The 72,089-nt window shown below is 45.3% G+C and overlaps 1 long non-coding RNA gene across 2 annotated transcripts; it reads left to right on the forward strand.

Annotated features, from left to right (window-relative positions):
- The first annotated feature begins 30,421 nt into the window (after positions 1-30,421).
- On the forward strand, positions 30,422-52,038 carry LOC128114645 (uncharacterized). Of its 2 annotated transcripts, XR_008219850.1 has the most exons (5): positions 30,422-30,498; positions 30,610-30,675; positions 43,633-43,694; positions 43,807-43,962; positions 51,495-52,038. It is a non-coding gene; the product is annotated as an uncharacterized LOC128114645 (long non-coding RNA). The 2 variants fall into 2 exon arrangements; XR_008219849.1 differs by having other exon boundaries at positions 30,466-30,675.
- Positions 52,039-72,089: the final 20,051 nt, after the last annotated feature.

Consider the following 72,089-nt stretch of genomic DNA (forward strand, 5'->3'; position numbering starts at 1 on the left):
CTTTCTTTCTTTCTTTCTTTCTTTCTTTCTTTTTTCTTTTGAGATGGGTTTCTCTGTGCATTTCTGGCTGTCCCAGAACTCACTTTGTAGACCAGATTGGCCTCGAACTCACAGAGATCCGCCTGCCTCTGCCTCCCAAGTGCTGGGACTAAAGGCGTGTGCCACCACCGCCTGGCCTCCCTAATGGTTTCTAATTGTTTGCTTTGTTGAAGAAGCCCTTCTGCATCCGAACAGCATGAACACATTTCCTTACTTTTATTCTAAAGGTTTATTTCTTTATTTGTTGCTTCTTTCTGTTTTGTTTATGAGACACAGTCTTGTGTAGCCCAAATACCCCTTACATTCCTGATGCCCGTCTCCACTGACCAAATGCTAGTATTATACGCATGCACCACCATCCCCTGAAAAGCTTTAGCTGTTTACCTTTCATGAATGTGAGATTGTTTTGTGCGTGCAGGTGCAGAGAGTCTGAAGTAGTGTTCCATTTCTTCCCTTACGGATAACCATTCATCCAAGCACTGTTTAAGCACATCCATCATTACCTCTGACCTACCAATCATCCACCTTCCTTTTGGTGTGGTCCTGACGATTGAGTCCGGGTTCCTTGTTCATGTTAAGCAAGAACTCTACCACTCTCCATGTGTGTGGACCTAATTTCCGAATACTTAATGAAGTCCTTGGATTACTTTGCCTAGCTTTGCATGTGATGAAGAAAAGGTAATAGTGTCTCCGTATCATTTCTCTCAAGCTTCATGGCTGAGCCACTTGTAACAAAAGCCAAATGAATGGGTAACAGACACATACATTCACTGAACATGTTTTCCACATGCAGGAGCCTTTGGAGAAGACTGGGAGAAGGAGCAAAATTTCTCCATCCAAAAGGTTTTTTTTAGGTTAATTTATTTTATGTGTATGAGTGTTTTGTCTGCATGAACATGTGTGCACCACGTGCCTGCCTGTGGAGATCAGAAGAGGGGATTGGATCCAGAGAGCTGTGGTCCATGTGGTTGTTGGAAACCAGAACTGGGTCCTCTGAAAAGAGCAACCACTGGTCTCCATCACTAAGCCTCCTCTCCAGCTATAAGCCTCTGTCCTTTAGTGCTCAGTTAGTTTGATGTAGGCTTGCAAAAGTATGAGGCAAAGGAGGTACAGTCTGAGGCTCCAAACTAAGGGAAATGCAGCCAACCTGCTTGTTTGGACTCTTATTAGTGTCTGAGTCTTGAGAGACAAGGATGTTCCTTTCTTTTGGGTTCAAGAAAGACACCCCTGGATTTTGAAGGCACTGTGACCTGCTTCAGGAGAGAGTGGTTTTCCTGCTCCTGCTGTTAGGGAGCCCCTTAGCATCAACATCCATAGTTTCAGTTGATATAACTTGATTACCAAATTGGTCATTGGGTTTAAGCAAAACTTAAGTATATTTTTGTGGGATAAGCTCTCATCTGTGCCCCAAAGAAGGGAAGAATGTAGGTGATCCACAAGCCCAGATTGGTACAGAAGAACCTGTGCCAGCTTGGTGGTCACAGGGTCTAGCCCTAGTTCTGCCCCCCTGGCTATGGGACCCAGCATCTGGATCTTGGCCTCATTAAAGCATATGAACTGGAATGGCTTTCTAGGGTCTCTGTGAATTCAGGACATCCTGAATTCCTCTTTCAGATTTCACCATTTTCCCATACTTTCAACACCCAACTCCCCTGCCCCATAGACCAAGGCAGGTTGTAGAATTCACCACCCCAGAAGAACATGTCCAGCCTTTGGTTTGTTTTTATGTTTAAAGACTAAACTGGATTGTGATCCTCTACCGCCCCCCATTAAAACATTCTCTAAGCCGGGCGGTGGTGGCGCACGCCTTTAATCCCAGCACTCGGGAGGCAGAGCCAGGCGGATCTCTGTGAGTTCGAGGCCAGCCTGGGCTACCAAGTGAGTTCCAGGAGAGGCGCAAAGCTACACAGAGAAACCCTATCTCGAAAAACAAAACAAAAAAAAAAAAAAAAAAAAACATTCTCTAATTTTGCCAGATATCTAAGCTCGGGTAAAAATGAGCTGTTACCAACTTCCCCGAAATGCCTTGTTTGTTCAGACTTTCTAGAACAGAGATTTCAGTTGGCCTCATTGTGACTGTAACAATGCCTCTTCCTCTTTCAGAATGGATGATTCTGGGTACTGATATGGTGAAGAGCAGCATGTCTAAACACGAATCAACATCTTACAAGAGTCTGTATGGGACGTGTGTCCTTACAAAGGAGTTTAGTCCTACAGTGTCATTATACTAGCATGCCTAATGGTAAGAATGTTATTTACCCATTTATATTCATAAAATAAATACTTAGTTGGCTGATTCGTGCACTATTCACATTATTGAAGACTTAATTTTTGTTTTCTTTGTATAATGAGCTGTCTTTCCTTCCTTCCCTTCTTCCTTCCCTCTCTTTCTTTTAAAATTTTAGTTGTATGTGCATTTGCGTCTTGCCTGCATGTATGTCTGTGGGAAAATGTCAGATGCCCTGGAACTGGAGTTACAGTTATGAGCTGCCATGCAGGTGCTGGGAATTGAACTCAGGTCCTCTGGGAGAACACCCAGTGCTCTTAACCACTGAGCCATCTCTTCAGCTCCCTTCTCCTTCTTTCTCGTTTCAGCAGGGTAACATGTAACTCAGGCTGACCTCAACTTTGCTGTACAGCAAAGGATGACCTTGAACTCCTGATCCTCCTGTCTTCCTGAGTGTTGAGATGACTGATGTGTGCTAGCTACTATGTGTTACTTATGTGGTGCTGGGGATTGAACCAAGGGCTTTCTTTGTGCACATTAGACAGGTCAACTACATCCCCAGCCCTCTCTGGCAAAATAGATTTGATGAAATGATTTTCCAAGACATAAAGGATCTTACAGAGCTTCTCAAATCTCCCTTTGTTGTTGTGTATGTATTTGTGGTGTGTGTATGCTTGCACACCCCTTGTGTGTCCATGTTGAGTGTCTTCCCCTGTCACTCTCCACCTTACTTTTTGAACCTACTGACCGCTGAATATCTAGATTGCCGGTTCAGCAAGCCTAGGGATCTGTCGGGCTCCGTCTCTGTCCCCTGCCCTACAGGTCTGGATTAAATTAAATAGAGCAGGGATGATTTATTTAGAACAAAAAAAGGAATGACAGCAAGAGATTGAAGTTTAGAGATTCCTGTTCCTTTGTTCTGAGATCTCTTTGGGCACTCTACTGGGAGTATATTTAATCATGTTTCCAGGCTTGCTTTACTCTGACCTAGAACATTCCGTCATTCTCACTGACCGTAAAACTGACCCGAAGCTTTGTGTTGAATCTGTGTCTGCATATGGCATGCATGCTGTCTCACGAGTTCTAAGAGTGATCAGTGAACTATGAATCCGTGTAGCACAGAAAACAAAGGCCTCTGTGCTTGTCATTTACGTGGCAATTAAAGACTGAAACCACTTTATCATGTGTAATGAGATACATCGGCATCAGATAAAAAACAAGGGCAACTTAAAATTATACCTGTTGTCTGTGGCATGCCAGATTGGTTCTTGATTTTTGATTAGGAAATGTGTGACTCTTTAGAGTCAAGCATCCTACCCAGTGGGATCCAGATATTTTCATTTGACCACCTTTACATCCCACCAAAGTTTCCAGAAACGAACTCTTGGGGCTGGAGAGATGGTTCAGTGGTTAAGAGCACTCACTGGCTGTTCTTCCAGAGGACCTGGGTTCAATTCCCAGCACCCACATGACAGCCCAAAACCTAATTTTTCAAGACCTAAGATAGAAGATAAAAAACAAAAACAAACAAACAAACAAACAACCCAAACAAAACAGCAAATAGGGCCATTCCTCAGTGGTAGAGCTCAGAATCATAGAACATCTCCCTAAAGATACCAGTCTTGTCCTTTAGAGAGCCTTCCTAACAAAAGTAAGAAGGCACATAGCTAGGTAGAGGTGAATGTGGGTTATTTCCCAACATCCTGGTTTTAAAGTCATCACACAGCTACAGCTTGCTCTGTGTGTCTATGTGCACGATGCCAATTTCCTTTTAGATGCAATTTTAACCCTTTAAAAAAAGTCATCTAGTAGAACCTGAGTCACACGTTCAGAAGTTTGATTTCTGGAATAGCACCTATGGGATTATCTGAATTGGCCACTTCAGTCTCTACTTACAGTGTCTGTGTGATGGAGCTGGATGTGGCTCAGTTGGTAGAGTGCTTGCTTAGCAACCACAAAGCCCCGGGTTCTAGTCCTAGCATCCCATTAACAGTGCATGGTGGTGTACACCTTTATATCCCAGGACTCAGGAGACGGAACAGCAGGATTTTGAGCCAGCCTGGGCTACAGGATATCCCGTCTCAAAGAAGAAGCACAGCAGTTGCACCCCTAACTGCTCAGTAGCTGTGAGTACCTGCAGAAGGTTGGGTTTGCCCATCAACATTTCATCATGGAGAAGTCGTGAAGGAGGAGGGCCTCACTAGGCCTTGAGGATGTGGGCAGTTAATGGCTGCTGGAGGAGGAGGGAGAGATATTTTCTTCAGTGGTGTAACCACTGGCAGGTCACTCAAGCTCCTGTAAATAACTTTCCCCCATGCTCCTGTGAGTAACCCTAATGAAACCCAGTGGGTCACAGTAAAAGCAGTTTCTGATAAGCCTGGTGACATCAGTACAACCCTGATATCCACATGGTGAAAGGAGAGCATTATCTCCTGCAGATTGTCCTGTGACCTCCAAATGAGCACCTGGGCATATATAACATAGCTGTAACTATGAATATATATATGTGTGTGTGTGTGTGTGTGTGTGTGTGTGTGTGTGTATGTATTTTACAGATAATGGCTATACCCAAAACACAGTTCTTACCTTAAAACAAGACATAGTTTACTCTGGAGCCAAATATGCATCATCACGACCCAAGAATGTAGATTCAGATTACCCCAAAGACCATGTTCCAACGTGGAAATGTTTTCATGGAGTGTTTTACAGTTACAGAACAAAAGAAAGTATGAAATCAAATTGCTTCTCAAGTACATTGGTGAGAACGTCAGATGACTGAGTGTCCTAAGTTTCATTTTTCTTGCTGTGATGAATATTCTCCCCAGAAGCAGCATAGGAGGGGAAAGGAGTTCCCTTGGATTTATTTAGCTGGGCCATGGTCCATTATTGCAGGGAAGTCAAGGCAGGAACATGGCATCATATCCACAGCCAAAAGCAGAGAAAGCTGCACCCATGGTTTGGTGGTTTGCTTGATGTTTATACATGTACTTACACTGTTTAGGATCTCTTGCCTAGGGAATGACGCCGCCTACCATGGGCTGGGTCTGCTACGTCAATTAATAATCAGGACAACCACCCACAAAACACGCCCAAAGGCCAATCAGATCTAGATAATTTCTAATGAAGACTTCCCTTCTCATGCGATTCCAGGTTGTGTCAAGTTGACAGCTGAGCCACCGTAGCGGGTAATAGTCATCAGGGGAGCCTCTCTACCATCGGTTTCAGATACCGCCTGGTGGCACCCTTAGCTTTTGGGTGTGGAAGTGAAGAGTCTGTTGTCACATTCCAAAATAATGTGTCTCATAGTCATGAAGATGTTAGGTTAGACACAGAAGTAGGCGACAAGTGGTTGTTGAGGGGACGAAAGATAAGCCCGGGGTGATTTGTCTCCGGATCTGCAACATTCCGACAGTCCACCACCATCATAAATTCTAATCAGTCAGTCAGCCTCGGAGAATCTTTAGCAAAGGTGTGGCTTTGCGTGGAAAGTTCAGTTTACAGTAGGATTGTTTATCCCAGTATCACTTATAGTGATGGTTGAGGAAGATAGTGGTGTTGCAATCGAGGGGACTGGCCAGAAAAAGAATGGGTAAGTGATGCAACCCAACTATTAAAAGCATGAGACCACATGAATATAGTGCAGTGGGAATAGACATTTACAGTATATTAGAGGGCAAAAAATGTGGTTTTACAGAAAAATGCTATGTATGCATACACACACGTGCACAATGTATTTCACAGAAGTGGACATCAAAATGTGTCTACCAAAGTAATCAGTTGGACATGGAGCTCTAAGGAGAAAAGGATGTGGTGGAGGATGGAAGCATAATGCAAGGGCTAAAGGTTTCAGGGTATGTGAAATCAAAGATGTAATTAATTCAGTCCTCTGCACTTGGAGTTCAGGGGCCAAAGAGATAGCTCAATGGTTATAGAAGCTTATTGCTCTTGCACAAGACCCGAGTCAGTTTCCAGTACATAATGGCCACTCCCCACTGCCTCTAACCCCAGTTCCAGGGTATCTGATGCCCTCTTCTGGCCTCTGTAGCCTCCTGTATGCACATGGAGTTTGAGGCCAGCGTGGTCTGCAGTGTAAGTAGCCAGGGCTACATGGAGAAACCTTGCCTCGAAAAACAAAATGAAACAAAACAAACAAAGTCAGTATGAATGCCAGAGAGATGTCTCAACAGTTAAGAGCCCTGATTGCTCTTCCAGAGGACCCAGGTTTGATTCCCAGCACCCACATGATGACTTACACTGTATGCCAGTTGCAGGGACTCCAATGCCATGTTCTGGCTTCCTCCGGCACCAGACACTCCTGTGGCACAGAAACAATACATACAGACAAACATCTATACACGTTAAATAAATAAATAACAATTTTAAAAGAGCCAATATAGAAGATATAGACTGAAAGCAGTGTCCACTGTAAGTTTAAACTAATCAGTACAGGGCTGGAGAGATGGCTCAGTGGTTAAAAGCACTGGCTACTCCTCCAGAGGACCGGGATTCAATTCCCAGCAGCCACCTGGTAGTCTTTAGTCCAAGACCAGTCTGAGCTACTTGGAACCCTGTCCTAAAATAAGTAAATGAAAGTTACACACACACACACACACACACACACACACACACACACACACACACACATTCCACAGGAAAACCACATGTGATGCTAATAACAGGTTAAATGTTCGTGGTGTTGGACACTCACCAGCCTCATCATCTTGCCGTTTCTCCTCCTTCAGCCAGATTGTCTTTGGCTCTGCTTCCTCTGGCTTGAGTCTATAGTCTGTCCTGGCTGCTTCCTTTGGCTGCCGTCTTGGCAGGCCTCTGTTGATATTCCCTTCAAAGAAGCCGAGGGGTCTTGCGTTGGCCACACACAATGGAACCCCCTTCTTTCTGTTTCTTTCTCCCTCTTTTTCTTCTTTCCTCCTCCTCTTCCTCCTTGCTTCCTCCCCCCCCCCCCCTCTCTCTCTCTCTCTCTCTCACACACACACACACACACAGAGGAGCTGTTTCTACTTTGAATAAAGCCAACCCTACAGTTAGTGGTTTCAGATTGAAATTTAATACAGAACGAAAAGGGGTGGTGTAAATATGATGTCAATGAAAGTGTTCCAGAGAATTCCAAGAAGTTATTTGTTCCATAAATAGATGGCTAGAGCCAAACTTTAAAAAAAAAAAGTTTGCTTTGTTTTTTTAATCCTTTTCTCCATTCTCACACTCCAAACCTAAGGATTTGTATTACCAAATATGGTGAGTTTAGTATTTTATCTAGAAAAATACTACTGCTATCAGCCTATGACCAGAAGAAGAATGAGTTCCAAACTTGTTGCAACGTTTTGTGAGACTTAGTGGTTGTGGGGTTTTGTTCCACTGTTAGTGACTTTCTGGGGTACGCTAATTCCAATAAAGATTCAAGTTTGCATCTTAGAATAAGAGGGATCTGAGCCATACCATTGTTGTTTTCCTTATCTGATATGAAGGGAGAATCAGGCTTTCTATCTATTTCCATTTTCATTGTTTGTTGAGACAGAGATGTGCTAAGTAGCCTGGACTGGTCTTGAACCTGAAATCCTGCAGAGTAGCTGGGATTTCAGGTATGTGCCCCTATACTTACCATGATTTTATGAATTTAGAATTTAGATTTCGTGAATTTAGAGACAGGATCTTGTGTATGGAAGGCTGGCTTGGGACTCACTGTGTAGCCAAGTGTGACCTTGAACTTCTGATCCTCCTGCCTCCATCTCCTGAGTGTTGGGATTGCAGATGTACACCCCCATACCCATTTTATATAGTGCTGGGGGATCCAGCCCAGGGCTTAATACAAGTTAGGCAAGCTTTCTTTTCTTATCTTTCTTTTCTTTTCTTTTTTGAGACAGAGTTTCTTTGTGTAGCCCTGGCTGTCCTGAAACTTGCTCTGTAGATCAGTCTGGCCTTGAACTCAGAGATCTGCCTGCCTCTGCCTCCTGAGTGCTGGGATTCAAGGTGTGTGCCACTGCTACCTGGCCTAGGCAAGCTTTCTATCAACTGTGCTACACACCTTCAGCCCAGACTTAATCTTTTTTAATGGCCAAATAATATTAGGATGCATGCTAGTGGTAGCATTACTATCAAGTATCAGTAGTTCAGAGTACTATATTTTATGCTGAGTTTTTCACTGTATTGGAAAGAATATTCAGGTTATCTGTTTCCTTTGGTTGGTGGCAGTCATCATGCATAGTGAATTATGGCTGGATGCAAGATGAGCAGCTTCTGTGGGGCCTTTGTGGCTGCTGCATCCAATCCTGATCCCCGATGGGGCCAGTGGGAGACTATGTAGCCTTGAATTTATTTAACACTTTACACTTTTCAGAGTCTTGAGAATTGAGTGAGGTAATTTTTGTAAAACAAAACAAAACAATCGCTTTATAGTAGTTTTTATTTAATAAGCAAATAGAAAGTCCCATGAGTTTGCTCTCTAAAAAATAAAAGTGATGAGGCTCAGTATGCAAAGTGCCTGTCTCACAAGTGTGAGGTCCTGGTTCCATCCTCAGGCCTCAGCCAGGTGCTGGTGGCACACACCTTTAATCCCAGCACTTGGGAGGCAAGGGTAGGCAGATCTCTATGAGCTTGAGGCCAGCCGTGTCTACAGAGCGAGATCCAGGAGAGCTAGGGTTACACAGAGAAACCCTGTCTCGAAAAACCAAGAAAAAAAAAAAAAAAAAAGTAGTCCTGACTAACCAACCTCAGGACCCAAGTTAAAAAACAAAAACAGAACTGAAAAGAGCCAGGCCTGGTGATACATACTTGGAACGGCTGTCCTGGGGAAGTGGAAACAAATTGATCCCTGGGGCTTGGTGGCCAACCAGCCTAGCTTACTTGATGAGTTCCAGGCCAGTGAGAGACCCTGTCTCAAAAACCAAAGTGAGCCGGGCGGGCGGTGGTGGCGCACGCCTTTAATCCCAGCACTCGGGAGGCAGAGCCAGGCGGATCTCTGTGAGTTCGAGGCCAGCCTGGGCTACCAAGTGAGTTCCAGGAAAGGCGCAAAGCTACACAGAGAAACCCTGTCTTGAAAAACAAAAAACAAAAACAAAACAAAAACCAAAGTGAATGGGGTCTGAGGAATGGCAGCCAGTGTTGTACACACACACACACACACACACACACACACACACACACACACACACGAGGCCTAGGCACCTGCATGCACACACAAACTAAAAATAAATAAAGCAGTACCTGCCCACCATTTACACTAGGCTGGCCTTGAACTCACAGAGATCTGCAGGTCTCCACCTCCTGAGTGCTGGGATTAAAAGCCTGTGCCACCACATTCACTCAGCAGGTGTCTCTGAGGACTCCTGAGGTTCACTTTAAGTTTCCCCTCTCTTTGTGCTGGCTGCCACTGACTTCATTTCTGCTACCCATTCTCACACCCTAGGAAGTGACTCTTCCTGGAAAACGAAGAGACCAACTCATTAGAATCATGACTGAAATCGTAGAGGATGATTCAAAGATCTTTCTGATGGGCCATGTGCATAGTTTTTGATTGAAGAGACACCTAGCCCAATCAGAAACAGTCCTCACCCCCTCTAAGCATCATCGGTCACGTTCTGAGTAACTGAGGACAGTACCCAAGGGGTCTCTAAAGAGGGATTTCCACCCGTCTTTTCTTTTTTAAGTATCTTTTATATGAGTAGCACAGCCTTTTGCCATTTCTCCCCCATTTCCCACAAACACACGAAATAGCTATTACTGTGGGGCAGCAGAGGGCATGTTGGACCAAGGTGAAGAGGAACACAGATACTGCCTGGAGTGTGCCAGCTGCAGAGAATGGCCATGAACCTTGCTCACCTCTGGACTAACAAGGCCTCTGCAGGCCCTTTAAACCTCATCTGTCTCTCCTACACAAAAGAAGGTGTACACAACTGTAGTTGTGATGTATGAAACGAGGCAGGGCTGTTTGAAGGATGCAAAATCAACACTCGATCAATGTTCCTCCACCCCTCCTCCCCTGAAATGCCCAAGAAGTAAACCAAGCAAGCAAGCAAAACAACCATTCAGTTTAGATTGCTTTTCCTGGCCCAATAGCTAAGAAGGTGAGTGAAAGAGAAATTCTGTAGCTGGGGATGTAGCTCAGTTGGTAGAGCGCTTGCCTAGCATGTATGCAGCCCTGGGTTCGATCCTGGCAATGCACCTTACTGTAGTGATGCTTGTCTGTCTTCCCAGAACTCAGGAACTGTGGACAGGAGAATCAGAAGTTCAAAGTCATGCTCTGTCATATGCTATGCTCTGTCATAGCCTAAGTTTGAGGTCAGACAAGGCGACATGAGACCTCCTCTTAGGGAGAGGGAGGTTAAAGACAGCCAAGGAAATGATGATTTTATGCATCCTCATAAAATTTTAGAATCCATAAGTTTTTTTTTTTTTTTTTTTTTTTGAGACAGGGTCTCACTGTATAGCTCTTGCTGTCCTGGAACTCGCTCTGTAGACCAGGCTGGCCTCGAACTCACAGAGATCCACCTGCCTCAGCCTCCCGAGTGCTGGGACTAAAGATGTGCACCACCACAACCTGGCTGCATCCCAATTTGTAAAGACAAGTAAAAGCAAAGCAACTTGACAAAAATAACAATGCTAATTAGACCTTTTTAATGCTGATGAAGCTATTATTTATTATTGTTATTACTAATTATTGTTATTACTACTACTACTACTAGAATGGCAGTTCTATACTCCCTGGTACAGATTATCTTGGTTACTTCTGCCATAATTTGTACTGTGGGCACTGAAACATAGTAAGTGATTCATAAACAAACAACTGAGTATCCTAGCCTAAAGTAATTGAAGGAAAATGAGAAATGCAATTGAGAAATCCAGGAGACCTGGCTTCAGGTATTCCATGATTCAGGAATTAAATTGTCCACAGAATGTGACTTCTCTGCCCTGGGTCTGTTCTACCTGGTTTATTCTCAGACAGGGTCTTCTCTTAGATTTGAGAGATGGTCACAGAAGAAGTCCTAGGCTCTGTGTCCTTGAAGAGTCACGTCCGAAAGGAAAGGCTCATTTTGTCTTCCTCAGAGGCAAACTCATAGAACCCTGCTGCCTCTACTTGAAACTGTATCACAGGCATCGGTAGAAGTCTGGCACTGTGATAGGCTTTGATGTGGGTCATGTGTAGTGAAAATTGGTATGGAGATGATCTTTAAAAAGTTAATAATTATGTGTATGTTTAAGTGTGTGTGTGTGTGTGTGCTCGTGTATCCATCTCAGGTCAACCTTGGGTGTCATTCCTTAAGACACCATCTATGCTGTTTCAAAAGACAGGATCATTCACCTTCACTTGGAACTCACCAATATGGCTAGGATGGCCAACCAATGAGCCTCAGGAACCGCCTGTCTTACCGCTCAAAGTCTGGGATTACAAGTGTGTGCCAGCATGCCCAGGTTTTTTTGTTTTTTTAATCCAGTTCTGGGGATTGATCTCACTCCTGATCCTTGCACAGCTAGGCATTTTCTGACCACACTATCTCCTCAGAGCCTCCTTTTGAATGTTTTTCTAATGAATAATATGTGACCCTAACTCTGTCGGGTTGTCCTAAGAACTTTACAAATAATAACCCACTCAATTATCTCCCAACAACAAGATAAGAAGGAACACCGTCAAATCTGTAGAAATGAGGAAAACGCCAATAAGTAGTGCGCACAAGTCACACAGCTTATACCTAGTAGAGGAGCCACGATTCCAACCCAGGCAGCCCCGCTCACAAATACCTGGCGTTCTGCTGAGATGATCGTACACTCCTTCCAGAGTTATGACTTACAGAGAGCTTGCTGGCAGGACCTGCGCTAAGTGGCAGTCCAGCTCAGAGTGGGTAATAATTGGCTTCCCCACCCCATCTTGGGCTTGCTTTTTTGAAGAGTGTTTTGGACTCTTGTAGCTCTGTTCTCATGCACGATGTATTTGCTAATTCCTGGAACCGAGAAGACTTGCCAATCAGCTTCTTGGAGACGGATGACTTCTTAAATGTCAAATGAAACATTGAGTTGTTAAATTGTGCTGTTTTAAAATGTCAGGAAAAACCATTATTTTTGCAGGCAGAGCTTCAGTGTGGTCTGATTTCGAGTCTGTGGAATAACTCTCGTCTTCAAGGGAAGAAAACTTTCTTTCACTTATTTTGAAAAAAAAAAAATGCTGTTGTTTTGTTCGGGGAAGAGTCCAGGAGACACCAGTGGCCTCGGAGCCCTGCTTACGATGGAGATGCTTTAATTTTTCCTTGTCTCTTCCAAGGTCTTTCTTCATGTAGTCTAGGCTTCCAAGAAACTCCAAAAAGGGCCTCCACCCTGCTCCTTCTAGCTTCTTTCTCCCTCTCACTCCAATAGCATAGTTGGGTCATGTGTCCTTTGGAATCCATTTCCACTTAAAATATTTTAAGCTTCTTTCCTGTAGAGCATGGCTGGGCTTTGTGGAATAGAAATGATACTGCAAGAGAGTGTGGTAACAGTGCCTGGGAACGTAACTCCCGGCCTCTACCAAAAACTTCCCAGTACAGAGAGAGTGATGGAGAGTGGGTCTCAGGCTGTTTTCATCTGGACACTGTCCAGTGATTAGGAGCTGAGTCACATCACCACAAAGTCACCTGAAGTCCGAGTGACACATGTGGAAGTGAAAAAAGAGGAGTTGGCTAGTTCCCTTGGAGCTGGAGGAACGGGAGAGGAAGGGTTCAGACTTCTTTCTGTGCATCTGGGGAACTTCTAGCGTTTCAAAGCAACTTTTCAGGGCAGTCAACTTTTCCTTTCATTGGCTTCCTCTTTCTTCACGACCCAGCTCGATCAACTCAAAACTGTTAGGGCGACTCTCAAACTGTCTTTGTATCTGAAATTCCATGATAAGGCTTTAACCACGTAATTTACATGGGACAAAATTAATTGGGGGAGGGGGAGTAACTGTCTCGGCAGTGTAGCTGCCTGCCATCTTGTGTCTGAGGGAGATTTAATTTACATGTTTTAGACTGTCACATTAGTGTAGCACTCGGAACAGGGCAAACCCAGCCTAGAGACAGAAGCACCAAACAACGTGTTGAAGGGTCCCCTTCTTCCAAATCTGAAATTATCTAGGTGAGTGGTTTCTCTGTGTAGTTTTGGTGTCTGCCTGTCCTGGAACTCACTCTGTAGATTAAGCTGGCCTTGAACTCATAGAGATCCACTTGGATCTGCCTCCTGAGTGCTGGGATTAAAGGTGCACGCTACCACCACTTGGCTTTCCCCCCATTCTTGTTAAATGAAGACATAATTCAGAATGCCTACTCCCTGCTTGTAGAATTGAATTTGTCTATATGAAATAAGATTTTAAAATACTGGTAATTATTTTCTGGGTTTTGTGCGCTTGGAAATGTAGGTACAATTCTGCCCTTAAATAACAGTTTCATTTTTATTTTATTTTATTTTTTCATTATTTATTATTTATTGTTTGTTTTGTTTTGTTTCTTGAGACAGGGTTTCTCTGGGTAGTTTTGGTACCTGTCCTGGATCTCGCTCTGTAGAACAGGCTGGTCTCGAACTCACAGAGATCCGCCTGGCTCTGCCTCCCAAGTGCTGGGATTAAAGGCGTGCACCACCACCGCCCAGCTATTGTTGTTTTTTTGAGACAGGGTTTCTCTGTAGCTTTGGAGCCTGTCCTGGATCTCACTTTGTAGACTAGGCTGGCATTGAACACACAGAGATCTGCCTGTCTCTGACTCCTGAGTGCTGGGATTAAAGGTATGTGCCACCACCGCCTGGCTGCTTTTTATTTTTTAAGATTTATCTTTATTTGTGTGTGTGTGTGTGTGTGTGGTGTATGTATGGATACCCTTGGGAGCCAGAGGAGGGTGATAAATGATAAATCCACTGGTAGTTGTGAGTCACCTGACATTGGTGCTCGGGATCAAATTTGGGTCTTTTGGAAAAGCAGTAAGTGCTTTTAACTGCTAAGTCATCTCTCCAGCCACCCAGGTAACAGTTGAAGCCAGTAAATCACAGAGAATTTTGAATCTCACCTCCTACCCATTCCTCACAGGATAGCAGCTTTGAAAGCTTTGGTAGAAGTGGTTTGGCTCTTAGATGGCTCAGCTGGGAGTAGGTATTCAGAATGATAGCTCCAAAGGCATCATTTGACTGACGCAAAGCATGAGTCAGCTTGGGAGAAACTTGACGGCTTTGGAGGACCTTCTCAGGGAGGGTAAGGTAACAGAAGCTCTTATTCACCCCTGGAGGACCAGCACGGAAAGTGAGGGAGGGAAAGATTTGTTTTGGATCTGTGCACAGGACAGGGAAGCAATGAGTGAACCCAGGCTGGGCTGGGAGTTGAAAACTGACTTCAAGTCTGACTCTTGACAAATATTCAGTCCAGGGCCGGGTACATACCCTGTCTGGTCTCCTTCATCTACAAAGCAGGGAGACAGGACTTCTCTAAGCTCTGACGGCTCTAGGTAGGTTCTTTCCAAAGGTGCATAGCCAAGCCAAAAGCAAGACAAGTCCCAAACAACCACAGCCCTTTCCCTGTCTACAGTTCCCATCTCTCCTGGGTCTGTGCCACAGCCATTGGCTTACAAACACCTCCCTGTAGGCAGCCCTCCCTCAGTCTGACCTGTATTATGAGATATAATATTCTCTTCTTTCCTCTTGTGGGTTTTTGGCAAAGAGGTACCTAATCATTTTAGGGTCTCTTAAAGCTTATAGAGAGGCCTGAGGGTGTAGCTCAGTGGTAGGGGTCCTGAGTTCACTTCCTTGCACTGGAGGAAAATGCTGCCTTCCTTTCTGCTTACAAGAATTGCATAATCAGGGGATTGCGAGTCTATGATTACACAATATTTCCAGTAGCACATTTTCTATGCTGATTGTTTAATCATTTCCTGTGTAACTTGTATGTGAGGCTACTATGCAAATGTAAGGCTCCTTGCTCACGTGTACAATTACTGGTTAGTAATTACATTTTTCATTAAGAGAGCAGCAATTCATAGATACACATGATTGTATATGCATACGATTATAGACACATACAGTCGCTCTCATATCAGTATACATTTTAGCCATTTAGAGAACAGAGCGCATTTTTAATATTAATTTTTCATTTTTATGCCTGAGCCCTGATCGTAACTTTTCCCTAGTCTGTTCTACAGCTCATTCGTGGTGGGGCTCTTGTGCAGAATTTTACAGCTGTGTATTCTTCAAGGTCATCAGTGATCTGACTATTTTACAGCTGAAACAAAAACTAAGGCCAGAGAGGTTAAGGTGTCAGTGCCAGTCACAGTCAATGTCAAGTGATAACTGATAGATCTCCACTCCCGACCCATCAATCACTTTCTTGCTACAGCATAATGATATTTATAGACCTAGAACATGAAACATGTATGTCTATGTAAATACAACCATAGAAATATTTATGTTCTGCTTGCATTCTATTATAGAAAGAGAAAGTTAGGTATAAATTTCCCTCTTGAATGTCTTGGAGAAATGTATCTTTATGGATATTATCCGTGGGTTAGAGAGTAAATATCACAAGGCAGGTAGAAGATATGGATCCTGTCTCTTTAGAAGCCTACTTCATGCTGTGCCAAGCGGATAGAGTTCAAGTACTGGTTAATAATTTATAGTATGCATTCATCTGCATTCCTCCTTGACTAAAATATTAATTCCCCATTGATCATCATTATTTGCTTTTCGCCCAGGCAATATACAATATGCAGTGAGTCTGATGAAAGGCGTATTTTCTAGACTCATGATGGCCTCCGTGCTTTGCCAGTAATTTACTGACTTTATTTACTTGTGGTAATGAGTGCATCACATGGAGTGTGCCAGCTGTGGGAATGGTCTTGAGAGCCTTTATTTCTACAGCAGGACAATGCCAAAGGAACAGCTGTTTTCTATTGCATTTCCAGCAAGTGCCTACGTTTTTATTATGGTTTTCATGAAATGATGAAGGTGAATATATAGTATGTAAAAAAAAAAAAAACTCAGTCAGATTCTTATCATCAAAATAAGCTTATTTAAAAATGTCTTGAGAAATAATGTATATGTGTGTATGTATGCAAGCACATGTACGTGTGTGCATGTGTACATGTTATAAAAAAAACAACAGGTTCTGAAAAGATGGTATGTGAAAGAGTTGGTTTAATGTCTTAGAAAATATATGATTAGTATAAGTTTTATATATATGGATGTGTTTTGTATGCATATATACATGATTTATAAAAAAATTTCATCAATAGCGGGGTGGTGGTGGTGGTGGCGGTGGTGCATGCCTTTAATCCCAGCACTCAGGAGACAGAGGCACGTGGATCTCTGTGCATTTGAGAGCTAGCCTGGTCTAAAGAGCTAGTTCCAGGATAGCCAGGGATACACAGAGAAACCCTGTCTCAAAAAAACCAAAAAAAACAAAACAAAAATTTCATTAATAATAATGAGATGAAGGAAATCTAGCCCATGAACACCCGATGCTCTACGTACTAAGAGAGAAAGCCTTCTCATATTTGAACTTGTAAAGGTGAGTTTGCAAGTACAAGTCCACCGTTGCTTACTGTGAAATGAGGTATTACATTCTCATTTTTCTGAGTGTATCTGGTTTCCCAAGTTGTAGGCATTTCCACCGAATTGTGAAGCCATGAGAGAGTCCTGACTAAGGGGAATTGGCCTTTTTCTTGCTTCCTCTTTGAATGACTGTTCCTTTTCCATTTGTGCTGTGTTTCATCTTGGGGACTGATCACTGGTGAACTCTATGAGCTGGTTCCTATTGCTCTTTCCTCTTCTGTCGTTTCTGACTTCCTCTTTTTTTCTACAAAAAAAAAACAACAAACTTTTAGAAAAATTTTAAATTGAGCCGGGCAGTGGTAGTGCATGCCTTTAATCCCAGCACTCCGGAGACAGAGGCAGGTGGATCTCTATGAGTTCAAGGCCAGTCTGGTCTACAGAGCAAGTTCCAGGACAGCCAGGGCTACACAGAGAGACCCTGCCTCAAAAAAACAAAACAAAAACAAAATTGAAACCATGTGTATAACGTATGTGTTGTGTGGGTATGTGCACAAAAGTGCAGGTGCCCATGAAGGCCAGAATAGAGCGTTAGATTCCCTGGATCTGGAGTTTCGGGTGGCTATGAGCTACCCAATGTGACATCTGGGAGCTGAGCTTGGGTCCTCTGCAAGGACAATCAGCAATCCTAACCATTGAGACATCCCTTCTTTCCTCCCTCCCTCCTTCCCTTTCTCCCTTCCTCCCTCCCTCCCTCCCTTCCTTCCTTTCTTCCCTCCTTCCCTCCTTTTCTCTTTCTTTTAATAAAGACATTCCTTCTTTCATCTTCTGCTACTACCTCCTTGAAATATTCTGGTAACTGAAATAAACTAAGGAAGTGAACATGCTCTCAGCATGCCCAAAGGGCAGAGCCAAATAACCATCACATTCCTACAGCTTCTCCTAGATGAGACGGTGGTGCGGTAAGGGCAGGACACTTGGTCACCCAGGAACAATGAATTCCAATGACAGCAGCTTGTACTTACTTAGCTGGTGACCCAGTTTCTCCTGAATCTCATTGAGAGATCTATTTGAATCATCATCTATGTGATCCCTGTGTGTTGGGGTGGGGATGACACAGGGCTTAATATTTCTATTCCATTCTTTTTTCTTTTCTCTTCCTTCCTTCTTTCTTTCTTTCTTTTTTGAGACAGGGTTTCTCTGTGTAACTTCCCTGACTGTCCCAGAACTTGCTTTGTAGACCAGGTTGGCCTTGAACTCACAGAGATCCACCTGCCTCAGTCTCCCGAGTGCTGGGATTAGGTGTGTGCCATTGCTGCCTGGCTTTTTATTCCACTCTTGAATACCATCACAACTGTACTACCTGGCAACTCACCGTGTTAACATATCAATTCTTCATATATATATATACCAGTCAGTCAAGAACAAGTAAGAAAATCAGGAAACATTTTAAGTGTCTACCAGAGAAAAAATTCAATACAGAAATTATGTATATAATGATGGAGATGTTGGGAGGCAAAGGCTTTTCCACATAGAGAGATGGAAGGGAAATAAGATCCCCGAACCCAAACTTGCCCTGCTTTTTCCTCTCTCCATCTCCTCTTCATTCTCAAGCCCACTGGCCAATCACAGAGGGTGGCTACGGACACCGGAGGTGAAGAAAGGGCAAACTTTTGAGATCGGCCACCCCTGGAGGGAGGTAAAGATTGGCGTGGCACGGAGAGTGGGGGTCGTGAAGGGATGCACAGTAAAGGGTGTGGAGAGGAGCGGACTGTGCAGCCACAAGGCTCAGGATACACGCATCGTCTCCTACCATGAGCTCTCTTGACCCCGGTCCTGGCGAAACCCAAGGGCAGGTTGGGAGAGCAAGGGCAGCGAGCGAACACAGGGATGGGCTCGTTTTGAGGTGTACTTCGGCTCTTGCAGTGTGTGTTTAAGCTTGCCTCCCTTGGAGACTTTCTGATTTCCTTCCTCCTCAGACCCCCACCTCCCCATCCCACCCCATCCCCCAACTCCCCACCCCGTGCTCACGCACACTTCCCTGCGAAAACCTTCCCTGCCATCGTCATTAGTCAGAATGCTGTGGCTTTACTGGGGAAAGCCTCATCTCTTCTTCAGCTGGCTCCCAGCCTCCAGAGGCTTAAAATCATTAAGTTGGGGATTATTTCTGCGCATGAGCCTCTTAAACCTCAAACTTCCACAGAGGAAGTGATCCCTGAGCACGGTGCCCACACTCAGAGCACTGCTAAAGCTTCCTCACATGTGGTCAAGGGTTTGCATTATTGGCTTAGGGACTTTGTGGTTATAGATTTCTCGAGGTTAATGATTGTGCCCCCTGGTACTCAGAACACAGTGTTCCCGAGTGTTAGGCATTGCGGGTTATGACTGAGAGTTAGAAGTCCATGAATTGATAAAAGATAAAGCTCTACTTCCTGTAGGCCTGAGGTAAGTTAATATAAAGTTCCTCGGCCCTACTTTTGTGTTTTGTTTTTTTTTTTGGTTTTTCGAGACAGGGTTTCTCTGTGTAGCTTTGCGCCTTTCCTGGAACTCACTTGGTAGTCCAGGCTGGCCTCGAACTCACAGAGATCCGTCTGGCTCTGCCTCCCGAGTGCTGGGACTAAAGGCGTGCGCCACCACCGCCCGGCTTACTTTTGTGTTTTTAAAGGAAGGACCTACTTCTCTGGCTTGCTCATTCGCACCACAGGCCACGTGAGAGCAGAAACAACATCTTACATTTCTTTCTTTCTTTTTTTCAAGACAGGGTTTCTCTGTGTAATAGTCCTGCTGTCCTGGAACTCATTTTGTAGACCAGGCTGGCCTCGAACTCACTGAGATCCGCCTGCTTCTGCCTCCTGAGTGCTGGGCTTGCGCCACCACCGCCCAGCTAGTATCTTACATTTCCACGTAAGCATCTAGCATGTCATCTTGCACAGATACGATGTGATCAGCACATGTTTAGTGGAGAGAACTCTCACTGAGAAACGGGCAACAAGGGATATACAAAGTGACTAAGCTTCAAAAATTTGTTTTGGGGTGGGTGGGTGGCTGGAGAGACGGCTCAGTGGTTGAGAGCACTTGCTGCTCTTCCAGAGGACCTGAGTTGGGTCCCCAGCCTCCCTATCAGATAGCTCACAACTGCCTGTAACTCCAGCTCCATAGATTCTGATGCCCTCTTCCGGCCTTTGTGGAGACCTGCACACATGGCATACACACACACACACACACACACACACACACACACACACACACACACACACACAAATTAAGTTGGTTTTGACTGTTTTGATTTTTCTTTCTTTCTTTCTTTTTTTTCTTTCTTTCTGAGGCAAGGTCTTGGGTAGCTCAGGTTGAACTTAGACTCTCTAGGTATACAGAGATGACATTGACTTCCTGATGTTCCCACCGGCACCTCCCACGTGCTGAGATTACAGTTATATACCACCATACCTGGCAAGCTTTGTAGGTGTTTACACTAACGGCATTTCTACGTCTGAGTGCTCCGTTTAGATATATCACACACACACACACACACACACACACACACACACACACACACACACACGAAACAAAACAACCCTCCCTAGGAATCTACTTAGCAGAGCTTGCCAATTCAGGTGCCCATCAGTATCAAATGATTAAGGTGAAATTAACCTGATTAAGTCAGATGGGGATATTTAGACTGTAGAGAGCTGAAAAATATTGGAGAGGAATTATGTCTTTTCCAAAGGGAACAGCTGATATCCTGAAGTTCTAACTGATTTTTGTTATCTGAGAGGGTGGCTCCAGTGACATCAGAATCTCTGGGGGTTAATGCGACAGTCCTTCCTGTTAGTCACTTGGTTAGCCAGATGAGAGACTCCCCCTAACTGGCAGCATATTAAAAAGCATCCACTTCAGACTTCTAGGTATGAAGGACTTGAGAGCTCTGTGCAAAGCACTCTCTAAGAAGTTCTGAGAAACAGATCATGGTTTGGGGGCTCTAACTTAGTCTGACATCTTTTCCAATCTGCCCTTCACCGGGCAGTTTCCCTGTTGTACTGTTTACTCGAAGAGGTAACCTCAGGGCAAACAAGAGACCTGTTATCTGTTCCTGCACTTTGGCTTTCTGTTGACAAAAGTCCTTACTGGGTCTGGTCTTTCAGATTAGTGTCAACAGTGGTTATTAGAACATGAGTGATGGTAGATAGTTAACCAACCGGGCGGGGCGCCCTCAAAGTGTGCTTATGCGTAGAGGCCACAAAGATAATGGCTACTCCAGTGTTTAGACGCGGTTTGCCTAGATAGAGTCCTATGCTGCTGTCAAGGCCGAGCCTACATTCTCCAGGCAGAAGAACCAGTTAATTCCAGATGTGGAAATAAATCCCTGTGTGCTGCTGGGGTGTCAGAGACCAAACATGGACCATGGAAAAGTACTAGCTAAGCCAGAGAACAAGCCCCTACCCTAAACCAGATGCCCCCAAAGATAAAGAACAGGTCAGGCAGGTCAGGTAGCATAGCAACAGAACAATGGGCCCTGACCAGTGACCTTACCACCTAGCAGCCTCACGACTTGCACGACTTGCACGCAGCCCCTCACCTGCACGTCCCCCTTCACCTGCACGTATGGCACGTCGTGCACCCTTCCCTCCTCCCCTCCCCCTCCCATGCTATATAAGCCCTGCTGAGGAGAATAAAATTTGCAGCTTGATCAGAACACACTGTCTTGCTGTCGTCCTTTCGTGTCTCCCCCGTCCCTCTCATTCTCTCCCACAGGTGGGTCACCCCCGTTGACACCCCGCTGGCCAGGGCAACTGGCGCCCAACGTGGTGGCTCGACCCTCGCCTTGTCGGGAGTTGAACGTCCTTCTCCGGGAAAGCCCAGACGTCTGGTGGAGATATTTTTGGTGATCGTCCGTTGAGACCGCCCGACTCGACGCCCTTTCTTGACGATCCGGAGGAGAGCGGGAAGGACGAGGTTAGTCTAAATTTAGGCTTAACCATGGGATGGGGAAGTTCTTCCCATTACCTTTTTCCTTAAGGGCTTTAAAGAGGCCCTCAAGACACGAGGGATAAGGGTTTGTAAAAAAAAAAAAAAAAGACCTCAACAAATTCTTTAGTCACTTAGAGGACTGTTGTTCCTGGTTTCCCCAAGAAGGGACGATTGATGTTAAGGATATCCTAAAGGTTTATAAAAAAAAAAAAAAAAAAAAAAAAAAAAAAGATTTAGGAGACACCTAAAAGCTGCCAACCTTTTAGGGAGAAAACTGCCGTTACTTCATTCAGGGTCTTACAAGGAGGTAACACAATATTATCACACTACCAGACCTCCTGAGAATGTAAACTAGAGTTAATGAAGTTCACTATGTTCTCCATAGCAGCAGTGTGCTGCTACAAACAGGTTTTTTGTGCTCAAACTAAATGGATCTAAGGACCAACTTGAGCCTAAACTTCTAAATTGCTAACTAGGAGCTCACTCCAGCAGCCATCATTTAAATAACAATGCAAGCGCCACAGCCAGAGCCGTTTTAAAAACTAATGGCAACTCCCAGCTCTCCTAAAAAAGTGTCTTTTTCTCTCTCTTTCCTCTTTCTGGGTTGACTTTTAAGTTCTTGGTAATTTACAAAAATCTTGGCCAAGTACAAGAACTTCAGTTAACTCATCGCAAAAACAGGTCCTGCTTAGGGGACGCCCTGCTAAGACCTGTATGGATTCATCAGACCTCCGAAGACGTTTGGAGGTTGGAATCCTAAACATCTGCTTTCTTCCCTCTGAACCTAACTATCTGCTATCTGCATCTCAGCTCACTTCTGCCTGTGAGTTGTCTCCACCCTTCTCCTCACCTTGCCATTTCTGGTGGCTATCTGGCTTGATACAGACTGGGTGCAGCTATGGTGATATTTTATTTGTATTAAAATATTATTTGTATGTTAATAAATAAAGTTGCCCGGGGGTCAGAGCTATTAGCAAGCCATAGGAAAGCAGGGCAGTGGTAGCATACGCTTGTAATTCCAGCACTTGGTAGGCAGAGCTGGGTAAGTCTCTGTGTGTTCAGGGATACAGCCATTATTGGATACACATGCTTTTAATCTTAATACCAATCATGGAAAACCTGGAGGCCTATACAGACAGGCCGTGAGGAGGCGGTCATGTGGTTGGGTTTACAACCAATGAGAAGGCAGGACAGGAACTCTATATAAAGACTTTAACACAGGGGTAGCTCTGGTTCGGAGAGGTAGGACCACCGCAGGAGGAAGGGTAAGGTTTTAGCTCTTAGCTCTTCCCTCCTCCCCTCCCCCTCCCATGCTATATAAGCCCTGCTGAGGAGAATAAAATTTGCAGCTTGATCAGAACACACTGTCTTGCTGTCGTCCTTTCGTGTCTCCCCCGTCCCTCTCATTCTCTCCCACAGGTGGGTCGCCCCCGTTGATACCCCGCTGGCCGGGGCACTGGGACATGTTAGCTCAAGCTGAGCCACTTGAGTTTCAGAAGACCTCCTTCGATTTGCAGTTGATTTGATCTTGAGGGAGCTAAGAGAGGTGGTAAATGAGTCATTTTCCAGACCGCTAGGACTAGAATTGGTTCTTGGCTCTGAAAGCTGTGAGTCCCTTTAGTCACTCCTGTGATGCACAGTGACTCACTTCCCCATGTGATGTCATCTTTGTTCCTTGGTAGACTTGACCCCCTGGTTGTTTTGTAGTATTCAGATTTCCTTTTTTTAAAAAAGGAAAATATTGTAGATGAAGTATTCCCAGTAATGAAAAATTAGACCAATAAAGAGAGTCTTGATTTTTTTGTCACAATGAGGAGTAAATAAGTGTTAAATGCCTGTATTATTGCTCTTGTTTATTAGGTCTGTTAATTTCCAAATAGCTTAGTTATTAGCCAGCGTTTGATTGAAAGCACATTATATGTAAAAGAGAAAAACATTGCTTCTATGGCGATTCAATCTTTGGGAAGAAATGTTTAAAAATCACCTTCATTTGAAAAAACTGGGCAGTAGGAGGCTGGAGAGATGATGGTTCAGCCGGTAAGAGCTCTTGTTCTTGCAGGAAATTAGGGGTTTAATTCCCCGCACTCACACGGTAGCTCATACCCTTCTGTTGACTCTAGTTCTAAGGGATCGGATGCTCTCTTCTGACCTTGTGCAGGCACTGGACATGGCACACGTGTGGTACACATATGTACATGAAGGCAAAACACTCCTACAAAGAAATAGTTTTTAAGTGAACAATAAATAGTTAAATTAAAGAGGACATATGAGCTTATTTTTCTGAAAAAGACATATTAGGCTGAGTGGTGCTGTATACCTTTAACCCCAGCACTAGGGAGGCAGAGGCAGGTGAATCTCTGTGAGTTCAAGGCCAGCCCCAGTCAGGACTGCAGGAGAGTGACTCTCTCTCTCTCTCTCTCTCTCTCTCTCTCTCTCTCTCTCTCACACACACACACACACACACACACACACACACACACACACACACACAGAGAGAGAGAGAGAGAGAGAGAGAGAGAGGGGTGCTAGGGATGAGCAATATGGTTCAGAGGGTAAAAACACTTGCTGCACAAGTTTGGTGACGTGAGTTCGAATCCCTGAATCACACAAAGGTGTAAGGAGAGAACTGATTCCACAAAGTTGTCCTCTGACTCCCCCCTCCCCCCACACCTCCCACCCCACATTGTGGCATGTGTAACACTACAAAAAAAAATGCTTTTAAAGATACATTAATGCATGTGCAGAAAAGGAACCCAAGCCAGAATATTTGTTATAAAAAACCATCAGCATTTTCAAAATATGTAACCAAACAACGTAAGAACATGGCACAAACACTTTGTTATGCCATGCCCGATGTGAGCGATGCTCAGTGTGTGCCTGCCGCGAGAGTCAAGCCTAGAGCGCAGGAGAAAACATATGGGTCTCCCAAGGCAGACCAAACACAGTTATTTTTAGCAGATCCGTATCCTGGGAAAAGCAAAGCTGTGTGAGTTAAGGTGGCTTTGATGGTGAGCAGCAGAAGTCCCTTTGATCTAAGTTAAGCTGAAAAGAGGACATGGGATGGCTGGACCAGAGCAACTGCCGGGTAAGTAGGCTCCGAGCACTTGGATGCTCCAAATGTGGTCCTTCTCCATCTTCCAAGATTCCAACAGACTTTCCTACCTGTTTCCCACCATTGGGCTCTCGGTCCCCAGAAGAATACCCATTCATTAAGAACAATCCACCTCGGGTTGGCGAAAAGGATGACTCAGCAGTTAAGAGGACCCAAGTTCAGTTCCCAGCCCCCACATTGGGCAGCTTGCAACCAACCACCTCTAACTCCACGTGCAGGGGATCCAACTCTTCTGGTCTCCTTGCACACAGGTACACATACTCTACACACACACACACACATACACACACACACACAACACACCTAAAGTAAAATAAATCTTGAGAGAGAGACAGAGAGACAGAGAGAGGCCCAGGTATAATGGTGCATGCCCTTAATCTCAGAACTAGGGAGGCTGAGAGAGGAAAGCAGATCTCTGTGAGTTCGTGGCCAGCCTGGTCTACATAGTGAGTCCCACGATAGCCAGGGCTATGTAGAGAGATCCCGTCTCAAGAAACCAAAACAACAACAAAAACCAACCAAACAAACAAACAAAAAAAACCCAACCAACTAATCAAATAAACAAACAGAGAAGTCAGTTTATTAAGAAGGGTCTGTCCAGGGACAAGAAGAGACGGCTCAGCAGTTAGAATACATACTGCTTTTTCAATTCAGTTGCCAGCAAGTTTCAGATGGCTCACAACATCCTTTACCTCCAGCTCCAGGAGATCTGTTGCCCTTCTTGAGGCCTCCTTGAGTACCTGAAACTATGTGTACATACTCACACACATAATTAAAAATAAAATAAAATTGGGGCAAAAAAGATCCATTCATTGGCTGCCTGTGGCTGGTAGTTCTTTCAGTCAGAGGAGCAGTCCATCACAACCTATTATTTATTATTATTTATTATTATTACTATATTATTATTATTATAATTACTATATTATTATTAAATCTATTATTTATTCTCCATCTTATTTCTCGTCTATTCCTAATCACAGTGTTGTTTATTATCTATCTTGCCGATGAAGACTTCTCAAAGGTTTGTTTGTTTAATAAACAGTGTCTCAGGTCTCCCAGGCTGGTCTCAAACTCACTGTGCCGCTGAAGATGACCTTGACCTCCTGATCCTCCTGCCTCCACTTCCCAAAGGCCCATATCACAGGCATGTGCTACTGTGCCCACCTGGTTGGAGTGCTTCTCCAAGTCCAATGTTCCCAGGGCTCTTCTGTCAACCTTTGTAAAACTGCAGGGTCTGATTCAGTAGGATGGGGACACCGCCAGAGACTTGTGTCTGTAAGATACTGGACCACGCCAATAATGCTGGTCTGTGATGCCTACCTTCAGTACAAAGGCTGTGTAAGCTGCTTTTGCATGCTCAACTTGTATGAATTATACCTCTGCATCTGATGATATGTATTAATTGTTTTCAATTAGTTATTCAATGGTATTTCAGAATCCTAAAACCTAGACTACTGGTCAGTAGAGTAGGTATTCAACACATATTGAATGGATGTAGGAACAGATGTGAGCATAGATACATGAATGAAACTTACCCAGTTCAGGTGAGTTTCATGATAATGGGTTGGACAACTGATTCAGAAGTCTTCTCCGATACCATTAGATCTGAATGTTAGAGACCTGATTTTAACTGGCAGTTTTCCTAAAATCGGGAGAATCAACTTTCCAATAAAGGTGGTCCTAGTGAAGATGAGCAGAGAGAAAAATGGGGTATTGATAACATTAGGAGGTGTTCCTCCGCCTGTCAAGCCCAGGGCCTTATGAATAGTAGTCAAAGTCATTCTTAACTGATGAGCCAAGTTTCCAGTCCCCTACAACAAGTGGGAATGCCTTGTTCCATTCCCAGGCCATTCTACTTTAGGCCAATCATTGTATGTGCCTTCACAGGTCACCTTGGTCAAAAAGCACCACGGGAGGGCCGGAGACCTGCAGGGACCCACATGGCAGCTCACGATTCCATGTGACTTCAACTGTCCTCCTCTGGCCTCTGAGAGCACCAGGCACACATGTGGTGCACAGACATAAATTCAGGCAAAACACTCATACACATAAAATAAAAAAAACAGTGTATTTTTTTTAAAGTACCAGAGTCAGGAAGCATTTGCCAGCCTCCTATGGGATAGATTTCAAGGCTTCACTGTAGAAATTTAGAAAACAAATGTCACAAGAGAAGTCTTCTACAATCTAGCTTGTTTATTAATCCAAGGCAAAGTATCTACTAGAAAGAACATGGCCGTTTAGTGTTCCAGGTTTCTGCCTTCCATCATTTTCCCTATGGAAAAAGTGTGAGGAACAGTTTATTACCACGGGGGATAGACAGACATTAGGTTACTAGACAGTCTGTGAGCTAGGTGTTAATTGTTTTTGAGGAGCTGTTTCAGAAAGCAAGCTTTCCAGCTCTCGAGATTTGAATACTGAGACTTGAGGAGAACTGTGGCTTTTCTAGCTGGGGAGGGGAAAACCTGGCAGTCCTGTAGGAGACTCACTTTAGGGCAACCCCTCTCACTGTAAGAAGGGAAAGCCTTTGCTCCACTTGGCTTGTTCGTGCAGGCAAGTGACCTCCGGAGTCCTTTGTGGACAATTTTGTTTGTCATACACGCTGACTCAAATCCCTTGACCTCGTCTGCTGCTTAAGATTCTCCACGTGGTTGACCATTGCCTCTAGGATGAGGCCCAGGGGGGTTGTTTTCCAGGACAGTCTCCATCCAGCCTGATAAATATCACCCCCATGTTGTTCCCTGCACCGCAGCTATTCCAGAGGACCTGCTGTGCTCCAAACATGCCATGTATCATCACATTTCAGTAGCTGGAAGGCTTTTGCATCCTGCCTCTTCCTGAATGCATCTGGCTGACCACTCTGCCCACTAACTTTCTCCCTTGATCAAAGCTAGACAGCTCATTTGTTTGTTTGTTTTCTCAGATAGAGTTTCTCTGTGTAGCCCTGGCTGTCTTGGAACTCACTCTGTAGACCAGGCTGGCCTCGAACTCAGAGATCCACCCGCCTCTGCCTCCGGAGTGCTGAGAATTAAAGGTGTGCGCCACCACCGCCCGTCTCCTGCTCGTCTTTGATGTCTCAACTCAACTGTTACTTTCTCTGGGAAACATTCCCAGCTCTTTAATCCACATACCCATCTTAATTAATCGTCGCTTCCTTTGGGTTCCCACAGCACTTGGTTCACACTGCTAGCAAGTGCTTATCACCTTGTTAAGCAACATAGCCACAGTCACTCCTACATTGCCAGTTTCCTGAGCATAGAGACCTTGTCTTTCTTGTTCTTGGAGCTTCAGCCCTACTGGGCCTCCCTCGGCCGCCGGAAAACTCTATTGCACTGGCTCCATTGTGGCATCCTGCCCTTTATTCTGTATCAGGGAGTGTGCTTAAGACCAAGGCTTACTGAATACCTGTGGACTTTTACCTGATGATAAGAGATTCTAAAGGTAGCCTTGGGGAGCTGGAAAGATGGCTCAGTGGTTAAGAACTCTTGCTGAGGACCGGAGTTCATTTCCCAGCACCCATGTCAGGTGGCTACAACTGCCTGCAACTTTCCAGCTGCAGGAAATCCAACACCCTTCGGCCTCTGCTGGCACCTTCATCTACATACGTGCATGTGTGTGTGTTCATGTGACACACACACTCCCACACATGCATGCACACAAGTAAAAAAAAATCATTTACAAGTGACTTGTTATTAGACTCCATCAGATTGCTGGGGCTGATACTCAAGGGAGAAAGGGACTCATAAAATTGAGAGAAAGTACAATTGGGGCAAAAGCCAGATCTTTCTGATCATATAAGCGCGGGTCAGTGGGAACACTTACCCTGAGAAATCGCTGTGTGTTCAGAGATAATCTCCTGTATATAAAAGGAATGGTTAAGATCTTTTTCAAAACTGATTTCCCCTTCTTTGACCTCTCCTCAGTATGATCGTACTGCTGTTAACTTTATTACTGAAGCTTAATGCCCAAGAAACCAGGAAACACTTCTGGAGACAGCTGTGAATGTGGCCATTCATTGATTTTTGCCCCCACCATTAGGGCATATGGAGAGGGATTTCTGTTTCCAGGGCTAGGGCGCCTGTGTTCTCCTTAGAAGTACTAATGACAGGCACTTAAATTAGACCACACAGAGTTAAGGGAAATGATTCAGTCCTCATTTTCATCAGACCAATGAACTTCAGAGGGAACTGGAGCCATCTACCCTGACCTCGACAAGGAGTTTCAGAACAACCGTGTAATGCTCAGAAAGATAAGAGGAGGTAGGTCACTCGCTGGTTCTGAGGTCTCCTCAGTCATCCCAGGACACACCTCAAGGCAGGAAGGTGCCAAAGTACACAGGGCATTGGGTGTGAGCCTGGTGAGAGCAGAGAGACCAGGAGGCCTAATGGAGGGGCTGGCACTGTGACAGTGAGCAGGCCCAGTCTGGCCTGTGCGGCAGCTGCACATGTTCCTGGGACCGGAGCCAGCTGGTGGCTCATGGCAATGGTTTCTGGGTCCTGGCTCTGTCCCAAAACAGGCTGGAGCTCCTCAGTCTGATCCAGCCATGGCTTTGTTCTGACTCCAAGATGAAGTTTGGCTCCTGAGCCAGAAGGGGAAGGCAGGTCCTTGCCTCTTAACCCAAGTCTCCTTCCAATCTGATACACAGGGCCGGGGGGCAGTGGGAGGGGGCAGTGGGAGGGGGCAGAGGTAGACCCTGAACCCGTGGAGTAGTTCTGCCCTCTTTGGGTTTCCTGGGCACACATAGGTGTTAACCTTTGAGCATTGGGCACCAGCTGATGCCAAGGTCACAGGGACACAGCAGAAGTCCAGAAGGTCCAGGAACACTTGGAGGTGACCCCAAACTGGGTTGCAATACTACAAACCTTGGTCTTAAAAAGACGTGTGATCCCCGCCTCTCCCCACCCACCAGGGGTCTCTGAAAACAGGCTACCAGGAAACCCACAGAACTCTCAAAATAAGGTGATTTTTCAATCTCCATCAAACATTTTGTGAAGGTTTCCGACGGTGGCATTCCTTGACACGACTGCTTTTCGCTTGAGAGCATCTTTAGGACGTTTTGGTATCTTCATTGATCGGATCAGGCAATCTAAGGAGAGGCTTGTCGCGCCGAGGGAGCTTCTAGACAAGTCTCCGGGGTCTCCCCAGCGGCTTGCCTTCCCAGCCCCTCCCATCTGAAATCCACTGGTAAAATATAGACTTTATTTGTATGCTTCTCCCACTCGGTTCAGGCTAATTCTCCCATATTGAGAGTAACACAATAAAAGGGAGAGAAATTTTTGTTGTTGTTTGTTTGTTTGTTTGGAATGCTTTCCTTTTTTCAAACTCTTTTTTTTTTTGGAAACTGCAACCTCGGATCCCAGCAGAGGCTCCTTGGGGGGTTTTAAGAACATCAATCAGTTTCGCAGCTGGAGGCTGAGGCTTTCCTCAGGGAAGACTTTTTACGTAAAACAGATTGTTCATTGTCCTTGCCAGGGCAGACAAAGGTTTAAATTAAATATGCAGCAAGCTCCACTTGGCTGCCTGCCACCGCCAGGGAGGGGGAAGGGAGACCGTGTCCCCACTCGCCTGACTCACTCAGCAGTGTTTTTTTCTTTTTTTTTTCCCTTTCCATTTCTGTTCCTGCAGTGGAAGGCGCCTGCAGTCTTGGGCTGGGTTTCTCTGTAAATGCTCTTTGGTGAGAGATACCCAGCCTTCTGGGACCTTGGCTTCCTCTTCCATGCCAGGAGGGAGGTGACCTTTGAAGGTCTTTTCTGTATTTAACCTTTTCCGTTTTCTCTGGTCTCAGTGACAGGGATTTTCAGCAAATGCTCTAAGCTGCTTCTATGTGGGACTCACTCTCATCATTCCCGGGGTGAGTTCATCTGTGTGTGATCTATCCTCACCATTCTTGGGGTGACCTCATCTATGTGTGATGCCTCCTTACCATTCCTGGGCTAACTTCATCCACGTGAGATCCATCCTCACCATCCCTGGGGTCACCTCATCTATATGTGATTCACCCTCACCGTTCCTGGGGTGACCTCATCTGCATGAGACTCATTCTCACCATTCCAGGAGTGATTTCTGAATAAAAAAGAAAGAAAAGGAGGACACGATGCTCCTAGGTAGGATGGAGAAGGTTTATTATAGATGGAGGGGAAAATACAGCCAGAGGCATCTGGGAAAAGTCCAGAGTGAACATGACCAGACTGAACCAGGCCACGTGAGGAGGGTGGGGGGCAGAGAGAGCAAGAGAGAAGCCACTGACCCAGAGGGCAGCCTGGGACAAGAGACTAGTGTAGCCCAAATGGCTGAAATACAGGGTCCAGAGAAGCTGAGGAAGGGCAAGCCCAGCCCAGTCCCTGGGCTGCAGAAGTTTAGGGTAGGGGGTGGGGCGTGCCAGCCAGGAGGACCCTGTAAAAACGAGGGACTGAGGGACGGAGGCTGGGAGAACCTGGTGGCCAGTGTCAGCTTTGATATATCAATAGGCACTTCAGTTATCTCTTTGTCCCCGATTTGGAACCTAACAATTTCATCTCTGTGTGATCCATCCTCACCATCCCTGGGGTGAGGTCAGCTGTGTGAAATCTGTCTTCACCATTCCTGGCATGACTTTGTCACCCCATCAATGTGTGATCCATTCTTGACATTCCTGGGGTGACTGGGTGTGTGAAGGTCTGGCTTGTTTCCCTACAGACCTCATGGGCCAGTCAACCATATTATCAGAGGACACGATTAATTAATAGGTTTTCGAAGGTGGTGGTGGTGCACGCCTTAAACCCCAGCACTTGGGAGGCAGAGGCAGGTGGATCTCTGTGAGTTCGAGGCCAGCCTAGTCTACTATTTCATGATATTTCACTGTACTGTGAAATTCTGAGACTATGTTAATAAAATTAACCTTGCATCAGAAGGCGGAGTCAGTGACTAGTTGACAAGAACTAGCCATAGAGAGTAGGGAGGACCAAGGGATATGGATAGAGAGGCACACAGGAAGGAGAAGGGAGGGGCTTAGAGATTTGTGGACCTTTTTGGTTTTGGACAGACAGAGAGATGCTCTCTTGCTGGGTCTCCAGCTGAAAAGGAGGGTCAGCTGGTTGCTTCTCGGCTTCTCTGATCTAGCACGTTTTCATCCCAACATCTGACTCCCGAGTCTTTATTGGTCAATAGAATAACTTAGATTAAAAACAACAGCCTACAGAGTGAGTTCCAGGAAAGCCAGGGCTGTTACATAGTGAAACCCTGTTTTGAAAAACAAAACAAACAAACAAACAAAAATTTAACAGGCTTTCTGCTCTCCCCCAGTAGTAAGTTTCTTTCACTGATGCAGTCAGCCAGATCAAGCCAAATTCAAAAAGTATAACAACAGGTATATTGAGCAAAGCAACTCCCGGGTAGGTTCTGTAGTCTCAGTGATCAAGGCCAGAGAAGTAAGTCTCAAGCCCAGGCCAGGGCAGAAAAGTTTTATAGACTGTAGGTGAGGTGTGATGATGTGCCCACCACAAGCTGGGTTTGTGCCCAAGTATGGTCAAAAGGTGAGTGCTTAGGTGGAGACTTGGGCAGCTGGTGCAAATTCAGAACTGGGTTTTTTGGTGCCTTTCCTTTGTTCTGAGACTCTCTGGGTGGGGTTTGGAGAGAGAGACAGGAATGGAGCATCCTGAATCTGTACAGGTGTGAGCCAGAGGCTCCAAACTGAACATTACTGACATTTGACCTTGCAGCCTAGTTGGAAGCATTCATGGCTAGCCTTCATCCTACATGAAACAGCTTAAGCCAGTTGCCACTGGGACTGAGGGTCACTGGGGTGGAGTGAATACCTCCTTTTCTTCTTATGCTTTTAAAGACTAGTAAGTGTCCTGGTTAGTATTATGTCAACTTGACACAAGCTAGAGTCGTCTGAAAGGAGGGCATTGCCATTGGGAAATTGCCTCTATAAGATCCAGCTGTAGTGCATTTTCTTAATAGTGGATGTTGGACGGTCCTGTCCATTGCGGGTAGGGCTCAGCTGGTGATCCTAGGTTCTATAAGAGAGCAGGCTGAGCAAGCCACAGAGAGCAAGCCAGTAAGCAGCATCCCCCCCACCTTGGTCGTGGTCTCGGTCTCTGCATCAGCTCCTGCCTCCAGGTTCCTGCCCTGTTTGAATTCCTGTCCTGACTTCCTTCAGTGATGAACAGTGATATGGAAGTGTAAGCCAAATAAACGCGTTCCTCCCCAACTTGCTTTTTGGTCATGGTGTTTCAGTGCAGTAATAGAAACCCTAACTATGACAATAAGTAATAATAATAATAATATAAATAAATAAATAAAACCCTGGGCCTAACCAAACAGTTGAGTAGATCTGAGGACAGAACTTAACTAGCAAAGTTGCTAGGGTTAAGAATATTAGAATTTCTGTTTGGTAGCTCAGCTGGTAGTGTGCATGTTTAGAGTGCATAAAATCCTGGGATGCATCCCCAACACTGCATTAAACCTGGGCATGGTGGAGGATAGTAATTCTGGCACTGGGGCGGTGATGGCCGAAGGATTGGAACTTCAAGGTCATTCATGGCTATGTCATAAGTTTGAAAGAGAGTGGCCCTCATCGGCTTATAGATCTGAAAGCTTGGTCACCAGGGAGTGGCACCATTTGAAAGGATTAGGAGGTGTGGCCTTGCTGGAGGAAGTGTATCACTGGGGCTGGGCTTTGAGGATCAGGACCAGCCAATGGGTCAGGCTACAGCTCCCAGCTCCTTCTCCAGCATCATGTCTGCCTGTACGCTGCCATGCTCCCTGCCATGATGACAATGGACTAAACCTCTGAGACTGTAAGCGAGCCCCAAATAAGTGCTTTCTTATAAGAGTTGCCCTGGTCATGGTGTCTTTTCACAGTAATAGAACACTGACTAAGACACTGAGATAAAGGAGACCTCGCCATGAAACAAAACAAAACAAAAAACATGGTGTAAGCTGTAACCAAAGAACTATGGGCAGGAAAAAGAGAACCTTTATAGGTTGTTCAATCATATTTTTCAATATAAAAATGCTACACTGAGAGTTCAGTTTCAAGAGAATAACTTGACCCACATTCAGCTTCCAAATCAAGTCATGCCCTAGAAGTTAGTGGCTCTATTCTTATATTGGTTAAAATAAATTATAATTTCTAGTTCCATGTTAAACTTTTTTTTTTTATTTCTTGAGTTAGTTTTTGGGAAGGTAGCTCTATTAGAGAGCATATTTACACCTCAGGACTCTATTTTTATATTATTTAGCAAAAGTAGCTTTTATGTTATGATTAACACTAAATGTAAAGGGTGTTTTTATATATATATAATTGAATATTAAACTAAATAGGTTAGGGGCCAGAGAGATGGCTCAGTGGTTAAGAGCACCAGCTGCTCTTCCAGAGGACCTGAATTTAGTTCCCAGAACCTACATTGTACGGCTCCCAACTGTTTATAACTCTAGCTCTAACATTCTCTGCTGACCTCTTTGGGAACTCATATTCACAAGCAAATATCCACACAAAACGAACACACATACACAAAAATAAAAATAAATCTTAAAATATAATAACAACAAGAAAAAAACAAAGATAAGAAATGAAAATTTGGAGGGCAGGGAGCTGGTTCAGTTAGTAAAGTGTTTGCTCTAGAAACGCAAGGACCCAAGTTTGATTCCTAGAACCCACATTAGAAAAAAAGCCATGTGTGCTCCTAGATGATATCATCACAGCATTGGAAAGAGAGAGAAGGATCCCCGGGGCTCACCGGACAGCCAGCCTAGCCAGCTTGATGAGATTTGTGCATTGAGACTATCTCAAAAGAACAGATGAGGGCCGGGCATATAGCTCATTGCTAGCACACTTGCCTGGCATGGGTGAGGCCGTGTTTGATTCACAGCACCACAAAATCCACAAGGCCTAAGGTGGACAGTGCACAATATGCAATGTGTCCTCTGACCTATATCGACAACTGTGTAACACATGTAAACACACACACACACACACACACACACACACACACACACACACACACCTACAAATTTTAGGGACTGGAGAGATGGCTCAGAGGTTAAGAGTGCCCACTCACTACTCTTGCAGAGGACCTAGGTTTGGTTCCCAGCACCCATATCATGGGGCTCCCTGTAACACCAGTTTCAAGGAATCCCATGCCCGCTGGCCTCCATGGATACTCATGTACATGCAACATATATAAACTCACACAGGCACATACACATGCCCACAAATGAAAAATAAATATTTTTTTAAAAAGAACTGCAGGTTTTAATTTCCGGAGTGCATATGGAATTCACTGCAAGTCAAAATAGGCACGGGTAATTTTTAGGAAAGAAGATGAGCTTCCGAACTGAAATGCTGTAATTCAAAGTCAGCAAACTGGGGTGGAGAGATGGCTCAGTGGGTTAGGAAACAGCACTAGCTGCTCTTCTAGAGGATCTGGGTTCGATTCCAGGTACCCACATGCTGGCTCACGCCCATCTGCATTTGCAGTTCCAGAGCACCCAACACCCTCCTCTGGACTCCTTCAGAAACCAGGCACACATGTGGCACACAGACATCCACGCAGGCAAAACACCCGTATGCATAAAAGAAACCTTAAAATGAACAAACAAAAACCAAAGTAAGCAAAGTAACATCTAGCTGTAAAAGCGTTTGCTTAAACACAGATTACAATTCTCTCTAGTCTTTGTTCCTTGATCTTAGAAATTAAGTCATAAAGACTCCCATATTTAAGCTTTTAATCCTGCCCCTTCCACCCACCCCAGTGTGTGTGTGTGTGTGTGTGTGTGTGTGTGTGTGTGTGCATACACATGCGTGAATGCCATCCCCCCATTTTTTTTTTTTTTTGAGAACCACCTCTCACTGAAACCCAGGCTCCTAGTGCCAGAGTTCTAGGCAAGCATGCCCAGCTTTTTCTGTGCGAGCTGGGAATATAACTGAGCTCCTCCAGCTTGCTTGGCAAGCACCGTGCCAACGGAGCTCCCTCTCCAGCCTCATCTTTTTTTGCTTCCAGTATAGAGCAAGCCTCTTGGATCTTATCTATGGATGTAGTGGTTTTGATGATGGCGTCCATAAGCAGCAAGGTGTCATTGGAAAAACCAGAAGTGGGAAGGACTCTGACCTTCTCCCCATCTCTCAGGCAAGCCGTGAGAGAATGCTCTGACCTTCCTCTGAAGCAGGTTATGAAATCCTTACATGAGATGTGCTCACCCTGTGCTCAAGAGACGAGGCACATTATTGCCACTGATGGCTGAGGACAGAAAGAAGAGTCCAGATTAGCCAGTGTGGTCAAATTCTCTGGGAGGTTGTCATGGGATCGTGACAAACCTGTTTATTCAATCATATCTCTCCACCACCAGCCACTTCATCAAACTTGAAAATCCACGGGTGGCCTCATTTCTTTAGACCTAGAAAATGGAAACACAGTTTGCAGGCTTTTCTTTTGTTAACCCGACTTTCATTACAGATTCTTCTGCTGGGAATAAATAGCAGCAAATAAGAAAGAGATGTATTTCCCTGGTGAGCTTGATTCCTGGAAGTTTCAGACTATAAAAAGCAGGATGCAGTGGTGGAGCACGCCTTTGATCCCAGCCCTCGGGAGGCAGAGGCAGGTGGATCTCTGTAAGTTTGAGGCCAGCCTGGTCTACAAAGCGAGTTCCAGGAAAGCCAGGGCTGTAACACAGAGAAACTCTGTCTTAAAAAAAAAATAAAAGCAGGATGTAGTAGCAGGTACCTGTGATCCTAGCACCCCTATAGTGAGAAGGGATGGGAGGCAGAGATGAAAGAATCACCCAGAAACTTGCAGACCAGCCAGCCTGGAGTGCACCGCAGAGCCTTGGAAGCCAGAGACCCTGCCTCAGCAAGATGGGAGATGAGAATCTACAAGTTGTCCTTTGACCTCCACAAGTGCTGTAGCGTATTTGGCTCCCTTACATAAAACAAATAAATACAAATAAAATTTTTCCTCTTAACCCCAGCTTCTAATTGAAAAAAATCATTTTATGGGCTGGAATGATAGCTTAGCTGTTGAGATCACTTGATCTCGCCCGAGATTGGTTTCCAGCACCCATGTCCGATGACCCACAACTACAGGTAACTCCATGCAGCTCCAGGGACCCCTGTACGCCCTCCCGTCCCCCTGTCACCTCCCCACGTGAGCACTAGACACAGATGTGGAGGCCAACACACAGACACATAAAATTAGAAAAGAAAGCAGATCTTTAAAACTACATTTTATACCCTTCTTGTATTTTTGACTTGAATTTTTTATTACTGTTTTATTTATTTGGTGTGCATGTGGAGGGGCTGGGGGTCACATCTGTGCCACAGCACACGAGGAGGTCAGAGGACAACTTGGTGGGGTTTGTTCTTCCTTCCCTCTGTGTGGGCACAAGGAATCAAACTCGGGTCATCAGGCTTGGTGACTAGTGCCCTCACCCACAGGGCCGTCTCTCGGACCTCTCTCTAGTTTATACTTCGAAGAGCAGTTACTTGTGGTTAAGTTGAAGGGCATAGGATATGCAATTTTTCCTGTAAACAAGGCAAGATGTGGAAAACTTACCCTACGAGGTTGGTGCAGGCGATGCCAGGGTTAGGGCAAACACCGGGTACAAACAGAAGTTCCTGACTTATTGGTTCTCTTTAACCACACGTTACCATGCTACCTACCATCATGAGAATAATTACGGTTTGCACACCGAAGTGTTTTGTTGCTGTGTTATAAAATTAACCACTAGCTGCCCCCACTAGACCAACTTGGAACTCAGACATCAAATGTATTTTTTTCCTCTTACACAGTCAGCAGGGATGCTCACCTACTCAGACCCCTCCAGACTGGTCCATCTCTAACACCTCCATGCTAATGTGTGTGTGTGTGGGGGGATTGGAGTCCTGCCAGAGGCCCATTTCACCGACCTTGACTTTCTCTTGACCTTTCGTGGACCTTCACTGGCTGACATACTGCAACAGGACAGTGTAGCAGAGGGTCAATTACTGTGAGTCTGCAGCCTGCTGGTGACCTTGGCTGCTGACTCACAGCCTGATGGCAGGACTGCCTGTGCCTCTCCCTCTCTTTCTCCTGCTAGCATATCCTCTCTAGTCTTGTTTCTGGTGCAGATGTCTAAGAGGGAGGTATTGGTTTAAATGACAAATTTCTCCCAAGGGCTCTGGCATCTGTTCGCTCGGTTCCCAGTTGGTCGCACTCTTTTGGGGAGATCTAGGAAGTGTGGTGTTGCTGGAGGAAGTATGTCATTGCGGGGTGGGCTTTGAGGTTCCAGAGGCCTTGCACTATTCCCAGTGTGCCTCTCTCTCTCTGCTTTGAGCTTCTGGTTCAGGATGTGCGCATCCTCTCAGCATCCTGGTCCAGCTGCATGCCGGCTGGTTGCCTCTGCCATGCCCTTATGGATTCTAACCCTCTGGAACCACAAGCCAACATAAACTCCTTAAGTTGCCCTGGTCATGGTGTTTTATCACAGCCAGAGAAAAGTAACAAGCACAAGGGACAATCTAATTGATCTTCTTTTTTAATCGTTATCATTGTCTTTGTTTAGACAAGGTCTTTGCTTCAAGCTACCTCATAGGCATGGTCTAGCCTGTGGACTGACTGCCCTTGGGAATCTGTACCCAAGGCCATTACCTTTCTTCTGTTTGCTTTGGTTTTACTTTTGGAGACCCAGTCTCCTGTAGTCCAGGCTGGCCTTGAACTGGACATACAGCTAAGGATGCTCTTCCTGCCCCCAGCTCCCAAGTGCTGGGAATCCAGGTATGCACCTCCATGCCTGGTTTATTCGGGCTGGGGCTTCCACCCAGGACGACACACATGCTAGGCGAGCATTATACCAACTGAGCTACACCCCAGCCCTCCGCATCCATTTTTTAACCATCTGGAGTACAAAGTTGGGGAATAAATTACACAGGAATTTGGAAATAAAAAGAATAAATATATGTGCCAGAACTCTTTTTAATACTGAAGATTTTTAAATGTAGCTGACAATGTTATTAAAATTTTACTGTATCTCAACGATTGCAAAGTCAAAATCTGTTAAGGGTTTATAAGGGACTACAGCTTTATTTTAAGAATATATATACGGTCGTGGTATAAAATGGCTCCTACCAGCCCTTGGCTTTACACTCTACGTCTTTCTTCTTCCCAGGCTGGAATGGGGATGTGACAATGGTGAGAGCCACCTTAGTTTCCTAAAGGGTGCAGGGTAATATTCTGGACCAGGGCAGTAAAGCATCAGCAAGCTGGCATCCTGGATGACCTGGGGGCCTGGAGCAGGGAAGCTTTAGCCCTTTGTGATGGTTTTGTCAACTCGCACACCTGGGAAGAGAGAGCCTCAGTTGAAGAACTGGCTCCTCCGTCAGAGGGGTATGTTTGTGGGGGGATTTTCTTGACTGCTAAGTGATGTGGGAGGGCCCAGGCCACTGTGGGTGGTAACCATCCCTAGGCAGATGGGCCTGGGCCCAGTAAGAAAGGCAGCTGATCAGAAGCCTGGGAGCAAGCCAGTGAGCAGTGTTCCTTCACGGTCTCTGCTCCCATTCCTGCTTGAGTTCCTGCCTGGGATGGACTGTGACCTGGAAGTGTAAGCTGAAAGAAACCATTTCCTTCCCCAAGTTACTTTTGGTCAAGAGGTTTATTTCAAAAGAACAAACCAGGTCATAGCTGGTTTGCTGGGCCCTTACTGCCGTGAACTTCCAGGTGACAGGAATGAGCAGTCCTGTCTCTGGTTGAGCTTTCCGAAAACAGCTGAAACCACTTCCTGCAGGGTACACCCACTTGCCAGGGTTTTCCCAGCCACACCCTCCCTTGTTTCCCAGGGCCCAGCCTTTCCCTGTCTGCTGCTTTTCTCTCTGCCTCTCTGATGTGATGTTCCACTTGGTGGGAAAATTCTACCGTCTCTTCACCAGCTGCACCCACCGGGAGAGACCCGGGGCGCATCTTGTATTTCTGGCAGCCGCGTGCCGCCACCGTACCACTTTGTGGCTCGGGGAACTTCTGTGGCGCTTCTCTTACAGAGCCGTCTGCCTCCACACACCATGCTGATATCCGTCTGCTCTGCTTAGCTGCTGGACCGAGGAGCCCTTCAGTGTTCGGCTTCCACCTGCAGTGGGGCTGAACATTCTGTTCCAGAAGCCCCACACGCGCGTACTTGGGTGTTTTGTTACTCCTTTCTCTGAGCTCAGCAGTGGGAGAGAAGGGGATCCATTCTCTGGAGCACACTGGTGGCTGGTGGCTAAGCATGAACACAGTCCCTTTGTGCTTTTCTTTCAAATCCCCTTGTTTTTCTCCAATAGCAAAATGTTTTTTGAGTTGTATGGGACCAGAGGAAGCTGTGAACTTTCCCTGGAAACCTATTATCTTACTGCTTGAGCCTGAAGCTTCGAAGAAATCTCTCTCTCTCTCTCTCTCTCTCTCTCTCTCTCTCTCTCTCTCTCTCTCTCTCTCTCTCTGGATTTGGCTGTCATTCCTTCTCCAGGGTAGTGAAGGTCGAGTTCCTTAGGTTGAGTGACAATAACCAGAATGAAGTAGATAGATGGCAGCGTGTGCTAATGGTTCAGGGTTTCAGCTGTGCTAATATTGCCGCTTGCTTGTCTTGGGGGAGTTTCCTCCGTCAATAAATAAGGGCGATTTGCCATTATGGGGGTGAAAGTTCACTGACTTCAGATTTTGATGGGTTGGGTTCTAGTTTATTCTTTGAGAGGGTGTCCTCTCTGTCAACAGTCAGGACCCGTTCCCATTGATTCTGTTTGCCTCTTTAGCTGCAGACTTTGATTCTGAGGGTTGGTTCATGCTTCAGTTTTTACTATGTATTTCCACAGTACACAGTACCTCAGAGACAAGGACCTTAGGTTTGCAAATATAACTAGTCAGTATTTAAACCGCATGTCGAAGTAACGAGTGTTACCCCCAGTGCTCCACGCATACTAATTCATTTTAAAAAAACTCGTTTATTTTTGAGGGAGATAATGAGACACAGTTCAAAGGGGAAACAGGATCCAAAGCTACCCAGTCTAGTTCCAAGGCCTGTGTGCTTAATTATTAAGCTAGATGACCTCTTACAGTCAGGACTAATTGGAAGGGAAGGGAAAGTGAGCTGTAATTATGGGTGCCCTTTTCTAATTTGATCTATTGGTGCCAATCTTTCAAAATTAAAATGACTGTGCCTCATTCTCTTTAAAATTACCCCAAATTAAAGATTATGAATAGCTGGATGAATGCTTATAAAGTCCAGTGATTAAGATATTTTTAAAGCTATTAAATGTTTATTAGTGTGTGTGTGTGTGTGTGTGTGTGTGTGTGTGTGTGTGTATGGAGAGAGAGAGAGAGAGAGAGAGAGAGGTTTATGGTGCATGTGCCAAGGCACACATGCGGTCAGAGGGAAACTTTGTGAAGTCAGTTCTCTGCTTCCACATTTATGTGTGTGATCCAGGGATTGAACTCAGGTCACCAGGCTTACAGAGCAGGTGCCTACTGGACCATCTCACTGGCTCTAGGCTGTCAATTTTTAAGATAAATAAGGAACACATTTAAAACTTACCTTCTTTTCAAAAATGACTTTTGGCCACAAATCAACACATTACACTTAATTCCCAAATAGAAATAGCAATTTAAAAACTATGTCAACTAAGCAATTAAGTAAGAATTTCTTTGCTTTTTTTTTTTTTCTCTCCCCTCCGTGACATTCATGGGAAGTGCTTCAGCCGGCCGAGTAATTGCATGATACAACTTCACTGCCATCTAGTGGCAGCATGGCGCATGGTGGCGAGGTCGAGGCCCATCCGCCCACCCTCCCCTGCCCCTCCTCTTGGCAGCCACCTACTTTGTCTCTGTCAATAGTAACCACTTCTCTGAGGTGGCACCTCTTGGCTCCCTTACCAGGAATCTTTGAGGACGTGATGTTACTAATTTGATTTAGAATAGATTAATTCTTTATATTTCTCATTTTGAAGGCACCATTTATCTTGAAAGTCCTCTTAGGGGAAGGCAAGATGTCAACAGACAAGTCTCCGAATGTCCAAGTGGGTGAAAGGTCCATTGTCTGAGCTTCAGATGATCAACACAGGAAGATACCCTTGACATATGATGAAGTTCTTACGAGATTCTTTAGACTCAGAAGAAAATGAAGAATGATCCATCAAATATGTATGCAACCACTCACTGTCTTATGAATCGCTGGGGGTCAAACTGTCTCAAGCACGTAGCAGCATGAACAGAAAACATTTATTGTCTCATGCAGTCTATGACTCCAGAGTTTCTCGAGTCAAAGCCTGGCTTCTGGCAATTTCTATGAGCTAGGCAAGGCCACCTGTCCAAAACAGACCAACTAAGGAGACAAGCAACGTTGAAAAGCTGAGAAAGATTTCTTTACTGTGGCCACATGGGGTCAGTCCAGTGAGCCCTGAGTCTGTCTTTGTCCGGATGCGAAGTTTAGGTTTCAGTAGAGGACAAGAGGTATGCATAACTAAGCAGTCCTAGTCACGGACCCATGACTGCCTTGGTCTCTACAAGCTGGTCTGACAAGTTGTCAGAACTGCATGACATCTCTTCCCGGGAGGCAATTTCGTCTTCTGGGTGGCATCAAAGCGTTAGCTTTTCCCTTCCTTAGAGACTATTGTTTCAATAATTGTCTGGCAGCATCCTCCCTCCCTGCCAGGCCTCACTATGTATCCCTGGCTTGTCTGGCACTCAATATATAGACCAGACTGGCCTTGAACTCATTGAGATCAGCTTGCCTCTACCTCATGAGTGCTAGAATTAAAGGTGTGCACCATCACACTCAGGCAAGTGTCTCTCTTTTAAAGAATCTTCTATCAGGACAGTTCCATGCGGCCCAGGAAGCAGGGTGTGGCTTGGCTGGGTGTTGTGTCTCAGAGTTCTCCACTCAGGTGTAGCACGGGGCCACATTTTCTCGGAGCTCTACGGGGCTGGAGGATCTATGTCTAGACTCGCAGAGAAGGCATGTTTGGTGCTGTCTAGACTCTTCCTCAGCATTTAAGCCTTTTCCTTGGACTTGCTTCTCCAGGGCAACAGAGATCCGGGCCAGCATAAAGGGAACTGGCCAGGCTTGTCATAGGAGGTCTGGTTTTAAGGCTGGCTACTCCACAGCCATCGAGCTTTCTCAAATGACTATTTCCCAGTAGAGGAATAGATGGGACACAACTTTCTCTTCATAGCTGTGTTCAGCCACCTCTTGCTGACTTCTCCCTTATGGCACCCTGTAGGTGATCCTTCTTGTTGTTCACATTTACCTGTAAAGAAGTGTCTTTAGTCCCAGCTGCTTCTGAGGAGGATTAGTTGAACAGGAGAGGTGAGGTGTGAACCAGCCTAGATAGATCCAAGCCTTGTTTTGCTTTGTCACCCCCTCTGTCCCTCCCTCTCCCCCTCCCTCTCTCTCTCCCTTCCCCCATCTCTCCATCCATCATCCTATTTAGTGTGTGTGTGTGTGTGTGTGTGTGTGTGTGTGTGTGTGTGTGTGTGTGTGTGCTATAGCACGTGGAGGTTGATTCTCTCCTGCCACCTTGTGGGATCCAGAATCAAATTCAGGTTGTTGGACTTTCATAAAGCACATCTATTCTCTGAACATTTTTCCCCACTCCCAACCCCTTAAAGATGAAAGGATCTCATGTGTAGTTCAAATGTGTGCATTTTCTCTCTCTCCTCTCCTCTTCTCTCTCTCTCTCTCTCTGCCTCTCTCTGTCTCTGTCTCTGTCTCTATCTCTCTCTGTCTCTGTCTCTCTCTCTCTCTCTGCCTCTCTCTGTCTCTCTGTCTCTGTCTGTCTCTCTCTCTGTCTCTGTCTGTCTGTCTGTCTGTCTGTCTCTCTGTCTCTCCCCAGAATGTCACCCGAGGGCACGGAGAATGGAAGTGAATTATGATACACAGAGGACTTGAAAGCAGGTGAGTTAACATTATTTTTATCTTTAACCAGAGTGAAGCAGTAGGGTGTTAGAAGGCGGGCCTTGCCTCACTCTTTGGTTGCTTTTTCCGTTTTCTTCCTGTTTTGATACAGGGGCTCACGTATCCCACACTGGCCTAGAACTGGCGAGGAATCTAAGGATGACCTTGAACTTCTGATCCCCCGGCCCGAACCTCTCCAGTACTGGAATTAGAAGTGTGCACCATCATGCCCGGCTTATGTAATGCTTGGGATTGAAGCCAGGACGTGGTATGTGCTGAGTAAGCATTCTATCAACTGTGCCACATCCCCAGTGCAGTTTCTACATAAAAGAGAGAGAGAGAGAGAGAGAGAGAGAGAGAGAGAGAGAGAGAGAGAGAGAGAGAGGTTTATTTATTTACTTTTTCCTCACCTTTTTGTTTTGTTTTTTTGGAGACAGGGTTTCTCTGTGTTACTGTTCTGGCTGTCTTGGAACTTGCTTTGTAGACCAGGCTGGCCTCGAACTCACAGAGATTTGCCTGCCTCTGTCTCCCAAGAGCCAGGATTAAAGGGCTACTACTGCTAGCTTGCTTATTTATTTATTTAATATGTGTGTGTGCCTGAGTGCATGTATGTATAACATACATACACACACACACACACACACACACACACACACACAAACACACACACAGAGTCCCATTGGAGGCTAGAAACAGGATTCTGGAAGCTGAGAAATCAAAGACCAGGTGGCTGCACGTTGCATGAATGCTGAAATGGTCTTTTTTTTTTAATATTTATTTATTATGTATATAGTATTCTGCCTGCATGTGTCCTTGCAGACCATAAGAGGTCACTAGATCTCGTTACATACAGGTGGTTGTAAGACACCATGTGGTTGCTGGGAATTGAATTCAGGACCTCTGGAAGAGCAGTCAGTGCTCTTAACCGCTGAGCCATCTCTCCAGCCCGAAATGGTCTTTTAGTAAGAAACCCAGGACCAGATATTGGGGTAAATGCTGAAAGATCAGAGAGACGAAGGAACAAGCCACTGCCACGTTCTACCTCGCCAACCCCATGAATCCTCTGACTGAATGCCTTTGAGTCCTCAGCCGAAAGCTCTCCAGCCAAAAAGCTTTAATTCTGTCTCCTCATGCCTTATATGTCTTTGTCTGCCTAGCCCTACCACTTCTTTCTTAGTGCTGGGATTAAGGGCTTGTGTGCTTCCCAAGTACTGGGGTTAAAGGTGTGTGCCACCACTGCCTGGCTCGGTTTCTCTCCTAGACTGAGTCAATCTCATGTGGTCCAGGGTGGGTTTGATCTCACAGAGATCCAGACAGATGGCTGCCTCCTGAGTGCTAGGATTAAAGGTGTGTGCCACCACTGCCTGGCCTCTGTGTTTAACTAGTGGCTTGTTCTGTTCTCTGATCTTTAGGAAAATTTTATTAGGGTACACAATATATCACCCCAGCTGCATCTGCTTAGGGCCTTGTGTTTTGTGGAAGCGTAGACAGGCAGAGAGATAAATGAGGCATGAGAAAGAGAAGAAACCTGGCTGGAAGTGGGGTAGATGGGTGGGTTCACAGTGCTGTGTTCTGGGGCTAACTAATTCAGTCCCACAAGAGTGGCATTAATCCTACTTAGTAACCTCATTACCTCTTGAAGGTTTCAACACCTCTCAATGCCACAGCAGCAACATTGCCCTGGGAATCAAGATTCCTGTGCAGGAGCTTGCGGGACATACTCAAATCTTAACACAAAGAACCCTGGGATTTTTCCTTGTAAGTCACAGCATATCTTTTTTTTTTTTTTTTTTTTTTTTTGACAGGGTTTCTCTGTGTAGCCCTGACTGCCCTGGAATTTGCTCTGGAGACCAGACTGGCCTTTTCAGAGATCTCCCTGCCTCTTCCTCCTGAGGGCTGGGATTAAAGGAACCCCCCCCACCCCCCTGGCTCACAGCATCTTAAAAAAGGCCTAGAGATGTGACTGGCCTGATGGACATGCTCATTTATATCTTTGGCACTTGCCATAGTTAGATCAAATGCTTTTTGCCAGGTGTCTTGTTTTAAATGGTATGTGTAAGAGAGCGAGCGTGGTGGCACCCACCTTTAATGTGAGTGTTCATGTGAGTATGTGTGCACATATATTTGTGTGCAGGTATGTAGAGGGCACAGTCAAGCTCAGTATTCCTCAGGCCTGTCCACAACTTTAAAAGAAAAAGAGATGTACTTTTAAATTATGTGTATGTATGTGGTGGGGGCATGTGCTTGTGAGCTGGTCAGTGCCTTCAGGCGACAGAGGTATCAGCTCTCCCTAGAGCTGGACTTACAAGTGTTAGTGAACCAGCAGTCCTATGGAGGAACAGTCCACATGTTTTAGTTAGGGTTTCCTATTTCTGTGAAGAGACACCATGACCATGGCAACTCTTATAACAAAAACATTTAATTGGGGTGGCTCACTTAGAGTTTCAGGGGTTCAGTCCATTATCATCATGGTGGGGAGCATGGCAGCATGCAGGCAGACGTGGTGCTGGAGTAGCTGAGAGTCTGTACATCTTGCCTCAGAGGCAACAGGAAGTCGACTGACTATCACACTGAGGAAAGCTTGAGAAAAAGAAACCTTAAAGCCCACCCTCACAGTGACACACTTCCCCCAATAAGACCATACCTACTCCAACAAGGCCACACCTCCTAATAGTGCCATTCCCTTTGGGGGCCATTTTCTTTCAAACCACCACAACACACTATTAAGTGCTGAGCCATGTCTGCAGTTCCCACAACTTAGTTTTTGAGATAGAGTCTCTCATTGGTGTGGGACTCACCAATAAGGACAGGGTGGTTGGCTATCATACACTAGGGATTTGCCGGCCTCTGACTTCCCAGTGCTGGGATTACAAACTTAAGCCCATGTGTCTGGGATCTTTTCTCTCTCTCTAATAAAATCAGGCCCTCACATTTGTGAGGCAAACACCTGACTAACTGAGGAAGTCTTTTGTTAAGTTGAACTTCTTAGGCCTCATAGTGTAGCTAGGAATTCTAAGTGGAAAATTCAGGTGTTAGGGACTAACATGGTGATTGGAAGGCCATCGTATTGTTATGAAGGTTGAATTAGATGCTAGCGACCCATCCTCCAGACCATCCATGCAATGCAAGCTCATGGGCCATGAGATTCAGGACATTTTTGTTCTGGTTGGAGCCTCTGAGTCTGCGGCCCATGACAGGCCGTAGTGAAAATCAAAAGGCAGCAGAGGTCCAGAGGTCCTTTGTCTTTGTGTAGACTTGGTCCTTAGGTCAAGGGTACTCTTCCTCCATGTAAATAGTTTCTCTACCTCGGTTGCTTTCTGCTTGTTTTTGCCTGTGAACGTGTAGTAGCTCTTCCGTGATCTGCTGACGTCATGGAAGTAACATGTATGTATCTAATGTTAGACCTCAGTATTAGAAGGATGGGTTAGCCGGGCTTCGGTGGCACATGCTTTTAATCCCAGCACCCAGGAGGCAGAGGCAGGTGGATCTCTGAGTTCAAGGCCAGTCTGGTCTACAGAGCAAGTTTCAGGATAGCTAGAGCTACACAGAGAAACTCTGTCTCTCAACCCCCACCCCCCCCCACCCCCCCCCCCAAAAAAAAAAGAAAAAAAAAAGAAAGGTGGGTTGAAGACTATATGGTGGCTGTTTGAGTAATTCGTGAGGAGCTGAAAGAAACGTCCTGTCTCAACTTTTATTTTTTTTTTTTTTATTTATTTATTTTTTTTGGTTTTTCGAGACAGGGTTTCTCTGTGTAGCTTTGCGCCTTTCCTGGAACTCACTTGGTAGTCCAGGCTGGCCTCGAACTCACAGAGATCCGCCTGGCTCTGCCTCCCGAGTGCTGGGATTAAAGGCGTGCGCCACCACCGCCCGGCCTCAACTTTTAAAAGTCAAGTCTATTATCAAAGGAGATTTGCTCAGTCTTTACCTAAAATTTTATTGTATTTATTTGTGTGTGTGTAAGGGTGAGCACACCACAGCATGTGTCTGGAGGTCAGAGGACAACTTTCGTGAGTCAGTTCCCTCCTACCACGTGGGTCTCGGGGATCAAACTCAGATTACCAGGCTCTGGGTCAAGCACCTGTCCCTGCTGAGCCTTCTTGATGGCCTTTCACTAGCAACTTATTGTGACATTTTCATACATCACCAAGTGGTATTTATTTATTGCAGCACTGAGGATTACCCCAGGACCTTGGGAATACTTGGCATGCACTCAGCCACTCACCCCAGTCTTCACCAAGGGATTTTTTTTTTTTAAATCAAATGTTAGTTTTTAAGGAACATTTTTATTTTTATTTGGTTTTTTGAGACAGGGTTTCTCTGTGTAGCTTTGAGCCTTTTCCTGGATCTCAATCTGTAGCCCAGGCTGGCCTCGAACTCACAAAGATCCACCTGCCTCTGCCTCCCGAGTGCTGGGATTAAAGGCGTGCGCCAGCACCGCCTGGCCATTTTTATTTTTAAAGAAGTTTGTTTATTTTCATTGTATGTATATGAGTGTTTTGCCTGTATGTATGTATGTATGTATGTATGTATGTATGTATGTATGTGTACCACATGTGTGCCTGGTGCCTGTGGAGGCCAGAAGAGGGTGTCGGATCTCCTGGCACAGGAGTTACAGATGGTTGCGAGCTGCCGTGTGGGTGCTGGGAATTGAACCTGGATCCTCTGAAAGAGCAGCCAGTGCTCCTAACGGCTGAGTCAACTCTCCAGCCCTCTTTAGAAAGCATTTTGAAATCATTGTGTGGGTGTGTGTGCCGTGGTGCGTTTGTGGAGCCCATTTCTTCCACCTTTGTGTGGAGATTCAACTGAAGTTACCAGGCTTCCAAAACAAGTGCCTTTATGTGAAGAACCAGCTTGTCTGTGCCCAAACATTTTTTTTTTTTTTTTTGAGACAGGGTTTCTCTGTATAGTTTTGGTGCCTGTCCTGAATCTCGTTCTGTAGACCAGGCTGGCCTCAGACTCACAGAGATCTGCCTGGCTCTGCCTCCCGAGTGCTGGGATTAAAGGCATGTGCCACCACCGCCTGGCTCAAACATGTTTTTTTTTTTTTTGGTTTTTCGAGACAGGGTTTCTCTGTGTAGCTTTGCGCCTTTCCTGGATCTCGAGCTGTAGACCAGGCTGGCCTCGAACTCACAGAGATCCGCCTGGCTCTGCCTCCCGAGTGCTGGGATTAAAGGCGTGCGCCACCACCGCCCGGCTCAAACATGTTTTTAAATGCCAAATTCAGCATCAATTGAGCACTTTCTTTGATCTTTACTGCTAGATTTTGTGTGCCTGCCAGAGAATTAACAGTTTAAAGACGTGAACAAGTGAATGGATGAAAACGTGGTTTACACTTTTCCATCAGTCTTTAGAACAGTTGTAGCAGCAGGGTAAAATATTCTTAAGTCCCTCCTTTGTGCTTACTGGAGACATGATTATTAACTGTTCTATAACCTAGCCAACAGCCTCTGATCCTGGAGCAGCAGCTCTGCCTCACTGCACTGAGGCCCCGCTCTTCTGATTATGTTGAAAGGAACCGTAAGAAAGGGAAATTATGAGGCTGGAAAGATGGCTCAGTGGTCAAGATCACTTACTGCTCTTGCAGAGGATCTGGGTTCAATTCCCATCACCTGTATCAAGGCTCAGACCTGCTTATAACTTCAGTTCTAGGGAGTCAGATGCCCTCTTCAGGCCTCCCTGGGTACCTGCATGCACAGGGTACACATAAACTCATGCAGGGGTATGCATACATATACCTTAAGAATGAAAAAACAAAAACAAAAAAACATAAAACAAAAGGGAGTGGGGGTGGGAACAGGGCCTGGAGAGATGGCTCAGCAGTTAAGACTGCTTGCTGCTCAGGGGGCTGGAGAGATGGCTCAGCGGTTAAAAGCACTGACTACTTTTCCAGAGGAACAAGGTTCAATTCCCAGCACCTACATGGCAGCTAACAACTGTCTGTAACTCCAAGATCTGACACCCTCACACAGACATACATGCAGGCAAAACACCAATGTAAATAAAATAAAAAAAATAAATTATTAAAAAAAAAAAAGAGTGCTTGCTGCTCTTCTAGAGGACTGGAGTTTGATTCCCAGTGCCCATATCAGGCATCTTACAGTAGCCTATAGTTCCAGATCCAGAGGATCTGATGCCCTTTTCTGGCTTCTGCAGGCAACCTGCACACATGTACACACACACACACACACACACACACACACACACACACACACACACACACACACATGTGCACACATATACACACACACAAATAAAAAATAGTATCTTCAAAAAAACCAAGAGGGCAAAACACCCAGGGTGGAGACTTTATCTGGGTCATTCAGCAGCTGAGGTTGACAAGACCAAAGAGGGGACACTGTCAGCGTAAAGGCAAAGGGGAGGTTCTATGCAAAGTAGTTAAAAAAGAAACCTTGAATGTTTCAACATGGCTCTGGGCGGGAGTCAGAGATGAAAACCTTCCCTGAATTGGAACCACAAACACATTCTTGTGGTTGTTGGGATCTGAGTTTACCAAATGACTCAACAAAGGTCAGGGAGAGAGTTTAATGTAAGGTGTGGTCTCTGTATGGTTTGGAGCCATATTTGTGGAGTGAACTCAGCTTCTCTCTAGAAGAACTTGACTTCAATCCAAGCTAAGAGCAGTTCATGAGACTCAGTGGACGCTAACTCTATGTTAATTTCAGTCATATTAAACTATAAAAGATAGGTATCACAGAAGTAGTGAGATAGAATTATTGTCTGGGGACAACAGATCAATATGTCTCAGAATTAAGCCTCTAGGCTTCTATACATACATACATATAAGATATATATATATATATATATCTGGCAGAGATTAAGACAAAGTGGATGCCAGTTGCAAAAGTGTCCACCACCACTCTGCACCCCAGCATTGCAGGGTAGGAGCCTGTGGAGATGTCTCACTGTCACACATGCCTGCCTTGGACAATCTTTTTGTAAAATATGTATATGTATTACGCTCAATGGCTAGTAAAGAGCTGGCAGCCTATAACTAAGCAGGATTTTCAGGGAGAGAGGGCACTAAGAGGTGGAAGGGCGGAGTCACGGGAGTCTCAGGAGTTGTTGGCTAGACGCAGAGAAAGCAAGACATGTACAAAATGAGGTAACGAGCCATGAGTCACGTGGCAGCAAGTAAGGAAATAGAAATGGGTTAATTTAAGTTATACGACCTCATTAAAATCAAGTCTAAGTTATCAGCTGAGCATTTATAATTAACAGTAAGTCTCTGTGTGGTTATTTGGGAGCCAGCAGTCCCAATGATGAAAAACTCTACCTATGCATGCCACAAACATCAATGCTAGCTCAGGATTCTTCTTTTTGTCTTTGTTTTTGTTTTTTCGAGACAAGGTTTCTCTAAGTAACAGCCCTGCCTATCCTGGAACTCGCTTTGTAGCTCAGGCTGGCCTCGAACTCACAGAGATCCACCGGCCTCTGCCTCCTGAGTGCTGGGGTCAAAGGTGTGCACCACTACCCAGTCTGATTGTTTTTTTTTTAAAGGCAAAGTCTTCTGTAGCCCGGGCTGGCCTCCAACTTGCTATGTAGCCAAGAATGATGACAAACACCTGAACCTCCTGCTTCCTCATCCTAGGAGTGTGTGCTTAGTATCCCACTTCCGATGGTCCTGTCCTTTGACATGAACTAGAGCTGGTCTTTTGTCAGAATAATCCCATTTCATCTTTCTTCTGTGGATCCTTTCTGAAGAAACTGCTGTGTGTCTGTAATCCAGGCATTCCTCTGTACTTGATAATTGTAGTTGTTTATATGTAACATACCTGCCAGGACCAAAACGAGGGCAGAGAACCCAGAGATGCGGCGGGAGGCGGAGCAGCCAGAATGCCGAGGAGAGGCAAGAAGGAGAGAGAGGACCTCGTCTCTTCTGCCACCATCAACCAGAGACATCGCTCACTGTTGTGAATAAGAGAAAGGACCTCTCTTCTCTCATACTAAGAGCAGACAGAACATTACCTCAAAACAATGGTCTCTTCTTCCATTTCAACTGATGTAACTTTATAACAAAAATCTATCTATCTATCATCTATCTATCGATCCATTTTCTATCTATCTATCTATCTATCTATCTATCTATCTATCTATTCATCTATGTATCATTTATCTATCTATCTATTCATCTATGTATCATTTATCTATCTGTCTATCTGTGTGTCTATCTATCATTCATCTATCATCTATTCATCTATGTATCATTTGTCTATCTAATTTTTTTGGTAGAATCTTACTATGTAACCCTGGCTGGCCCAGAACTCACAGAACTCCACCTGCCTATGTCTTCTGAGTACTGGGATTAAAAGTATGCTCCACTGTACTCGATTCTACTTTACTTTTATAGAGGGAAATTACGCTTCTTTATGTTTAATTTATTGACTGAGAATTTCATAAAATACATTTTGATCCTATTCTCCCCCTCCCCCAACATCCTTCAGAGCCTCCTTCAACTCCCTATTCACCCAGCTTTTTTTTTTTTTTTTTTAACTTGGGCTCTTTCCGGCTGTACTACCTCTAGTGAAATCCCTTCTCTCCAGGCTTTCTTTGTTCACTCCCCCTTTAACTGGCATCTCCTGGATACATTTTACCCAAACATTCCAGGAAGGTCTGCTTCCATGTTGGTTCCGCTCTTGTGAACGGTTTTGTGAACGAGAGACTGTGGAAAAATTACTTAATATCTCCAGGTCTCAGGTTTTTCACCTGGAAGGTGGGGATTATACCAAGAACTATCTCAAAGTTGTGTGTGTGTGTGTGTGTGTGTGTGTGTGTGTGTGTGTGTGTGTGTGTTTTATGTACTTACCATAGACTTCCTTTAACCATTCCCTACCATAAAGACATGCTATTTACTGGCTTTGTGTGTAGGACTTTGGTTTCATTTAGCACATCCTTGATTTTGATGCTTTCCTTGTGTGCGTATAGTAATGGTGCCTGAGACTCTATTTAAAGCAGGGCTCCAAATCTTAGCAATCAGAAACTAATTAAACTCAAGAACATTAAAATTTTCTAGAGACAGTTGTATGGGAGGCAGTGCCAGGCCGTACCTTGGGTTGGAAGCTCTGGGGCAACTTGAACGGTGTTCTTTGGAAATCTTGTCTATGTTTCTTCAGTGGAGAAAGTTTAAACATGCTCGTGGGAGAGACAGAGTCAGCTCAATCAGGTCTAGCCCAACCTTGAGCACTCCCCACCAAAGCATACGCAGGATCCATCAAGACTCGGAGTCCAGCGGGAGGTGGTGACTCACACCTTTAATCCCAGCACTTGGGAGGCAGAGGCAGGTGGATCTGTGAATTCAAGGCCAGCCTAGTCTACAGAGGGAGATCCAGGACAGTTAGGGCTGTTACACAAACCTCCCCCCACCAAAAAAAAAAAGACTCAGAGTCCTTCAGCAATCTCCATTCCACACCCCATGCAACTTTACTTATAGTCTCCAACCGACTTATTGTCTCCCAACCACATGGCACACCCTTCATGGAAAGAATTTTGATAAACACAGCCTCCTGGCATCTGCGTATGATTTCTCTGGTATGTTGGAGCCTGCTTAACCCAGTTCAGTTTGCAGACATTGGGTTGCTAGCAGGTATTGACCAAAGGAATGTTGCAAACCCCAGTGCCTTGCGGAGGGAAACGCAGAGAGTCTTCGTGTGGTCCTCTGGAATAGTCCAGGTAGAGGGAGATGGCGATGTTTCAGGAGACATTCTGTGAGATGTTAGGATATCCTAACGGTTATTGGGATAGCTTTTCTGGTTGCTATGACAAAATGCCCAGTGAAAACAATGCAGGGAAGGAAAGGGTTATTTGGATCACAGTTTAAGGGTCACAGCCCATCATGGTGGGGAGGATGTGTCAGAAGGAGCTGAGAGGGCAGTTCCATTGTGTCTGCAGCCAGGAAGCAGAGAGAGATGCCTGCTGGTGTTCACACACTTTCCCTTTCTCCTTTCTCTTCAGTCCTGGATCCAGCCCGTGGTTGTGCATATCCTCGGGTGGGTCTTCCTCCCTCAGCTAAACTTCTCTGGAAACTCTCACAGATAGTATTCAGACGTGTCTCCAACGTGTCTCTAAATCCCATCAAATTACCGTGAAGACTGACCACAGGTCAGGGGAGAGAGGCATCCTTGCCACGCCTGTATAACTTTTCTATATGTTACTGTACCTGAGAACTCAGAAGGCAGGGGACCAATATGTCACAGCATGGAGGTGAGTAACAGCATACTGTCAACCCCATTCTACAACTCTGTGGAAGAAGGAGGAAAGGCTGAGAATGCAATGCAGTAGTGGACACCCACAAACCACTAGGGTGGAGAGTGTAGACATGAGGAACACAAGGCTTATTACTACTTATTAATGGATCTTCCCTCTCTCTCCCTTCCCTAAATTTCTTCCCCTTGCCCCCCCCCACTCTCCCCAGCCACACCAGGGTCTCATACATCTCAGGCTGGCCTTGAACTCCCTCTGTAGCTAGGATGATCTTGAACTTCTGCTCTTTCTGTCTCTACCTCCTGAGCTCTGGAATCGCAAGTGTGCCATCACACCTGGTTTACCTGTCACTGGGGATTGTACACGGGGAATCGTGCATGCTAGCTTGCGCAGTACTCTACCAATGGAACCATGCTCCCAAGCCCTCGAACCATTTCTTCATGTAGAATATGAAGAATAATGATAATACCTGCAATGTAGGCTTATTGAAAAGATTAAATAAGATAGTACGCATAAAGCACATGGTGATACTAAAATATCAGAAAGGGTCAGAGGTCAGCACCCCAGGGATACTCCTAGCACCAGGACCCCCCTTTGAACCTATAAAGAGTGATCTGACATTTAAATGCATGAACCACATGTGTTTCCATGGGTCTTGGGTGGCCGTGGAATTGAGTGATTTTTTTTTTTTTGGTCCCTTAAAAGCCTCATCTCTTTGCAGAAACCACAGCAAACGACATGCAGTGTGCGGAAAGGATCACTTATTTATTATCGTTCCGTGTCAGAAACCATCTGGACCATTTTCTTAGAGCAGATGTTTTACCAAATTAACTCCGAAAACTGAGACTTCACGGAGGGTCTTTCTGTTAGCGCAATAAATGTAAGTAGGGCAGATGTAGATAAACTTTTCAAAACAATATTAAGCCACATTACAGTCAGGTGAAAAACCATGGTGACTGCACGCATCCCCCAGTTTGCTGAGAGAAGCTCAGGAAATGTCAGCAAAGCTCCTCGGGCTGCCAAGAAGATGATTTAAAAATGACTCGAAAGTGCAAAATGGCTTTTAAAAAACGTCCCCGAGAAGACTGGAAAACCATGGAGTTCCCACCATCCTCAACGATGGTTGTTATTAACTATGCCTTCTGACACTGGGCCAGATCTAAGAATAAGAAGAGTTTTCAGCCTCTGTTCTCAGGGATTTTACAGTTTCATTGACAAACAGGTAAACTGACCTATTTAGTATTGTCAGGGGTCACATGGACACCACCACTGTCCCCTTTATGAACTGTATAAGCATACCAGGTTGTGTGTCCTCCTAAACGTTGGCTTGTTTTTATTTGATCTCATGAGACAGTCTTTTTTTTAAAATAATTTATTTGATTTTATTTTATGTGCATTGGTGTGAAGATGTCAGATCCTCCGGAATTGGACAGACAGTTGTGAGCTGTGTGGTGGGTGCTGGGAATTGAACCCAGTCCTCTGGAGGAGCAGCCAGTGCTCTTAACAGCTAAGCCATCTCTCCAGTCCCCTTTTTTACTTTTTTAAGATTTATTTTATTTTGGAGGCCAGAGTGATGGACCTGTGGTTAAGAGCATTTGCTACTCTTGTGGAGGACCAAAGTTTTTCCCAGCATGCAGTATATGCAGTGCCCTCAGAGGCCAGGAGGCTGTCCAATCCCCCTGGAGCTGGAGTTGTAGGTGGTTGTGAAATGCTGACCTGGGTGCTGGGAACCAAACTCAGGTCCTCTGCAAGAGCATTAAGCAGCCTTAACTGCTGAGCCATCTCTCCAGCCCTTGAGAGAGTCTTATGTAGCCCAGGATGGCCCCCAACTCTCTATGTAGCTCAGGATGACTTTGAACTCCTGATCTACCAGCTCTTACCTCTCAAGCTCTGGGATCACAGACGTGCACCACCACACCCAGCTAACAGCTTCTTTATTGGCCCATGGAGAATCTCTCGAAGCTTTTGTTTATCATTTATCAGTGGGCACAGTCTAATGCCTTTCATGGAGAGGCTCTTACGACTACATTAGACATCCTCTATGGAGTGCATTACAGTGTCTGTGACTGTGAAGTATTCAGTCAAGTGCAGCTGTTATTACCACTGATGCTGTTACCATTGCACACCTTGAAGCCAAGAGAAAGCTCCCATTTTCCTGACTCCACCAGCAGCGAGGACAAAAAGTATTTGTATTTGATAGACCTACAGGTGTTTGTTTTAGTTTGTAGTCCCCCCCCAACCCTCGCTCCCTTTATATTTTTTGGGGGAGGGGTGGGGAGTTCTAAGAGAGTAGCTTTCCATGTAGTTTGGGTAATTTTCTCCCATGTGCCCTTATTTCCTCAATTCCTTCCTCTCCCCCTCCCCCTCCCCCCAGGTAAGCCTTTCCTCCCACAGCACACCCCTCCACTTGTCTTTTAAAATATTCCATTTTTCTGGAGGTTGGTGTCACATGCCTTTAATCCCAGCACTTGGGAGGCAGAGGCAGCGGAACTCTGAGTTGGAGGCCAGCCTGGGCTACAGAGCGAGTTCCAGGACAACCAAGACTACACAGAGAAACCCTGTCTCAAACAAAACAAAACAAAGCAAAAGACCAGGGCCTAAGGCCACATAGCCAGTTAACAGAAGGATTAAAATGAAAAGAACTTTGCTTGCTCTTTCTTTTCTTTTTTAAAAGGATTATTTATTATGTATACAGTGTTCTGCCTGCATGTATGTCTGCACACCAGAAGAGGGCACCAGATCTCATTATAGATGGCTGTGAGCCACCATGTGGTTGCTGGGAATTGAACTCAGGACCTTGGGAAGAGCTGCCAGTGCTCTCCAGTTCCCTTTCTTTCTTTTGGTGGTGGCGCACACCTTTAATCCCAGCACTCGTAAGGCAGAGGCAGGTGTGAGTTCAAGGCCAGCCTGGTCTACAGAGTGAGTTTCAGGACAGGTTCCAAAGCTACACAGAGAAACCCTGTCTTGAAAAACCAAAAATATTATTATTATTATTATTATTATTATTATTATTATTATTATTATTATTATTGTGTGTGTGAGTGACGGGTGGGTAGGGGACCCACACATGCTATGGCCAGCATGCAGAAGTCAGGAAAACTTCATGGAGTTGATTCTCTCCCTCTGCGTTTATGTGTGTTACAGGGATCTCACTCACGATATTAGATTGTGTTGCGGTTACCTTTACCGGCAACGCCATCTTGCCTGCCCATACTGTTTCTTTCTAGGCTATTGCTCAACCTTGAGAAGCAACATGGCCTTTCAGTCCAGGGCAGTCCCCTGAAGTCAGCCATTAATTGTAAAATTGTTCATTAAACAAATACCTGAGCCAGGGCTTCATGCATGATAGTCAAGCACAGGCAGTGCTCTTAACCTTTGAGCCATCTCTCCAGCCCTCTGTCATGTTCTTTAAGTCCTTGCACTTGTTTTTTAGTTTCAGTAGCCTATGGCACTCAGGCTACAATCTGCTCTACATGGGACTTCCTTCCTTCCTTCCTTCCTCCCCCCCCCTTCTCGTGGTGATTTGAATAAAGATGGCCCCCATAGGTGTATAGGGGGTGGCATTATTTGAAAGGATTAGGACTTCTGGCTTTGTTGGAGTAGGTGTGACCTTGTTGAAGGAAGTGTGTCACTAGGAGTGGGCTTTGAGGTTTCAGATGCTCAAGCCAGGTCCAATGTCACTCTCTCTTCCTGCTGCCTGCTGATCTGGATGTAGAACTCTTGGTTCCTTCTCAAGCACCGTGTCTGCCTGCATGCTGCCATGATGATAATGGACTAAACCTCTGAAACTGTAAGCCGGCCCCGATTAAATGTTTTCCTTTGTAAGAGTTGCTGTGGTCATGGTGTCTCTTCATAGTAATGGAAACCCTAAGACTATTTCTCTCTCTCTCTCTCTCTCTCCCTCCTCCCCTTCCTCCCCTCTTTTCTCCCTCCCTCCCTCCCTCCCTGCCTCTTTTTCTTTCTTCGATGGTTTTTTGAGACAAGGTTTCTTTGTACAGCCTTAGCAGTCCTGGAACTAACTTTATAGACCAGGCTGGCTTAGAACTCAGAGATCTGTCGGCCTCTGCCTCCCGAGTGCTGGGATTAAAGGGGTGCACCACTATGCCTGGCTTTCTTTTTTTGGAGGGTGGGGGGAGATCACTATGTAGCCCTGGCTGGCCCGGAACTCACTGTGTAGATCAGGCTAGCCTTGAAGTCTCAGAGATAGTCCTGCCTCTGCCTTCAGAATGCTGGGATTAAAGGTGTGTGTTACCATGCCCACCAGTTCCATGCATGATTTTTTTTTATCTGACTCATTCTGTTTCTTATTCATATGTGTCTGTTAGATCAGAGGTGTTTGAAGTGGAAAGGATTTCTACTTTTGTACATTGTTTCAGCACTGTGCATATTCCTTCACTGAGCAAGAGTCTCCTGGGGGCCGCCATCTATGCTAGATAGTGGGTATGTAGTGGGGAAAGGAAGAGAAATTTCCCCTCTAGTATTATAGAGAGTTGGACATTAAACAACACAGAACAAATGTGCATAATAACCAGATACAGCCGGGCGGTGGTGGCGGCGGCGGCGCACGCCTTTAATCCCAGCACTCGGGAGGCAGAGGCAGGCGGATCTCTGTGAGTTTGAGGCCAGCCTGGGCTACAGAGTGAGTTCCAGGACAGGCTCCAAAGCTACACACAGAAACCCTGTCTTGAAAAACCAAAAAAAAAAAAAAAAAAAAAAAAAAAAAACCCCAAAAAAACCCCCCAAAAAACAACAAAAAACCAGATACAGTAAATGCAAACTGAAGATGCTTTAGGACTTAATTCTATCGGAAACTTGGGAGGACTTCCATGCGGGAGGGCTTCTCATGCAGAGATTTGATGGAAGAGTAAGAGCAGGTACAGTTAGGGTTCTTATTGCTGTGAGGAAACACCACGATAAAAGGCAAACCGGGGAGGAAGGGGTTGATTTGGCTCCCATTTCCACATCGCTGTTCATCACCGGAGGAAGCCAGGACGGGAACTCAAACAGGGCAGGAACCTGGAGGCAGGGGCTGATGCAGAGGCCATGGAGGAGTGCTGCTTACCGGCTTGCTCCTGATGGCTTGCTCAGCCTGCTTTCTTATAGAACCCAGGACCATCAGCCCAGGGATGGCAGTGCCCACAATCGGCTGGACCCTCCCCCATGAATCACTGCTGAAGAAAATGCCTTACAGCTGGATCTTATGGAGGCATTTTCTCAATTGAGACCCCCTCCTCTCTGATGACTCTAGCTTGTGTCAGGTTGACATAAAACTAACCAGCGCAAGCACTGTGACCGGAATCAGCTTACAGAGGAGGAGTTTATTTGGGCTTCTGGTTCCAGAGAGAGAGAGAGGCCATACAGGTGGGAGAAGCATTGCAGCAGGTGTCTGGGACAGGAAGCTGACAGATCCTCTTCTTCCACATGCAGGAGGCAGAGAGTAAACAGGAAGTAAGATGAGGCGATCAGAAAGCCCACCCCCAGCGAGGTGTTTCCCTAGCCACGTTGCCAACCATTCCCAAATGGCTCCATCCACTGAGGACCAAGTCTTCAAATACCTGAGCCCATCGGGGGCATTTCTCATCCAAACCACCATCATACTGTAAGTTAAAATGTTTGGTGCTAAAGAGCATGGGCCAGAGTGTTACAGGACCCAGTGGTCAGGGAGGCTGCCGCATGATGACTGAAGGATGAGACAGACAGGGACGCAAGACGAGAAGTGGCCAGAGGCTGATGGACACCGGTCCTGGGGAATTAGATATTTGAATCTTGGCTCCTTGGAAAGATTTTGATCTCGTGTGCTTTGAAAACCAATACTGGAGATTCTAGATGCAGGACAGATTATAAGGGAAGGATTATGGGAATTTGATGATAAATCTGATGGTTTATATTGACTATCAATCTCACTGAGTCTAGAATCATTGAAGGGACAAGGTTGTGAGCGTGTCTTAAGAGGGATTATCCAGATTAGGTTACTTGAGGTGGGGAGACCTACTCTAAATGTGAACGCACTGTGGTCAGGATTGAATGAAAAAGGAGAAAACGAAATTGAGCATATTCAGCTCTCTTGCCTTCCCGACTGTGGACACAAAGTGACCAGCTTGCGTCACGCTCCTTCTGCCGTGATGGATTGGAACTTCCAACTGTGAGCCAAAATTCACTTACTTTCTTCTTCAGGTTGCTTTTATCAGATGTTTGGTCACACTGAGACAGATTACTTTTACAATAACCAAGAGTTTGGGGGGAGAGATTACAATCGCTTAGGAGAGGGACCGGGCAGTAGTAACACAGGAGAGAGAAATCTCTGTGAGAAGGGTTCGCACTTGGTGGGCAGGAGGTAGCTGTGACAACACAGAGGCGCCAACACATTCTCTCTGGTTGATTTGGCCTCCTCTTGTAGCCACTTAGATGGGACAGAGAAATTTCACCTGTTTTCCCCTTTGTGACTTGCATTAAGCAAACTTCCACTCGAAGCTGTCTACGCCGGATTCATTTTACCTGAAAAATTTCACGTGTCGTTTGCTCCCCCCCCTCCGCCTTTGTAGAGATGTGAACAAATGTTTGCTAATCATCCACAGGACATCAACAACAGACCGAAGAAGCAATTCTACCCGAGTCTGACTTGGTGAACCTGTGAGTTTATGTGGGTAGTTTACAGAAGCACAGGTGAGGTGTGACTTAAAAGCAGCTGCATCATCACGAGGCCCATCCTAGTGCAGGTGGTGACTCAGGGAAGCTGCATCCCTGGAGCTGTCTGCATACTAGCAGGAGAGTCTTCTCCACTGCTTTGTAAATCTTGTAACTTTCAGGAAGTTCCTGAGCCTTGTAAAATGCGGCTTATGTCCTGGGCCTTGTACATTCCACTTCCTGAGTCTTATAAGCTCATTTTTTTTCCCTTCAGGAGGGAATGTTTAACAGAGTTATGTTCTATCTTGGGCTAATGGGATTCTCTTTTCTGATTGATTATTAGCCATAGGAAGAGACTGATGATGTTGCTTGAATTTCCTGCCCAACTGAGCCCCCAGCTCAGGTCTTCTCTCCAAGCAGAGTATTTTTGAATTAATTTCTTTCAAACAGTTTGTAAGAACTGTTTTTTCTCCTCTTGAAACAAACAAAGAAAACAAACAAACAAACAAACAAACAACAACCCTTTGTTTATTTTGAGACAGGGTCTCACTATATAATCTTGGCTGGCCTGGAGCTCACTATGTAGACCAGACTGCCCTTGAACTCACAGAGGTCTGTCAAACTACCTCCCACGGGCTGGGATTAAAGGCATGCACCATCACCTTGTAAGAGATCTTTTATTTTCCTTTGGATCTGTCTTTCAGTTTTTCAGTCATTGGTAAAACTCAGTGTTTTCTGCGTGCCCATGATTTATTCAAAGCACTTTTCCCTGTGCTCTTTGGCTCTTGTCAATAGTATAATTGAATTGTTGGACCAGGAGAAAACCCAGCGGTCCCATCCAAGTCTGGTATTCATATCTGAAAGGCCAGCTACCGACAAGCACACGGAGGCATTCTGCACATGTGTTTTTCTCCCTCCGCTTGTGGTTAAGACATTTTCCTAGCTGTGCAGTGGCTTCCCCCCCCCCCCCCCCCCCGCTCCATTCCAGTCTTGACATTTCCACATGGGTGTTGGCCACTGGGCAAATCGTGCTGATGCCTTGCTTGCTCTCAGGGTGGGCACCAGGGTCTTTACTATTTCTGCATTTTTGAGCCTGGCCTTACGCCTCCCCTATAGGCCTCTTCGCTTTCGCTCTTCCTCAGTGTTTCATGGCTGTTCTCCCAGCAGTTCCTTGTCCTGGAGAGAGCACTCTGTCTTGCTTTTCACACCAACTCTGATTTTGACTCTTACAGCTTCCCTGCTGTGACAGTTGTCTCTTGAATCACAGTGTCCCCAGCATGGGTTCCTTTTCTCTACTTTTATGAGTTTCCCCTTATCCTCTAGCCCTGACAACTGTTTTTGATCCAGCAACCCTTTCCTCATTATTCTGTTTCTTACATGTGAATTCCATCCCGTTGCTTTAAAATAAAGCCAATCTTGTCAATTTCTTTCTTTTTCTTTTTCAATTTGGCCATGTCGACATGGCCATGGCTCCTGACAGCTGCTCTTCAGCATGTCATTACTCAGCCCTGGAGGTAATTTTAGAATGTTGTGTGCTCCCGACTGTGTAACACGCTGTCCTGAGGGTGGTCCATCCGAAGGTGAGAATGTCCCAAGGAGGGATCTGTGACATTTGCACAATGCCTTCCAGGGACCTTCAACGATGTGGTCTTCCTTAGTGATCACAGAAAGTCTGGCAGGGCATTATACTTTCTGGTTTAAGGTCAACTCTCATCAAGGGGAGTGATTTCCCAATGTTAACTGACTGGAAGATAAAGGAGCCAGGGTTGAAACTTATACCCTAACAGTGGTCTTCATCTTACAGAATCTTTTATTCTCAACGTACTTCCCATTTCGGGCCAGGCTTGACACTGTGGGTTTCAGGACAGTGTATGATGATCAGCGTGTCACCAGAGTGTAGCTTTTCTTCTCTTTGAGTCAACCTTCTTTTCCTCCAGGCTCCCCCTTGGAGAGCAGTGTGGCTTCCAGCTGCTCTAAGCCAATATCTTCCATTCAGAGTAGAAGCTATCCTTCCTGCCGCTCCCTCGCTCCTCACTGTCCTTAACCGGTTGTTCATCTCTGCACCAGTGACTGCCGTCATCAGAGGCTTGAATTACGTGACTTTTCTGAAGACGGTGATGTAATACCGCCTTGCTTAAATAACAGCAGGAGAGTGGGAAAGCAGTTTCCAGAAGAAAATTGTGCGCTGTTACCAGAATGCTTTCCAAGCAGACCTGACAGGACGCCCCTCTGGGCTGGGTTACAAGTTGTAATAATGGGTTCCCTTTCTTCAAGCTTCCACTTATATTTGGCCAATGGAGAGTTCTGGCAGATGGAAGTCAAGGAGAGGCGTGAGGGAAGGGCATTGCCCTCCCCATCAGTCTTTTTCCTGTAAGGCCATCCCATGTCCCTGAAGCTCACAGCTCCTGACAGGTATTTAAGCTAGTACAGGTAGCCTATCTCTATGGAATATGGTAGCCATCTTCTTGGAAGAAATAATATGTACTCTGAGTCAAGTTTCCATGTAATCATGCTTCCTTGTGCACTGGGGATTGTATTATACAAAAACAAAAACAAAAACAAAAAAACAAACTTTTCCCAAGTTTCCCATGCTACTAACTACGTTCTTGTTTTAATTAAAGAAATATATATATGTGTGCGTGCGTGCGTGTGTGTGTGTGTGTGTGTGTGTGTGTGTGTGTGTGTGTGTATTTGAAACAGAGACTCTCTATGTAGCCCTGGCTGTTCTGGAACTCGCTGGGCAGATCATTCTGTGCCGGAATTAAAAGTCTACGCTACCACACTCAGCCCTGTTTTTTCACTTTCCTTTCCTTTTGCGGTTTGCCTGCATTGTCTGCCTGGGCACAAAATGCCCAACGAGGCCGGAAGACAGAGGGAGGCATCAAATTCTCTGAGACTGGAGTTCCAGCTGATTGTGGGCCACCTCATGGGTGATGGGAAATCAAACCGGAATTCTCTGGAAGAGCAGCTGGGGCTCTTAACTGAGAAGGCACCTCTCTAGCCCCTACTAACTGCCTTCCTCGCTCCTTTAAGCCTAAAGCAGCGCTATCTTGCAGAACTGTGCAATTCTATAAGTTTCCCTACACTCTGCTTACACTTGTACAAGTAGTCTCTTTATTAATGTGGCCACCAAAAATGCCAAATATTGTCTTTTTTTTTTTTTTTTTTTTTCCTGCCAGGACATCATTAACACATCTATAGACAGGGAACTAAAGATCCCTCATGTCACATGAAAGATGATTTGGAGCACCTGGGGGTGTTGGGTCAGGATTCAAGGTGACTTCAGTGAACCATCTAATGTAAGTCAAGATGGATTATAGGCATGGCCATAGGGTAGCATGAGAAGTGTGCCGTGGTCAGCACCAGGAAACATTCAGTCTAGCAGAGTCAGAAGCAGCCCAAGGCATTCCCTACTTCCGTGAGGACTTCTAATGAAAGACCCTAACCCTTCAGGCTTACACCCCCAAGCCCCAGGAGAATAAGGAACTAAAAAGAAAACTAGTTCCAAGGGCCACCTGACTCAGCCATCATTCAACCACCCCTGCCACAATGTAACAATGTAAAGAGATCTCTGTTAAGAGATGCGCTCAACTGTGACTGGGATAGTTGCAAGTGTTCCAGGAAGGACCACTGTGACCTTTGTGTAAACTCCACTCCCGCCCTGATACCCGCCTTGAGGTTTCGGGAAGAATGTGCATGCGGACGTGACTGTATCCACTCTGTGATCACTCTGTGATCAGACCATGATCTTATGAAATTAGCCTCTAGACATAAATCAATCGAAATGAAATTGTGTGGGAATTGTAATCTTATGGCTTTTGTGGGTTTTTCCTTTAAAAGTACCCATGTGATTGCAGTAGATGCGACTCTTGCTCTCTGGAGCTGAGTTAGCCTGACTATACAGCCGCATCAATAAACCTCGTGCTGTTGCATCAACTGGACCGGAGTCTGGGTTCTTGGTGCGCCCACTTGAAACCCTAGATTTTGGGGTCTGTCAGTGCTCTGTAAACTTGAATCCTTGACTATGCAGAAGAGAATGTCAGGATGAGTCACAATGAAACCAAGCCAGTGAGTTGAAGTATTTAGATGGATAGTCCTATAGAGGATATCCGAGGGGAGATTTCTGCTTTGATGTCTTTGCATTAGCTGTAAATAGGATCCTTGGCTTTCTAAGTTACATTTCTCCATATAATTCATATCAAAATTTAAATATAAAACTTGGATATAAGCTGGGCGGTGGTGGCGCACGCCTTTAATCCCAGCACTCGGGAGGCAGAGGCAGGCGGATCTCTGTGAGTTCGAGGCCAGCCTGGGCTACAGCGCGAGATCCAGGAAAGGCGCAAAGCTACACAGAGAAACCCTGTCTCGAAAAACCAAAAAAAAAAAAAAAAAAAAAAAAAAAAAAAAAAAAAAAAAAAAAAAAAAAAAAACTTGGATATAAAGCTTAAATATAGAGGTTAAGGTTTGAAAGTTAAGTAAAAATGTGGGAACTGGCTGAATTTTTTTTTTATTTTGAGATAGTGTTTCTCTGTGTAGCCCTGGTTGTCCTGGAATACACTCTGTAGACCAGGCTGGTCTTGAACTTACAGAGATCTGACTCCTGAGTGCTAGGATTAAAGGCGTGCACCACCACTGCCCAGCTTGGTTTACTTTTCTTATCTTAAAGATTTTTATTTTGTAAATGAAATTGTAAAGTAGAAGGGATCTTAAAAAGAGATTTATGTTATATTTATTTATCTGTCAGTATGTGTGCATATATGTGCACATGTGTATGGATTCCAGGGGAGGCCAGAAGAGGGCATCAGAGCCCCTGGAGCTGGAGTTACAAGCAGTTGGTGCTGCCCAACATGGGTGCTTGGAACTGAACTGGGGTCCTCTGCAAGAGCAGTAAGTACTCTTCACCACTGACCCATTGTTCCAGTGCCTGAGTTGGTTTTTGTAAATGAAATTGTAGGAGGCAAACCATTTAGAGTTGGGATGAGAGGAGGGCTAATAGAGTAAGACATAGTCACAGGCATCCTGGTCCTAAGATGTTGTTTGAGATGCCTTTCAGAAAACACATCTCTGTAGGCAATTTGGGCTTCATTAATGTAATGAAGTTTCCCGACTCCCACTCAGCAGGAAAGGCTACACGGTCTGGGGTGAAGGACTGCTTTCTCTTTTTATGTTCCTTTCATTTTCCCATCTTGCTATCTTACCTCAACTTCATTCAAGTCAGCCTTGCTAGATTTCTAACTGGTACTAGCCCAATTGTGAAGCGAGCTGCCCAAGAGGTAGTGAGTTCACTATCATTGAGGGGATTCAACTTATTGCCTTAAGAGTCCATTTGTCAGGATGTCTAGTGATGTCCACAGTGGAGGGAATTCCTTCACAGATAACTGATAGACTTGAGAACCCTGAGGATCCCGACCTACAGTTCTGCCCATGCAGGAGTATATTCCATTTCCTCTGTAGTCTGGGAGAACCATTCCTTTTTCGTGTCTGATGGACAATTGGATGTTGAGACCTATGGCTGTGGTACATCCACTGAGAACTGAGTCCTTGAACTGTTTTCTTTGATTTCATGGGTCCTTCTGGCTCCTAGATTTCCACAGTACCATCAGCTTGATAGGTCCCAGGTGAGAAACCATGCTTTACTATCCTGTCAGTTCTTTGTTGGAGACATTAAAAGATTTCACCTGTGCTTTTCCAATAGAGATTGATAAATGTTCCTAGGTAGAAGCCATAAGGAGTGGGGCAGTGGTAGGGGCAGGGGGGTTGGCTAATAAATTTTCATGATAAAGGTAGCATATTATCACAAAGAAAAAAGACACTAATCCTAGAGAAATAAAGTCATACAAATAATAAGAATCCATGGAACACTAGTCATTGGTGCTAGTTTCAAACCTGTGTGATGAGAGTTTGCTGTTCCCTTGTGTAGTTGGACTTTTCTTTCTTTGTTTTTTTAACCAACTTTTAAAAAAAATTGTATTTATTTGTATTTTATGGACAATTGGTGTTTTGCCCTTATGTATGTCTGTGTGAGGGTGTCAGTTCCCCTGGAACAGGAATTACAGACAGGTATGAGCTGCTACGTGGGTGCTGGGAATTGAACCTGGGTCCTCTGGAAGAGCAGCCAGTGCTCTTAACCACTGAGCCACCTCTCCAGCCCCATTAGTCAGACTTTTCTGTCCCACCAGCCAGTTCCCAAATAACCACACAGAGACTTAATATTAATTATAAATGCTCAGCTGATAGCTTAGGCTTGTTTTTAGCTAGCTCTTATAGCTTAAATTAACCCATTTCTGTTAACCTATGTGTTGCCCCAAGGCTCCTTTACCTCATGTACATACTTCCCATCCTGCTTGCTCTGCATCTCATGGTGTCTCCTCTAACTCTGCCCTCCTTCTCCCCAGCATTCTCTCTGCTCCCCCAAATCCCACCTGGCCATTGGCCAATTAGCTTTTTATTAACAATGAGAGCAACACATCTTCACAGTGTACAAAAGGATTATTCTACAGCACTCTTAAGTATGTATGTTCCTGCATTGCTTTTGAGATGAGGGTCTTACATTGTTCAGGCTGTTCTAGAACTTGCTATACACCTGAAGATGACCTGATACTTCCTGTCTCCCTGCTTCCACCTTTCAGTGTATGTGGTGCTGGAATCAAACCCAGGGCTTTGTGCATGCTAGTCAAGAACCCTCCTAACTGAGCCATGTCCCCAGCATTTAAAAATTGAATTTCTAGGGTTTATACTTTCAGTCAAGAACTTCCTCCCCTAACCTCAGTATGTTCAGAAGGAGTAAAATTATTTAGGTTCAAGCTCTCCCAGCCTGAGGTTTTTCTGGTTCAGCTCTGTCAGGTGGATCTGGTTCCAAGTGTAAGCACTGGTTTAGCTAACTTGACATTTAAAGGGATTTAGCAGGGACTTCACCTGTACCTGGAGTCCAGACCAGATTGGAAAATAGCAATCTTCAGAGGAGCAGAAAGCAAGTGTCTGGAAAGACACAGCAAGAAGACTCATCAGCCCTTAGAAACTTCTCTCTGTGAATCACTGTACTCTAGACATGAGATTGTGGGAGGAGTCTGAGCTGTCCCCGTCTCAAGCGATCTTTGGTTGAGGGAGGGCAGGGCACCTTGACCTACAGTCCTGCTAAATTTAATTGCACCCAAGGGAGTGGTCGCATCCCTGGGTACAAAATAAAATAGAAACCAGTGTTCACACAGCAGCTCTTACGGTGGCTGAGGAATTGCCACCCCAGAATGGAGATTGATAACAGGAGATACTGGGACTCTGAAGTGGGCTAGCATAGTCTAGAAGAGAAGATTATGATTAATGTGAAAAAAAGAAGCAAGCTATGGACATGTGTAAAGGAATATGCATCTAGAGAAAGAACATGATTTCCTCCACTCCTCCCACACAGTGGTTCTAGCACTGCCCATGGGGTAATGAGATGCTTCCCAGACCAATGCGGATCTAAGGTCGGGGACAGACTTCCTGCCAAGGGCCACCTATTAAATTCTTTAGGTTTTGCAAACCATACAATCCCTGGTGCAACTCTTCAACTCTATCACGGGAGTGTGAAAACTACCTCAGGCATACAGTCATAGATGACACATAAGTAACTGGGTGTGGCTCTGGTCCACTAAGACTTTATAAGAACAGGCAGTGGTGAAATTTGGCCCAGAGGCTTGACTTTGCTGAGCTCTGGCCTGGGAAGGTACTTTTTTTTTTTCTTCTTGCTGTAGCTTGGTGAGCCTGTTCTAGGTTAGTTAATGGTTTCTTTAGGAGCTGGGTCTTCGAGCATGCTTGTGATGAGCCCTGAAGATACACCTAATACAGAAGAAAGGTCAGGGAACTGTTTGTAGGATGGCTGAGTTCATAGCCTGCCTCACCTACTTCACCGTGAGGGACAGCTGCTAGATTAGACCTTCCTGGGCCTGGGTTTCTTCCCTTATGAAGTAGAGAGTATGGCTAGAATGCTCTTTATGCTTGTAGCATATGGAAAGTTAACTGTGTGGAGAGAATGCTCTTTGCTGAGAAAATGGTTTGTTCTGCTCTTGAAGGATGAGTGCCAGATCAAGGAAGGATGATTTGCAAGAAGGCATCTTCACAGGAGTTTAGGCCCAGGGCCTGATGTCCAGGAATACCCAGGTTGCATGTACAGTCTCTTGAATCACCTCCCAGAGCTGGGACCACGGCAGAGGCACCCTTCCTTTACTGGCTTCTGAGCATGCCAGGCTGCATGGGTGGGGTGCTTCTCTTTCCTGTTCCTGCAGTGATGTTATTTTAACCAGATTTTCCTTGACTGTGAACACTGAAGAGCTGAGGAGGGGTTGGCAGAACCGATCTGTTATAGGCCTGAAGCTGTGTGATTCAAGAAGAAAAGAAGAACAGGCCTGAATTCCTTTGAGCTGTGTGATTCAAGAATAATAATAGTAGTAGTAGGGATAATAATAATAACAACAATAACAACAGGAACAATGAGAATACAGCTAGAGAGACCAGAGAGACTGGTTGGTGGCCAAGCGCATGTACTGCTCTTTCAGAGGTCCCCTGTTCCAATCTCAGCACCCACAAGGGGTGGCTCACAATCTCTTGTGAGTCTAGCTTCAGGGGATCAGATGCCCCTTCAGGTCTCCAAGGGGACCTGCACATATGTAGCACGTATAATCTTTAGGTAGACAAGCACATGCATGATTTTAAAGCTTTTATTGCAGTGGACACCATTCCCTCATGAGCTAGGCTCCTGCTAACTCCAGCTCTGACCTGGGAGGCTGAGAACGCCCAATCTCTGGTTTTTATGTTCAGGACAAGCCTTGAGGCTGTGAATTCTCACTCTTCTATGCTCCTTCTTTACTGTTGGGAATTTTTTTTTTTTAAATAGTCATTTCTGTTTTTAGAGATGGGACTCATCAAGGAGGAGGCATGATGACATAATTCTAGAAACAAAGTCAGTGTGCTTTTGCAGTCTCTGTTTCCCACATGAAGTCTGCACTGCTGTGTGTTTCCTGCTCCTTCTTCTGTCCAGGCAGGCTTCCGCTGTACTGTCTCACGTTCTGAAGACCAGTGTGCAGGGGTGGGACTCGGCCTCAGGAAGTCAGTGCTGTTATGTCATCGCTGATATTTTCCAGCTCGTTATTTAAAAACGGAGGTAAAGCTTACATAATATAAAGTCAACCATTTTTGAGGGCATCATCCCGTGGCATTTGAGATCTTCACACCTGCCACCGTCAAGGGTCAAACCCTGCCCCCAACAAACCCCTTCCTACTTTCCCTTCAGCTCCAAGTAGCCACAGTCATCTTCCCATATCTGTGGAGTAATTGACTTTTTTTGCTTTTCTTTCCTCCCTCCCTCTCTCCCTCCCTCCCTCCCTCCTTCCCTCCCTCTCTTTCTCCTTCCCCCTTTCCTCTCTCTCTCCCTTCTTCCTTCCCTCCCTCCCTCCCTCCTCTCTTCTCTCTCTCTCTCTCTCTCTCTCTCTCTCTCTCTCTCTCTCTTTCTTTCTTTTTTTTAGACAAGGTTTCTCTATGTAGCCTTGGCTGTCCTGGAACTAGCTCTGTAGACCAGGCTGGCCTTGAACTCACAGAGATCCACCTGCCTCTGTCTCCCAAGTGCTGGAATTAAAGGCATGCCCACCACCACCTGACTTTTCTGCTATTTCTTATAAATGGATTCAAACTATGACATTTTGTGTCTGAGGTTTTTCACTTCAGCATGATGTTTTGAAAGGTTCATCCATCTTGTAGCATGGATTGGTACTTCACTGATTCTTATAGTTGAATAATATTCCATTAAATTACATGTATATAGCTCTAATCCCAGCACAAGGGAGGCAGAGGCAGGTGGATTTCTGTGAGTTCGAGGCCAACCTGGTCTATATAGTGAGTACCAGGTCTGCCAGGCAGGGCTGTATAGTGAGGCTCTGTCTCCCTTCCACAAGTGTATACCACAGTCTATCCATTCACCTGTTGATGGCTTTTCAGTTAGTTTCCACTTGCGTAAACAGGCTTATAGGAATAGGATCACCATTCATATTTATGTATAAGTACCTTTTTGAATGCTTGCTTTTAGCTGGGTTTAGGCTCCAGAAGCAGAATTACTAGGTTGCACGGGAATTCTCGGCTTAATTTCTTGAGAAACCAACCAACTGATTTCCCATAGCAGTTGCACCGCCAGCAACTTGTGCTTGTTCCAAGTCCTCTACACCCTTGCCAGCACTTATTTCTAGATAAATTCTTCAGTAGAACTCATTCAAACTGTCAATCTCATCTCCTCCCCATCTCTATACTCCTGGCCACTTAACTTTCATGCCAGTTTCAATCCATTCCTAGGGTCCAACTTAGCACCTTTTAGTAACTCTGCTAGCTGTTGGGGGACACTATTTTTCTGTGTATGAAAGTCAAGATTAAAGGAGAGAAATGGCTTTTGTTATCACTGGGTATGAGAAGCTGTATTGTTCCTTCTGGGACAGATAAGGTTGGTAGTGACTTTTGGTTCTGTGTGGGTCTGGACATACCAGCTTCATCCTCTTGGACAAGCTTTTTCTGAAGGGTCACTGCTGTGGGATGTCTTTCTGTATGCTGTGAATATGTGTTGCTCTGATTGGTTGATAAATAAAGCTGCATTGGCCTATGGCAAGGCAGCTTAGAGGCAGGTGGGAAATCCAAGTAGATATACAGAAAGAAGAAAGGAGAGCAGGAGGAGATGCCAGCCTCCATGGAAAGAGCAGCAAGATGCCAGCAAACTGGTAATGCCACAGATACCTGACAATTTATAGATTAATGGAAATAGGTTAAATTATAAGAGCTAGTTAGCAAGAAGCCTGCCATAGGCCATACAATTGGTAATTAATATTAAGCCTCTGAATTATTATTTATAAATTGCTGAGAGACCATGGGGTCAGGCAGGACCGGCTGGGACCGGAGAAACCTTCCGGCTGCAGGTCACACCAATTATATTAGTTACTTGTCTTTAAAAAAAGTAGTGTGTGTGTGTGTGTGTGTGTGTGTGTGTGTGTGTGTGTGTGTGTGTGTGTGTGTGTGTGTTGGTTCTGTTCTTTTATCATAGGATCTGGGGATTGAACTCAGGCCATCAGACTTGCCTTTACCACCTGAGCCATCTTGTTGACCTTAGTTACTTGTCTCATTGCTTCTATAAAATACTACACAAGAGTGATTTAAGAAAGGAAGGTTTATTTTGACTTATGGTTCCAGAGAATGCTGTCTGTATCAGTCAGGTTCCTCTAGAGTCACAGAACTTATGGAATGAATCTCTCTCTATGTATATACAAAGGGAATTTATTGGAATGACTTCCAGGCTGCAGTCCAACTCATCTAGCAATGGTTAGCTATGAATGGAAAGTCCAAGAATGTAGTAGTTTGTCAGTCCCACAAGGCTGGGTGTCTCAGCTGGTCTTCTGTATACGCTGGAATCCAGAAGAAGTAGGCTCCAATGCCAGTGAAGGAATGGATGTGCTGGTAAGGCGAGGGCAAGCAGGCCAAGAACAAAACCTTCCTTCTTCCGTGTCCTTATATAGGCTTCCAGCAGAAGGTGTGGCCTGCACTAAAGTT

This window comes from Peromyscus californicus, unplaced genomic scaffold, assembly GCF_007827085.1.
Source record: "Peromyscus californicus insignis strain IS unplaced genomic scaffold, ASM782708v3 Scaffold_19__1_contigs__length_69161282, whole genome shotgun sequence".
NCBI lineage: Eukaryota > Metazoa > Chordata > Mammalia > Rodentia > Cricetidae > Peromyscus > Peromyscus californicus.